The sequence below is a fragment of the Brassica napus genome, chromosome C7 (genome assembly GCF_020379485.1).
Source record: "Brassica napus cultivar Da-Ae chromosome C7, Da-Ae, whole genome shotgun sequence".
NCBI classification, from domain to species: domain Eukaryota; kingdom Viridiplantae; phylum Streptophyta; class Magnoliopsida; order Brassicales; family Brassicaceae; genus Brassica; species Brassica napus.
Window position 1 is genome coordinate 34,324,401 of NC_063450.1, and position 71,933 is coordinate 34,396,333.

Genomic DNA, 71,933 nt, shown 5'->3' on the forward strand with positions numbered 1-71,933 from the left:
TAGTCGATTTAACCGACTTTGGAGAGGAAGCCGTCGTTCACGTAGAGGATGAACCAGTAATTGGAGAGTTTCACCAAGATCCAGATTCAGATTCATCTGGTGATGATGACTCGGAAACAGACTACCATTGAACTTATTTTTTTTTTTTTTTAAGAAATACCGAGGAAATTCCGAGGAACACTTGATATAACCTCTTTCCTTGGATAATAGTTATTTGGTTTATCTAGCAAGGCAAAGCTGAATACGAATTAAAAGCTACACAAAACACAACCAAATAAAACAAAGAAACCATGTAAAAGAAATACGAACTCATAATTAAGAAACCTAAAAAAAAACTCAGTTCAAAATTAACAGAAAATAAGACCATAAAACGTTAGAATAGAAAAGAAAATAAAATAGCCGGTGATAGCTCCTACTCCTCGTCTCCTGCTCCAGATGTTCCTGCATCGTTGGGTCTCTTGGACCTCTTTCTTACCATGTGTGTACCACTCGAACCCGAACCAGAGCTGGATGGAGAGTTGTCCCGATGAACTACATCATCCTTTTGGCAACGACACGGCCTGATACGTGAAATGGCAGCCCAGATCTTGTGTAGCATGTCGTTGTTTGTCTTTATGCTCTGATCTCTCCAATGTTGTTGCTGGCGCGAAGTGGCGTTCGGTGGAAGCTCTTGCAGCTTGTACTGGCTGGAGTCTGATGGGAGTAGCTGATGGGGTTGTGAATCATCTGGAATGGCTTGTGCAGCCTCATCTTGTCCTTCTTCATCAACCACGCCCTTGCCTTTGGTCTGATATTTTGGCGTGAAGAAGGATGGCTTGTCTACTAGTGCGGTAGCAGGGGGTAGAAACTCAACTGCAGCCTCTGAAAGTAGAGCAGTCAGGCCGATCTGAGGCAGGTGGCAGTAGAGTGTTTTCTTCGCTCGGTCCTGGAATACGTAGACGTAAGGACCATCCCGATCGATCCTCGAGTGGGGACCAGCTATGAACTCCTTACTTACTAGAGAAATGACATCCAGGTAGTTCCAAGCAATGTTGTTCGATCTGTCCAGTGCTACCTGGTGGTTCTCACAGTCTACACCCACATGTCTAAGGATCCGAGTAATCACTGCACCAAATCCACATGCATTGCTCTTGGATTTGGTTACTTTCCCCTTGTATCCTGCTAAGTTTGCGGCCAGCACCGCTCCCATGTTGAAGGCAGTAGCAGGTGGGAATGTAGAGTTTCCAAATGCCGGTAGCAAATGCCTCACACCTTGGTACAGGAGGCACAACTCCCATTGCGTGACTGATGCGGCTGTGGTTGTCCCGTATAGCAATGAGCCAATGAGGCGTGTCGCATATCTCAGTACTGGGCTCCGGATAAGTGACTCCTTTGCCTGAGAAGATCTATAAACCCCTGTGCCAATCGTTTCCCAGAAGTTCAACAGCTCTGAAGTCCAATAAAGACCATATGTCCTCTCCCCCGCACTCAATCCAAATAGTCCGCAGAGGTCTGTGAAAGATACCTCATAGTATACTTTCTGCACTACGAATGCCAGAAAACCTTCCTGATGGCTATCATCGGGACGGGTGACGTATGCGGATGCTATGAACTGGCGTACCAACTCCGGATAAGTGGGTTCCTTGAGGTTGCATAGTTGGCCTAGACCCATGTTCTGGAACAGTCCTTCAATGTCTGCTTTGATTCCCAATATTGTCATCGTCTCAGGACATGCTAGTTGTGTAGCCGGAACGGCTACCTTCTTCATGTTGTTGTAGTGGGTGGTATCAGACTTATCCCACTTCTTTGGCCTTTGCTTCTCCAGCTGTGACGAACCCGCTTCTTGTGTGTTTTTCTTTGCTGATGTTTTCGTGCGCTTCATTCTCTACAAAATAGAATCATTGCTCTCAACATGGTTATAATCAATTAAGAAGGCAAAGCTGAACATGAAAATGAAAAGCAAAATCGAGTTGTGATAAAAAAAACGAAATTGAAAAAAATTCTCTATCCCTAAATCATCTCAAATCATGTTCCAAACTCGTTGATCACAGACAATTGTGTTCTATTCCATGTTTAAACATCTGTTTCATGCATATTTGATCAAGGAATCAACACGGAAATAAGAAATTCACAAAACCCAAAAAATTGCTCAAGAACACGATTTCAGAATGTGGAGATTCGCGGAGTATACCTGTCTTAGGGTGAAGACGAGTGTAGGAATCAGGTAGAGCTCGAAAAATCAAGTGGAATAGAGCCCAAAATTGTTCAAATCGGATGATTATAGAGAGAGAAAGGGGGGGGCGAATTATAGGGGAAATCGGAGGGGATGAGAGTTCTAAGGTTTAGATCCAAAAAAGGTCGGGTTTTGCCTTATAATTCTGTTTTCCGAACACGCATCGATCGATGCGTTTTGTTTCTATAACGCATCGATCGATCACATTCTTACGGCCCGGGCCATCTTGGTAATCGATCGATGCGTTTTTGTTCTATAACGCATCGATCGATGCGTTTTTAAAAAAACATACAAGATTTTCCGAGGAAATTCCGAGGAACAATTCAGATTGTCGATCGATCGATGGGATACTCTCATCGATCGATCACAATCTTACGGCCCGGTCCATCCTAGTAATCGATCGATGCGTTTTTGTTCTATAACGCATCGATCGATGCATTTTTAAAAAACATACAAGATTTTCCGACGAAATTCCGAGGAACAATTCAGATTGTCGATAGATCGATGGGTTACTCTCATCGATCGATCACAATCTTACGGCCCCGTAAATCCTAGTAATCGATCGATGCGTTTTTGTTCTATAACGCATCGATCGATGCATTTTTAAAAAAACATACAAGATTTTCCGATGAAATTCCGAGGAACAATTCAGATTGTCGATAGATCGATGGGTTAATCTCATCGATCGATCACAATCTTACGGCCCGGTCCATCCTAGTAATCGATCGATGCGTTTTTGTTCTATAACGCATCGATCGATGCATTTTTAAAAAAACATACAAGATTTTCCGAGGAAATTCCGAGGAACAATTCAGATTGTCGATAGATCGATGGGATACTCTCATCGATCGATCACAATCTTACGGCCCGGGCCATCTTAGTAATCGATCGATTTGTTTTTGTTCAAAAACGCATCGATCGATGCGTTTTTTTTAAAAAAATTACGTTTTGAAACCCCAAACACTAGTTCGTCGGAATTTCCTCGGAATATTCCGAGGAAATTTCGAGGAAGAAGAGGGTTTCGTCGGAGTTCCCTCGGAATAATCCGAGGAAATTCCGAGGAAATAGGGTTTTTAAACCGAAAACAACGTTTTGCCGTTTGAATAACACCTATATAACCCTTATTAAGTGTCTTACGTTCATTATGAAGTCAAAAATTTGTTCCTTACCGTATAATTAACACTTTTCCGATTGTATGAACGAAATCTCGCAACATAAGAGAAACACTTATACCTTTTAACGAACGGTAAAGGGAATACTTTCAATTAGTTTTGAAATTTGTTATTTCATGGTTTATGCTCATGTATACAAAGAATCCTCAATGGTATGCATTACAATTGTATAAGAAATGAAATACGGCAAAAAAATTGATGTTTTGAAACCCCAAACACTAGTTCCTCGGTATTTCCTCGGAATATTCCGAGGAAATTCCGACGGATATTTTACTATCTGTCGGAATTTCCTCGGAATATTTTCATTTTACCGGGCAAATATTTCGCGAAAATTGAAATTAGAATTCCGACGGAATTCCGACGGATAATGTCCGTCGGACCCTAGGTTTTATAACCACGAGCCCCTTCTTCTTCCCCATTTCTCTGTTCTTCCTCTGCGCGACTCCTCTCTTTCTCTCCGGCGATTTCCCCCTGAAATCCGACGATATCTCCGGCGATCTCCCTCTTCTCTTACACAAATCATGTAAGGACCCTATCCCACTCTCTTAGGTTCTATTTGTTAGGTTTTTGTGTAGTTTTGATAGATTTTTGTTAGGGTGATTGGTTAGGATTGTGATTTGGTTGTATAATAGGTTTAGAATTGTGATTTGGTTGAATAATTTGTTTTGTTGAATTGATTTAGAATTTTTTTATAATTTTTTATTTTTTGTATTTATAAAATCAATTTTTGTATATAAAATCGATTTTTGTATTTTACAAAACGATTTTTCTATATAAATTCGATTTTTTGGATTTTACAAAAAAAATTTCTATATAAATTCGATTTTTTGGATTTTACAAAACATTTTAATTATTAAACAATTTTATTTATTAAAACTATTTTTGTTTATTAGAACTATTTTTATATATTTATTAAAAAAATTTAATATATATAAATCTTTTTCTGTGATTAAATTATTTGGGATTTTTTTTTAATAAAAAAAATTAATTTATATATTTCTGTATTTATTAAATATATTTTTTAATTTACAGGTCTCATGATGATCAGACCCGGCCTCGACAGCGTCGTGGTCGTGGTGGTACGGGGAGCCAGTCTCGGGATTCCAGCCATTTTCAGGATTCCCCTTCGCCCCACAGCTCCAACCATACATCTCCCTCTGCTGCACCCGCTCATGCTCCTCTCCCTCCCGCTGCTGCATCCGCTCCTGTTCCTCCGGGTCCTCCGGGAGTGATGAGGGTTGCGGAGTTGGTTCAACAGCCCGGTCGTGACCATCTTCCGTATCTCACTCCGTATCCACATGGACGGGGTCAAACATGGTAATTAAACATTTTTTTTTCTTTAAATTTGGATTCATTATTAACCGTTTGTTCTTTTAATAAGGTTCAACCGATCCGGGAACGGGATCAGCGCATGGATCAACCGTATGATGTACTCGGCCCTCGACAGTGGACATCCGACTTTCACTCACTTCCCAACCGACAAGCAGGTTCTGTGGTTTCGTCAGTTTGCGGTAAGTATTCTAATTTTTTACTTATATTTTTAATCTTTAATATAAATTTTCTACTAATTGTGTTTTTTTTTCAGCAAGAGTTCAACTGGAATTCCGATGAGACGCTCTTTATCTATCACCACTTCGTCCATAAAGTAATGGACAACTATGGGAAGCAGATCCACGAGTGGAAGAAGAAGTGGGAAATCAATAAGGTTCGATTTAATTTATTAAACAATTTTTTAATTTATTAAACTATTTTTTAATTTATTAAACTTTTTCTTTTTTTTTTAATTAAAAGGTCCCAAAGTCGATGAACGATACGGTCTGGAAGGAGTTGTGTGCGCATTGGGATAAGGAGGAGACGAAAGAAACTTCTTCCACCAACTCCACCAACCGCAGGAGCGACCGTAAAGGGAAGGGCATCTACAAGCATAACTTGGGTGCTCAATCTATTGCCACTCTCGGAGATCGCATGGTAAGTTCAACCGCTTTTTCTTCAATTATTTGAGTTTCAGAATTTAAATTTATTGTGCATTTCTTCTAATTTCTAATGTTTCTTTAATTTTATGTTTTTTTTCAAGGCGGAAGAAAATGATGGCGAGCCGGTCGATGATCTCGCCCTAATGAGGAGGGCGTATACCAACAAGAAGACCGGCCAGATTGATGACGGTCTTGTGAGGGACGTGGTCGACCTGGTCCAAACTCAGGTGGTAGACGAAGTGTCTCAGCTTCAAACCGAGGATGACGCTTCGACGGCTTCGACCAACTTGTCCCGGTTTCGAATCAACGAAATCGTTGAATCCGTAAGTTCTTTTTTTTTAAAGTTCAATTCATTTATTTCTTGGTTTAAATTTCTAAATTTGGCTTTTTTCTATTCAGTCGGTTCCAAAGAAGAAGGGACGTTTGTTCGGTTTGGGTCGTCGCACCCGGTCGGTTCCTCCTTCTTCTGCACCACCGCCCTTTGTTGATCCAGAAGTACTTACGGCTCAGTTGAAGGACAAAGATGATCGAATATCTTTGTTGGAGACCCAGATGGCGGCTCAACAGGCGGGCTATGAGGCACAGAGGAGGCTGAACCAGCAAATGATGGAGATGATGCAGAGGATGTACCCGAACGAGGTGTTCCCGGACGTGCCAGACCCGTAGTTTTTTTTTCCCCAATCTCGGAATGTTTTATTTTTATTTGTGAAACTTTGAATATTAATTAGTATGATTTCAATTTTACTTTTAATTTCATATTTTCGAATTTAAATTTCAGAAATTTTTTTTTTTCAAAAAAATTAATATTTTTTACATTTCGAGGAAATTAATTATATTTTTCACTACATCGATCGATGCGTTTTTGAACAAAAACGCATCGATCGATCCGTTTTTTTAAAAAAATATAGCGAGGGACATTTCCCTCGGAATTTTCCGAGGGACAACTCCCTCGGAAAATTCCGAGGAACGGATCCCTCGGAATATACCGAGGGTACAGTTCCTCGGAATAAACCGAGGAAAAAGTCCGTCGGTATACTCCTATCGATCGATGTATATATGTCCAAAAACGCATCGATCGATGAACTTCCGAGGAATTATCCCGACGAAGTTCTACCTCGGTATATTCCGAGGACTTTTCCGACAAACAAGGGTTCCTCGGAATTTCCTCGGAAATTTATTTCCTCGGAATTCCGTCGGAAAATTCCGAGGGATTTCAGAGGAAAAAAGAAATTCCGAGGAATTATTTCCGACGACGTATTTCGTCGGAATTGCGTCGGAATAACGATATTCCGACGAAATTCCGACGATTTTTTCCCTCAGAATCCTTGATGTTTTCTTGTAGTGTGATACCAAGACAAACGAACAAATCATCTAGATTTAGACACAACTCACAGATTAATGTTCCAAGTTTCAAACTTTAGTAAAAGAATTATTGAATTTACTCACAATAGCTTATGTTCCAAAGATTTCACAGATTGTGACTTCCTGGTGGAGACGGGAGACTTTCCATTGGATTTCATGGCCGTAGCAGTAGCTTCTTCAGCGGAGGTTTTCGATCAGGGTTGAACTGAAGATCATATGAAGCACTTTATATAAAAGGAGGAAGAGGGGGAGGTGGAACAAAACAATTACAAAGGATTAAAGAGGATAATGGATTGAGGAAGATTTGTAACGCTGTGACGATTAAGTGGAAGAGTCAGAAGATCAAAACTTAACGCTTCCGAGACTAAAGGCTAGATGGGCTTGAGTTGCCATTTAAAAATATATACACAGCCCAAACGAATGACCAGTTTTGTCTTAAAGCTCTTCTGACGTGGCGAGTTAAAACTCTATAATTGGTGTGAATTATCAATCTGACGTGGACACCCTAAATGATGCTCATATCCACACAACTGTGATTTTTTTTTCATATGTTGCAGGATCCACGCAACTTTTTCTTTTTCTTTAATTTTTTTTTTCAGGTGGATCCCATCTCAGTCTTTTGTAACGAAGATGGCTTTTTCTTTCAGATTTTTCTTCCCATGATTTTTTTTTTAATTTTTTAAAAGAATTATTAATGATTAACATTACTAAAATTATGAAAACAAAATTAAAATTTAGATTTATCTTAAATTTTTTTTAAAAAAATAATTAAATAACAAAATAAATTATTTCAATACTATTTCAATAAATAAACAATTAATTTCAAAAGAAATTTAAGAAAATATTTATAGAATTATTTTCCTAAACGAAATTTTTCTCTTTTATTTAAAATTTATCAAATTTAAAACAAGACATTTTAATCAACAGCTAATTTCAAAATATTTATATAATTATTTCAAAAATACAAATTTAATAAAATGTGTATTTTAATAATATGTTAATCAAAAATTTCAAACATAATTTAATAAAATATTTATATTAATTTAGGTTATAAAAATATTTTCAAAATTACAAATTCAATAGATCATATATTTCAATAGTATTTTAATCAATAATTAATTTCAAAAATATTTTTAAGAAACTGTGTATACAAATTATTTTCCTTAATTAAAGTTTTATCTCTTTTATATAGCCTTAAAATTTAAAATAAGATGTTTAATATATTTTATTATTTTATATTTATAATTGAATTTAACAATCTGTATAACTTATAAATAATATTCTCTTTGTTTCATAAAGAAATAAGACACTTTTTCTTATGTAAAGATTATCATTTAAAAATCCTAATTTAGTTATATCTATTTTGAATTTAATATTAATGTAAATATGCTTTGATATTCGTCTTAAAAACTTTTGATTAAATAGATTTATTTATTAAGAACATGAATGCATTTAAATCATTTTTAATCTGTAAAAATATCAAAATTGCATTCTTCATTAAACGGGAAAGGATATATATTATTTTATATAAATTGAAAATTTTATATTATATTTTATTTATATAAATATGTATTGTCGATTACTAGCACTGCTAGAACTACCTTAAACTACCTTGGATTACCTTGTAGTACTATGTATATACATATTTCTAATGCTTGCTTTCGTCTCAGATCTTATATGATCCGCATGTTTGCTTTCGTCTCAGAACTTATATGCTTAGTAATTTCACCACTTCACCGATAATGCTCCCTGCTTTTCCTATGCCTTGAAGCCTGAAACAAAACAAAATGTATAGAAAAATGTATCGCTGGTTTTGTTGTTCTGTAGGCAAACTTTCTTCTTACATTAGATGCTTATGTTCTCTATTGTTGTGTCTCTCTTAATACTAATACCACTCAATCTTGCTAAACTAATTGTCCGACTCAAGGGGTGTAAAAGTTTGGATCTTACTCTGGTGAAATGTGGGTAAGCGCTCTCTTCAATCCATTTCATGTTGCTTCTGATTCACACAGACAACAAAATTAAGGAAATTCGTCAAACTAAATCAATTGTGTTTCGATTGACCTTGGGGGGTTTCGATTGTGGAACTACTCGACGGATTAGAAAAGAAGTTAAGAGTAAAAAAGGAATTTGTTCCGTTCAAGCACGAGAAAGGATACGAGGTCTTCCACTGCACTTGCCTCCTTAGCTATCTTCTTGAATCGAAGACTCTCGTGTCTCAACATTAACAACGCCGCCACGAAATTCTCTGCTGCCGATGACGACGAACGACTCTCTGTTGTCGACTCCGTCCTCTCCTCTGTTAGCTTCCCCACGAGAATTGCGACTGCGCTCACATCAAGCATAGCCGTTCGTCCTCGGTACAACAGTCTAAGGTTACAAATGATTAAAAGTGCTTAGCTTACCAATTCACTGGATATGGCCAACGAGAATGCTCCATAACCATTTTTAGCCTGAAGAACTTCAATTAATTCGTTGGTTTCAAAGATAAAATCATAGGAAGATGCCTCTGATAGGAGGAAGAACGGGAATGTGGTGATACGAATGAGTCGTTCCGTCGTCGGAATAGAGCCTGAAATAAAACAGAGTTATGGAACTGAGCGATTTTTTCTGTTGAAGAGAAAACGAAAGCTCAGAAGAAAAAAAAGATTAAAATCTCCAAAAAAATCATGAAAGAATGATGGAAAGATCCATATGTTCTAGGTTTGGATTTGGATAATCCGATTGAACCATGGTTGGGTTTGTAATTATGCAAATTCATTAAGTCCTTAGATGTCTTTTACTCGTTTTCTAGTTTAAAAAATATTCAAAAAGAAAATCTTTTTAAAACTGGGGCATACTAGAGTTTTTGAGTAAGGTACTAGGGCATTTTAGAATAAAGTCCTCTTTTTACCACTTGGCTCAGTTTCATCTTCTTCCTCGTTTTCTCGTTCCTCCGACACCGAGATCTCGTCAAAAAATAAAAAAAAACCTCGAATTTAATATCAAATCGCCTGTAATTCAGCTAGTCTATACGATCTGTGCTTGAGAATTGCGTAGATCGAAGATGCCGGTGGCAGCTTCCGCCATCTACTTTCTGAATCTCCGTGGCGATGTTCTCATCAATCGCACTTACCGAGACGATGTCGGGTGAGAATCTACATTTTCAGCTCTAGCACTTCTAAGTAGCTCATGTGATTCGAGATTCTTGATTTCGAGCTATTCTCTAATTCCATTTTGATAAATAAGGGGAAACATGGTGGATGCATTTCGAACGCATATAATGCAGACCAAGGAGCTAGGCAACTGTCCTGTGCGTCAGATTGGTGGCTGCTCCTTCGTCTATATGCGTATCAGCAATGTCTACATCGTCATTGTTGCCAGCAGCAATGCTAATGTTGCTTGTGGCTTCAAGTTCGTTGTTGAGGTTTAAAAGTTCTTTGCATTTTGCCACAATACTTTTTGAACCTTGTTGAAATACTTAGCTACCACTGCTCTTGATTCGCGTTCAGGCTGTTGCTTTGTTCAAATCTTACTTTGGTGGAGCTTTTGATGAAGACGCTATTCGAAATAACTTTGTTCTCATTTATGAGTTGTTGGACGGTATGTAACCTCATAGATTATCTACTGTTCTATTTTATCGCAAAGACATATTATATGTGGGAATCATTGCAGAGATCATGGACTTTGGCTATCCCCAGAATCTCTCCCCTGAAATTTTGAAGCTTTATATTACTCAGGAAGGTGTACGGTCTCCATTTTCATCCAAGGTAAAGCCATCTCTGGTTCTTGCTAGTAAATCAATGTTTTCCGGCACTAAATCAAGATTTTGTTTCTTCTTTACTTCATGCATTTTCGTTTTTAAGCCTCTATTTTTTTTTATTACAGCCGAAGGACAAGCCTATACCAAATGCAACGTTGCAAGTTACGGGTGCTGTTGGTTGGAGAAGAGAGGGCCTTTCTTACAAAAAGAATGAGGTAAGTGTTTTGAGTTTATGTCTGTGTGTATATAGTTTGCTAGATTCTGTCGGTCTGTGTTGATATGATGCATTTTCACCATTGCAGGTGTTTCTGGATATTGTGGAAAGCGTAAACCTTCTTATGTCCTCTAAAGGTAGATAATTGCTTCTTCTTTTAAGGTTTCTTTTTCCTTGATTATTATCTGTAGCATTAATATGATTGTTTTTGGTGCATTATCGCATCTGTTAGGCAATGTTCTTCGGTGTGATGTGACGGGAAAAGTTCTAATGAAATGTTTCCTTTCGGGAATGCCTGATCTGAAGCTGGGGTTGAATGATAAAATTGGTCTTGAGAAGGAATCGGAAATGAAATCTCGTCCAGCTAAGAGGTACGTTCTGTCAAATCTGCGATGCACACAGCACACTAGCTACTAACTCGCTGATTCATTCTTGTGGTGCAGTGGCAAAACCATTGAGCTTGATGATGTCACATTTCACCAGTGTGTGAACCTGACAAGATTCAACTCCGAGAAGACCGTTAGTTTTGTACCACCGGATGGTGAATTTGAACTGATGAAGTAAGTTTTGGAATGTTTCTTATTGCAATTTGTTCGGCTACCAAAGTGTACTGACTACTGACTTAATAATGATACAGGTATCGTATCACAGAGGGAGTGAATCTGCCGTTCCGGGTTTTACCAACAATCAATGAACTTGGTCGTACACGCATGGAAGTAAATGTCAAGGTAAGTAGCTCAACTTCTCAGAAAACATTAAGAACAAAAAAAGTAGCTTGATCTTTGTTTTCTTACAGTCCACTTTCATGTTTTGTAATTTTCAGGTCAAAAGTGTGTTTGGTGCCAAAATGTTTGCCCTCGGCGTCGTAGTTAAGATTCCAGTGCCAAAACAAACAGCAAAAACCAACTTCCAAGTGACAACTGGTCGTGCTAAGTACAATCCATCAATCGATTGCTTGGTTTGGAAGTGAGTTTTACTCCTTGTTAAGAAATACTCCAAATGTATTATCTTTATAACTCTATTACTTGGAATTTTATCAATCATTAGCCTTCTCTCTTTAACTCCTTAGGATAAGAAAGTTTCCAGGACAAACAGAGTCCACACTAAGTGCAGAAATTGAGTTGATCTCAACAATGGGAGAAAAGAAATCTTGGACAAGGCCACCAATCCAAATGGAGTTTCAGGTCAATCTTCTTCTCTTGTTGACACTGTTAAATAGAACCAGGTTGCGAAAGGGGATTGTTAGTTTAACTATCTCAGCGTCGTGCTATTTCCAGGTGCCAATGTTCACTGCATCTGGTTTACGAGTTTGGTTCCTCAAGGTACGCTTAGTTTTCTATACGTTTCTAGGACAAAAAATGTGATGCTAAATATCGGAATCTCCAACAACCCATTTGTGACATTAAAACCCAGTTCAGATCTTTTATGTTATAAGTGTTTGCTTCTGGTCTTGAGAAAGATTGAACTCGTTACTTGGTTATCAAAACTTCACCATTTCCTTGGATTTGACCCGTAACCGGAATGTTTGATAGGTGTGGGAGAAGAGCGGTTACAATACGGTTGAGTGGGTTCGATACATTACGAAAGCGGGATCATATGAGATCAGATGCTAACCTAAAAATCACTGTTCAGCTTCAGTGACATCAGACGTGACGCTCATGGCTTCTAGTTTTTGTTCCTTAATGCAAAACAAGATATACGAGTTAAATATCTTTTATACCTCGTTCTGTTTGTTTTTGTCCATTAGAGATTTCTTTTGTTAATATTATTTCTTATGTCTTTACATTTAGAGGGTGTTATTGGTTCATATATTTTAATGGATTTGAAAATACAAGTCAAATCTAGTGTTATTGGTTCTGTAATTTTAAAATTCATATTCAAATTCATTGTTATTGGTTATATGATTTTAAAATATATATTCAAATCAATTGTTATTGGTTTTATGATTTTAAAATAGATTTTAAAATCAGGTGTTATTTAATAATAATAATTTATTTAAAGATTTGATTTAAAATTAGATTTGAATGGATGTATGAATGATTTTAAGTTTAAAATACAAAGGAGCAAATATTGAGTTGAACCATGATATTTTGACAAATCTGTATTATTGGTTTTCCTAATATCTTTTCGGCACCAAGTTTCGTATATATGTATTGCATACGTTAATTATAACAAGCACTCACAAAGATATGATTATTTTGTTAAACGGTAGTGTGCTTGTAACTTTTCCATTTAAAAACATCGAGCACTCATCACATTGATTTGAAAGTTTTCTATTTTTCCAATTGTCCAATTTCTACATTTTCCTTTCTATTTATATCGTAGTGATCGGTCTATCATAGTTATATATAATCTCTACTATACATTAGTAAATTAACACAAGAAACAAACACTTTAAAACCCTAAAAGAACATCAATGGAAGAATCACAACAAGAACCACAAGAACGTGAAAAATGTTCTTATGTTCAATGGAGTCCTCAAGAGAACCACAACACTTTAAAACACTTTAATTTTTTGGCTGATTTATGATAATCCAGTTATTTTGATTTTGAAATCTGTATCATTGATTCTGAAATCTACTTATTTGACTTTAAAATCTATGTATTTATCAAAAATTTCTAAATCCAAGAAAGAATTTTAAATTCATCAAAATACTACAACCAATAATCCACACTTAATTCGTTTTCTTCTCTTCACCACAAAACCTATACTTGCATCTTTATTTTTAAAAATTCCCCCAACATTTCACTGGAATGTCTCCTCCAAACTTCCATGTGGCCCACCCAACATGTTATGTATATCAAAACCTATTTTTATAGACATTTGCGAGAGATGGCCGGTGATATACATTGTGCATGCAAATCCAATCCAACAATGTGACCAAGTACCAACACAGAATAGAGCTAGCTACAAGTATCAACATCCATTATTGCATAACGAGTTCCTTATGGAACGATTGTCTCGTGGTTGTACATGGCCATAGAAGATGGAATTCAGAGGGCATAATTTTTTTTTTCCATCTAAAGATTCTTTGACACATTCACACAAAGTTCAGACCATGAGACAAGCGAGAAGACTGCAGCTTATCTTACATTTATTAAGGTATCATCGCTTGTGCCTTTGGTTATGTTCTTTTCGGTTTATAGTTTGATAATTTACAATCACACTAGGTGATTTTTCCGTATTCATGCACGTGTATAAATATTTACTAAGTAAATAAATTATAATAACTAATTAATTTCTTAAAACATTTAAATTATTTTATAGTGTAAATATGTAAAATATTATTTTAAATAATATTATTTTATTTTAGTTAGACATGTGATTTTATGTAGAATATTTAGTCGGTTCGGCTATCATACATGATTAGTTTGGTTGTTTTTGTTATGTGTATATTAGATTGTCGGAATTTTTGTATTAAACCCAATTATCTTTAAAATTTACTAGCTAAGATTAATGTTGTTAATTTTTATACTAAAGTGTTGTTAGTTAGTATACTACGACTAATATCTTTTTGGCTGCTTCGATTAAGTTTTGTTGAAATCTATAGATACTAAGATCAATATTTATCTTTAAGAAAGAAGAAATAAGATGAAGCATTGATAGGTTCGAACTTAAATAATCAAACCAAACATAAAATCTATTTTTGTTTTGTAAATAGTTTTTGTTATCTATTCAATTTTATAAAAACTATAAATAAAAATAAAACCAAAAATAATAACAAAAATATCATTTTTAATAATGACATAGCATTGTATTTTTTACTTATTAAAATATCTCAACTTATGTTATCTTAGTTATGTAACTATGTATAACGGTATTAGTTCACTAAAGCTATTAATTTATGATAATTAAAATATTTTTATTTTTAGTTTATTAAAAATATTGGTTGATAGAAAATTTAAATTTAGTACATTTTAATATTTAATATCTATTATGTCATTTTAGATTATGATTCAAAGGGAAAGCTATTTGTTTAGTTAAATATTATGTTTTTTTTCTGAATTTTCCTTTTTAAGAAATCATATATATATATATATATATCACTTGAGCGTTTTCATAATGTTATCATTATATATGTTGATATGGTTACCTTTCATGTGTATAAATTATGTATACAAAATTATTTAATATTTAATCTTGAAATATCTTTTTTTTTATAATATTGGATATGTAATAATTAGAATATAAATTAACACAACAAAAGGCTGAATATAATTTATTATTTTGCTTATATTTTGCTTAATTGTTTCTTACGTTCTAATTATGTATTTCTTTGTTTTCACTTATTTTTTTATCAGTTTATTGTTATCAATCAAACGCCATGCAAACTCAGAATAATATTTTATAAAATAAATTGAAAATAAAGGATCAAACAATTTATAATATATATATATATATAACCACTGAATATGTTTGTATATTAGTGAACAGTTTGAAATTTGATATATATCCATCATACACTAGATTTTAGTTTTTTATTATGATGATTTTAAAGAAAAGCTCACCATGGATAAATATCAAGGCCAAACTACAAGATGAGCCTATGATTGAGGGATCATCTGGTATTTTCAAGGAAAACAAGATGATCTCTTTCCAAAATCATGTCTGGTAGAGTAGTATCACAAAGAAAATCGAAGGTTTACTAACAAGTTCGGTTGGAGACATTTTTCAGAATGAAGTTACCATTCTCTAATATATATGCCACCACCAGTTTTAATTGTTTTTTTTGGGGAAAAGTTGCCAACCAAATAGGTAAACTCCTTTCTTCCTCAAGCAAAACCAACAAGTTTTCAACCCATTTGAGTGTTCCATTCAAGCCAAAGAGAGGCGTGTCTCAGTTACCCATACGTATGTCACAGGTTTTATACTCCTATACTAAATTCCTAAGTATCATCTCTTTTTACCTAGTCTAATGAACCCTAACTCGATTTCTCTAGAAACAATTGTGTTTCATGTCGCAACATTGAGTCGGTTCCTTAAAGTGTGTTTCTTTTAGCCAAACACAAAGAAATAGAAAAGAATAAGAAAACCATCACAAAGTTGGAAACATTCTTTTAAATATGAATCTTATTATTTATGAATTTTTTTATGAAATCAATATATATATATATATATGTATAATAGACCATGTTTTTATATTTTATAAATATAACTTTTTATATATGTGATTTGAAAACCAGTACAAAGAAAAGAAAACTAAGGTAAAATAAAATTAAATAACAAAGATTATCAAATAAGAAAAGAAAATGTTAATAATGACATTAATTATATTTTTTATAATTTATTAATCATATCATTGTAATTAGTTATTTTAATAATTAACGTGATAATGATACATAAGAAACTGACTTCTCAAATAATATTTAGACTATATGTTTTTCTGCACCATGTTCAGTAAACAAAATTTTAAATCTAATTTATATTTAAAAATAAAGTTTATTAAATATTATAGATTTTACTATTTTTTACTAATATTTAATATATATTTGATATATGTTAAATCAATTTGTATAAAACTAATAAAAATAATATAAAATTGTATAATTAGCAAATATTTAACCTAAACAATATTTATAAAATTTGTAGATATATAAGTCTAATGATCTTACGATTAGATATTTAAATTTTTAAGAAATTGTAGAAATTTTTGAAAGTTTTAGTAATACAAATTGTATAAGTATACAAAATAATAATATTTCAAAATTTGAAATGTTAGATATGAATATATTTATTTTATAGATGATGTATGAGCTATTACCATATTTTAAAAAAGTTTACCAAAAAGAAATATCAATATTAAATTTAATATATGAATTATTACCATATTCTAATAAGTTTGCCAAAAATATAAATCAACATTAAATGAAATTATACATGTCATATTTTTTCGGAAGCCATGTCATCAATTTCAGTAGCTATGTCATATTTGTTTTGTGAAATTGATTGTAAAAAAGACATGTGGCAAAATCATTTCGCAAATATACTCTAGCGGATATTTGCAAGAAAAGACAAACGATTGTTAGTATTTTAAATTCAGGAAAGTATCTCAAACGAATCATGTTGTAGCCAAAAAATTACTACTAAAATAACAATTTTTTCTATGGATTATTATTAGTAGTGTTATGAATCATGAAATGGATGGTCCATAACCTAGACCATACAAGTTCAAGACTAGAGTACATTGGAGGTTTACATCCAGCCACATGGAAGATCCATTCAACCTTAGTCTTTATGAGTTTGACCATGTCATTATGTAGAGTATCTTTGTAATCAATTCTCCCTTTGACTCCACCTTGTATGAACCACTATATATAGTGGTGTAAGCAATAAGAAATATACAACACATTCTCACAAACTTTCTCTCAAATCTTAACACGTTATCAGCACGAAGCTCTCTCCACCTGAGCAAGCTCTCCGCCGGCGACCTCCTCTCCTCCGGCCAGCCCCACGCCGGCCACTTCTCCACCTCTCTCCACTATCCGCGGATCATCTTCCTCTCTCTCTTAAGGTGGTCCATTCAGAATCCTTGTGGTGAAAAGGTAAAATAATCTAACCCTAAAATCTAAGAACACCACATATCTGAATTTTGATTATAAAGATCTATATGAATCTGAATTTTATATGAATCCTAAAACTTATAAAAAATAGAAATCTATAGATATTAAAAAGGAGAAAAATCTATAGATCTAAAATCATCTTAAATATTAATCTTGAATCCATGATCTATATGAATCATGATTCTAAGAACCTTTTGAATCATAAACAAAATTATTGAAAGATTGCAAATCCCCTTAGCTAAAAGCCATTCATAAAATTGGCTGCTCCTCTCTCCTTTTGTCATCCATGTTTCCGGATTTGATGAAAGATTAAAAAAACAAAAAAAACTCATGATTCAATCCTTTGATTGGCCTAATTACCAGATGTGAAATCATGAATGTATAATCTGGCCTAATAAAAAACCCCATCAAAATCCTCAATCCAAACTGATGTGATGTTTGCCAAATAAAATCGGCTGTTACACACATCAAAGTTTTTCTCTTGCTTGGTTTCACAACCAGCAAAATCCAATATCCAAAATTCAAAAAAAAAAAAAAAAAATATTAAATAAATAAAACAATCATGATCACCCTAAAGCCAAAATCGTTTTTGATCCTTTGTGATCAGTCAAAATCAGAATAAATGAAATATTAAAACCCATAAATGAAAATCTTTGACCATTGATGTCTGATTTTGAAAACTGGAAATCTTTTTTTGAAAAACTTTTATGATTATTTAAATGAAAATCTTTGACCATTGATGTGTGATTTTGAAAACTGAATTTTTTTTTTTGAAAAACTTTTATGATTGTTTAAATGAAAATCTTTGACTAAAGTAAATATTTATTTCAAATATTATAAACTATAATCAAGTTTTTAAAATTAGTATATCATATAATAAATTTAAAATACTTGTTTGGAAAACATTTGATTATAAAGTTATCATTTGATCACATAGTTATTATTAAAACCAACCTTGAAATCGATTTTTATGATTGAATTTTATTAGTGATGATTGAAAAATATAAAAACATTTCAAATATTTAAAATCCTCATTGATCATCTTATTATGAATCCTTATCCCTTTATGGATTATTTGATTCAGATGTCGAAAATCAACAATCTTGAGTATGCTGCCCTCAATCTCTCCGGAGACAATTACCTTCAATGGGCACTTGACACCAAGATCATCTTGAAATCCAAAAACCTTGGTGCTTGTATCACTGATGGCAATGAGTCATCTGAGAAGGATAGAAACAGTGCGATCTTAATCATACGCCATCACCTTGCTGAAAGTCTCAAAGACCAATACCTCACTGTTGAGAATCCTCTGGAACTTTGGACATAACTGAAATCCAGATATGATCACCAGAGGACGGTGCTCTTACCAAAGGCCCTATATGATTGGAGGAACCTAAGGATCCAAGACTTTAAGTCTGTGGATGAGTATAACTTGGCTCTATTCAAGATAGTCTCAAAGTTGAAACTGTGTGAAGAGACTATCACTGATGCTGACATGTTAGAGAAGACATTCTCTACATTCCACACAAGCAATGTTTTGCTTCAGCAACAATACCGAGAAAATGGTTTCTCCACCTATGCAAATTTGATCTCTTGTTTGTTGCTGGCTGAGCAAAACAATGAGTTACTCATGAGGAATAGTGAGATGAGGCCTCCTGGTGCTAAGGCATTACCTGAGGCACATGCGGCCATAGAGCCAAAAGATGAGTCTCCAAAGAAAGAGTCAAACCATCGCCGTATGAGAGGCCGTGGAAGATGGCAAGGTCGTAACCGTGGGTTTCAACCACGTGACCGTGGGTTTTCAACCACATGAACACCTTGGTCGTAGCCAAGGCCGAGGATATGGCCGAGGTAATGGCCGAGGGTGTCAACCTAGCCGTGGGTATAAGTCCGACTTCAAAACCCATGGCTCGACCAAATCTTCTTGCCATCGGTGTGGGATGACCAATCATTGGGCCAACCGATGCAAAACTCCCAGTCATCTTGTTAAACTCTACCAGGAGAGCATAAAGGGAAAGAACCATGTGGCCCATTGGGTCCATCATGATGATGAGAATGATCTCGACCATGAGGATGTTCAAGCCCATGACAATGATGACCAGACTGAATTTGAGACTTCAGATATCCTTAAAGAGGCCAATTAAGATTTCGACATCATGTTGCTTTTGTCTTTGCATTTCCCTTTGGCTTTATGTTTTTGTTCTACTACTTTGAAATAAAGTTCTATCTATGAAATAAATTTGATTTTATATATCCAGTTAAACTTCCTAAGAACATTTAAACAAAGCCAAATAAAACATTCTTATACTTAAGAAATGTCTAAGATGATGATCCTTTTCTATTTTTCATAAATGAAAGAAGACAAGAACATGCTAGTGGTGGATAGTGGATCAAGCCACACTATATTAAAAGACAAAAGATATTTTGTTAACCTCACCCTAAGAAGTGCCAATATCAATACTATAGCAGGCACAACCAGTCTTATTGAAGGCCATGGCCAGGCCCACTTAATGATGCCTAATGGCACGCATCTAGAAATTTCTGATGCATTATGTTCTCCTAAATCAAAGAGAAATTTGTTAAGTTTCAAAGACATTCGTATGAATGGTCTACATGTTGAAACTAAGAGCGAGGGAAAGAAAAAATTCCTTTTGATTTATGAAAATGCCCAAGGCCATAAGAAAGTCCTAGAGACTATCCCTGCTATATCTATGGGCCTTTATTGTGCTCATATAAACTTGATCGAGGTTAATGTCACAATGACTAAAGAGTTCAGAGAAACCTTTAACCAATGGCACGACAGGCTCGGCCATCCTGGTTCGGCTATGATGCGTAAAATACTCTTGAACTCAACTGGCCATTCCTTGAAAGAAAGGAAAATTCTCCCTAAGAGCTTCCCATGTGTTCCATGCTCACAAAGGAAATTAATAATAAGGCCATCACCTGTAAAGGTGGTTAAGGAAACATTAAACTTTCTGGAAAGGATTCAAGGCGATATATGTAGACCAATACACCCACCTTGTGGGACATTTCGATATTTTATGTTCCTCATTGATGCATCGACCAGATGGTCGCATGTTTGTTTATTAACCACTAGAAACCTGACATTTGCTAGATTACTGGCCCAGATCATAAGACTGAGAGCCTACTTTCCAGATTTTCTACTCAAAACTATTCATCTTGACAATGCTAATGAATTCAATTCCCAAGCTTTTAATGATTACTGTATGTCCAAGGGGGTAAGTGTGGAACACTCCGTGGCACATGTACATACACAGAATGGATTGGCTGAATCCTTCATTAAAAGAATCCAACTCATAGCTCGACCATTACTCATGAGGTCGAAGCTTCCAGTATCAGCTTGGGGACATGCGGTATTACATGCTGCTGAATTGATACGCATAAGGCCATCTAGTGAACACAAATATTCTCCATCCCAATTACTCTCGGGTCATGAGCCAGACGTGTCCCATATCAAAACATTTGGATGTTCTGTGTATGTTCCTATTGCACCACTACAGAGAACAAAAATGGGACCTCAAAGGAGGATGGGAATATATGTTGAATTTGACTCTCCCACCATTATTAAATATCTTGAGCCAACAACAGCAGATTTGTTTAAGGCCAGATATGCAGATTGTCATTTTGATGAATCTGAGTACCCAACATTAGGGGGAGAGCAAAGCAATAAAATGGAATCAAATATCTCTATCATGGCAAGATCCTCGGACTCAATCATGTGATTTAGAGGTCCAGAAAATAATTCATTTGCAAAAGCTAGCTAATCAATTGCCTGATTCCTTTGCTGATCCGAAAAGAGTGACTAAGTCCTATATACCAGCTTGTAATGCACCAATAAGTATTGATTTCCATGATGGACACAATCAAGTGGCTACAGAGTCTAAAGCACGTCTCAAACGTGGTAGACCAATTGGTTCCAAAGATAAAGGACCTCGGAAATTAAAGAAAGGTGCAAAAGAAACCGAGGTCATAGATTGTCCAGACAAGGCCGAAATGGCCATGCCTAAGGTACCAACCAATGAGACTCGGGACGCCGAGCCTCATAGTACTAAAGGTGCTAATGATGAGATCTCAATTAATTATCTTATGTCTGGGACAAGATGGAACCGAAAAGATGTCGACATCGATAATATATTTGCTTATAAAGTAGCCCTTGATATGATGGAATTAAATGAGGATCATGAACCCACGTCTATTCTAGAGTGCACTCAAAGATCTGATTGGCTCAAATGGAAAGAAGCCATAAACGTGGAGTTAGAATCATTAAAGAAAAGGAATGTCTTTGGATCGATTATCCTGACGCCTTCTAACATTAATCCAGTGGGATATAAGTGGGTATTTGTGAGGAAGAGAAATGAACATGGTGAAATTGTAAGATACAAAGCATGGCTTGTAGCACAAGGATTCTCACAAATACCAGGCATCGATTATGAGGAGACATACTCCCCTGTGGTGGATGCAACTACATTTCGCTTTTTAATAAGTTTGGCCATCAAAGAAAATTTGGATATGCGGTTGATGGATGTTGTAACCGCATACCTTTATGGTCCACTGGATAATGAAATATATATGAGATTACCAGAGGGTATTGAGCTTAAAGCTAACAAAGGTTCTCGAGAAGAACACTGCATAAGGCTGAACAAATCCTTATATGGACTTAAGCAAAGTGGTCGAATGTGGTATAATCGTTTAAGCGAATACCTTTCCAAAGTAGGCTATAAGAACGACCCTATCAGTCCATGTATCTTTATAAAGAAGTTTGCAAACAATGGATTTGTTATCATAGCAGTGTATGTTGATGATTTGAACATCATTGGAACCTCTGGGGAAATCGCCCAAACAGTTGAATATCTCAAGAAAGAGTTTGAAATGAAATACCTAGGTAAAACCAAAGTCTGTTTGGGGTTGCAACTTGAGTACATGAAAGGAGAAATCCTTGTGCATCAAATGACATATACTGAAAAAGTACTCAAAAGATTTTATATGGACCAGGCTCACCCATTGACCAGCCCAATGGTCGTGAGGTCCCTTGATTTGGACACGGACCCATTCGGTCCTAAGAAGGACGATGAGGATGTCCTGGGTCCAGAAGTTCCATACCTCAGTGACATAGGAGCATTAATGTATTTGGCTAGCCACACTAGACCAGATATATGTTTTGCCGTAAACCTCCTATCAAGATTTAGTTCTTGTCTGACCCAAAGTCACTGGAACGGAATTAAACATATCCTACGTTACCTACAAGGAACTAAGGATTTGGATCTATTTTATACCAATGAAACCAAAGATGGTTTGGTAGGCTTTGCAGATGCAGGCTACTTATCTGATCCACACCATGGTCGGTCCCAAACTGGTTATGTGTTCACTCATGGTGGTACTGCTATATCATGGCGTTCCATGAAACAAACTATAGCAGCCACTTCATCTAATCACTCAGAAATTCTTGCCATGCATGAGGCAAGTCGTGAGTGTGTATGGTTGAGGTCTATGACCCAACACATCCGATCAGATAGTGGAATGGTCAAGGACAATGGTCCGACCATCATATATGAAGATAATGCTGCTTGCATTGCTCAACTTAAAGACGGGTATATCAAAGGTGACCGAACCAAACATATTCTACCCAAGTTCTTCTTTACTCATGATTTGCCGAAAGCTGGAGAGGTCAACGTCCTTCAGATCCGTTCTAGTGAGAACTCAGCCGACCTCTTCACCAAGTCATTGCCCACCAGCACATTCAGGAAGCTCACGCAGTAGGTTGGCATGCGAAGACTCAAGGACCTTCAGTGATGTCCAAATCAGGGGGAGTAATGTGTGTTGTACTCTTTTTCCTTTCTTTGGTTTCCCTTTTACCACATTTGGTTTTGGGTTTTCCGGAAGAGGTTTTAATGAGGCAACATTAGCATGTTACAAGCCCTATATGGTTATGGCATCCAAGGGAGAGTGTTATGAATCATGAAGTGGATGGTCCATAACCTAGACCATACAAGTTCAAGACTAGAGTCCATTGGAGGTTTACATCCAGCCACATGGAAGACCCATTCAACCTTAGTCTTTATGAGTTTGACCATGTCATTATGTAGAGTATCTTTGTAATCAATTCTCCCTTTGACTACACCTTGTATATATATAGTGGTGTAAACAATAAGAAATATACAACACATTCTCACAAATGTAGTAATATAGTAGTAATATTCTACTCATAACTCTGAACGGAACCGTTTTTTCTATTCAAACACCGAAATACTTAAAGACACAAACGAGGCTAAGAGAACTAAATATTTCTCTAAAAGCTATAAATTCATGTTAACAAATAATTTGAGAAGTTAGCCATAACAATGATTTTCTTATCTTTGCCGAATCTGTACTTGTCGTAGAATGTGTTTGTATATAAAGTAAACAAAATTTACAGTTATTTTTTAAAAAGGGGAGAAAGGTATTTTAGAATACCTTATTTGGGTGAAGTAAGTTAATGGTCGGGAGTGACTCTCTCTCTCTCTTTACGAGAGAAGGTCTATTACATAGTGCCGAATAATTTGAGAAGTTAGCCATAACAATGATTTTCTTATCTTTGCCGAATCTGTACTTGTCGTAGAATGTGTTTGTATATAAAGTAAACAAAATTTACAGTTATTTTTTAAAAAGGGGAGAAAGGTATTTTAGAATACCTTATTTGGGTGAAGTAAGTTAATGGTCGGGAGTGACTCTCTCTCTCTCTTTACGAGAGAAGGTCTATTACATAGTGCAAACACTATTGGGCGCAAAGGCGCAAACTATTCGAACTCAAACGTGTTGATGCAAGCTCACTGCCACTTGCTCGCTGCACCACCGAGCCACTCGAATAGCTGCGGTTATGTTATCACCTCACTCTTATTTAAGCTTTCATTTCTTGCGTTTCATCTCAAGTTATTATGTACGCTAGTAGTTATTTTGTATGCGTCTTTATATGTTGTTCATCAATTATTTTAAACTTCTAAAATGCTGATAAAATAATTACTTGAGCTTTAAGCAAACCTTTTCCACATTTTAGTATATAGACTTAAGTAGATGAGGTGGTTTAATCACCAAGACAATGTAACTAAAGACTCGTTCAATGCAAGTTAAACCAATCAAACACACACAACTAACAAAACTCATTTCTAAATTAAGTAAACACACCCTGAACACACTCACCATACACAAAAACTCAACACACTACCATATTTTTTCAAAACAAAAACCAAAAACAAAATATAAATCAAGAAACCAAAGAGAAAACATTCCAGTCATTGAATCGGAGATAAGCAATCTCCGGCACTCTTTCCTTCAATGCCGATAACGAAACCGCTCGGATCAAACACAACTCTTCGATCTCAGCCACCACATCAGTACAGTAAACCGCCACTCCTTGTAATCCTAACCGTGATCCTCCTCGTTGTCTTCTTCATCGGTTTCTGCGCTCTCTATTTCTGCAAGTGTTTCTTCCACACTGTCTCACAGGCCTGGGATCGCCGTTACGGCAACAGATCACCCGGAAATCAAATCCAATCACAACAAGAAAACGCCAGTCAACCACCGGTTAACCCCGGTTTAGAGCCGCATATCATCCAATCCTTCCCATTGTTTCCATTCTCCTCGGTGAAAGATCTTAGAGAAGACAACCAAGGACTCGAATGCGCGATTTGTCTTCTCGAGTTCGAAGAAGAACACGTCCTCCTACGACTTCTAACAACATGCTACCATGTTTTTCATCAAGAATGCATCGATAGATGGCTTGATTCCAACAAAACATGCCCTGTTTGTCGCCGAAATTTAGATCCAAACGCTCCTGAAAACATCAAAGAGTTGATCATTGAAGTCATACACGAAAACAGCAACGGAAACCACGAGCAACCTTCAACATCAAACGAGGTTTCGTTGTCGAGGCAGAGCAGTAGTAGTGGTAAGACAGAGCCTTTACCGGATAAGTTTTCGAGGTCGAAGACGACGGGTCATTCGATTGTGAGGAATAAGCCGGAGGAAGAAGATCGGTATACTTTGAGATTACCGGATCATGTTAAGATTAAGGTTACGAGAAGACATAATAATAACCAAACAGAGAGTTGTATTTCGTTTGGTGAGCTTATGAGAAACAAACAAGGCCGGTTTGGTGAACTCTCTGGTCAATCACTTGTACCGGAATCCCAAAGTTAAAAGAAGATCTACAATTTTTTTGTTGACATTATTCATTACATGTTTTTCTTTTTGTATTTTGTTAGTAGGATACTTAAGATATCTTTGTCTAATGATGATGACTGAAGAATGAAACACGCTTAGATCGACTATTCCATTCAGAAAAAGAAAAAGTATAGATACTTGAATCAGTTACATAAACTAGAGGAATCAATATTATTAATTCAGAGTTTATGGCCAAACATATGAATATTGAATTGTTTTTGTCAATTAAGACAGAGTTTACTTTTTCACTTTTTCAAGGAATCTAATATTGGAACAATAAGATACTTCAAAACAGTTATATTGGAACAATAAGAGCAATATTATCGGTAAAAACGTTTTTGGGTTTTTAAATTTTTGTTTTTTTTTGTTTTCTGATTTTTTAAAAAAAAATTAAAAATGAATCAATCGCGGGCCACCACGTGTCAGTAGGGTCCGCGAACAGTACAAAGACCAAACCAAAACGCTTCTTATTTAGTTTCTTCTCCCTTCGGTTTTTTTGTGTTTTTTTGTGGGTCCCCCCCTTAAGAAACCTCAAATTTGCTTGGATAATGTTGCTCTAAGATACTTGAAAACAGTAAGATACCTGCAAAATATGAACGGAATTGATATGAGTCTTACAAAAAAGAAATGAATATTGAATTGTTTTTGTCAATTAAGATACACATAAGATATCATCTCCAAATTCTGTTTAGGGGCTTTTTGAATGGCAAAACGATAATATTCTGCTCGATTAGAAGATAGTGGCTGCATATATTACAAAATAAACTTACTATTTTTCTTTACTGTTAAGTTATATTATGTTTAAATAAAAAAATAAAAAATAGTAATAGTTTCAGAACATTAAACTTTAAATACTGAACGTTAAACTCTAAACTATTGGATAAATCAATTGGTTGTTGAGCATATGCAATATGGAGGAGCCAGGTTGGCTCAAGAAAATCATGGGTTCTTGGGCAAAATAGTTTTATTTTTTTTCACATATATATATATATATATATAGATATTTTATGCAAAAAAAATATTTGGGTCCTGATACTAATGCAAAAAAATATTTGGGTCCTGATACTAATGCCCCTTGCCCATATGCCTAAGCCCGCCCTGGGAGGAGCCAGAAGCATTTGGCATGTATTGGAGAGATGGGGATGCAGCGTGTCGTCACTTGTAACAGTCTGATCAATGGGTTGTCCAAAGAGGGTCACAACGGGATGAAGTTGTTTGTGTCGATGAAGATCATACAATTATGTTGTTCATAATCTATGCAAAGATGGGTGGGCGGGCTCGTATGCGCTTCAAAATTTCTCTTGTTGTGTTACAATAAAGGATTGAAATTACGTCGTCAGCTAGACGAGCAGTAGTGTTGTCAGGTTTACGGATGACGGTATATTATCAGGCAGCAAGGAGAACACAATACACAAGCAAAATTGCTTTTGAGTTCACTGCACTAATGTATCCTTAAGACACTGGATATATCTTAGAGAAAGTTCTTGATCATGTAAGAGCTACCTCATAGAGTCTCTCACCATTATAGTATATTATTATTTCTGATAAAGTTAAGTTAAATGTATTTTTTTTCTGAAAAGCTAATCACTAATTAAGTTCCATGTGTTTTGATAGTATCTTATGGGGTTCTTGCATGTTTTTAAACCAGATACGAACTTCGAAAATTTGTTCTCTCCTATTTGTAATATTTTTTTAGTTTAATAGGTGAAATATTGTCCTAGAACCTACAACTGAAAATGTTCTAAGAAAATCATTATTGATTAAGAATTTTCATGAGTCTCTCATCTCAACTTTTAGTCTTTAAACTAGACTTTTAGTCTTTAAACTAGAAAGTGTAGATTTGCTTCTCACTTATTGATCCAAAATTGATTTAAAAACTATTATTTTTTTATGTGTCGAATCTTAACAATTGAATTTTTATGTTTTTATCATTTGTTTCGTTTACCAAAATGTGATATTTGTTTGAAATATATTTAAAGATAATATGTGTGATTTAATAGTATAGATATTCTCTCGTGGAGAACAATGTGTTCTCATTTTTGAAATGTAATAATGGTATCGAAATTGATTTTTTTTTCTTGTTATATATTTGTATGATCGTTATAACCATCAACCTACACTATTTTCCTGTCCCTATTTGATTTAGATATTACACTTTTGACCCGTTCGTTTAAAACGCGAGTATTTTTTTGTTGACCAATTTGATAAAATTTTCATGAATTTTTAAATTTATTAGAAAATAAATATTTAAAAGTTGTTATAATATAATGTTTGAGTTTCAAGCAGTGTTTTCATATCTTACCCAAATCCGTGGTTGAACCGGTAAATCTAGCGGTCCTGTATATAATATGGTTTAGATTTAATGAAAATTCTTTAACTAAAAATCTTATTGAACCCGGTAAAACCCACTATTAACAAGTTAGAGGTAATCATTATAAAAATGATTTGAATTTAACAAAATTTAAAAGAAACAAACACACATTCAAATAAATGAATTATATCACGTGGTTGAATTTGATACGCTCCTGATGGACTGCAGTCATATTGTTGTAGTACATTGTTATATTGTAATTTTGAGTAATATATGTTTTAAAGAATAAAACCACATGATTAAAATAGTTTTCCTAACTGATTTGTGTATAATAAAAGTACCTTTTGTGTATAATAGGTTTTTCAAAAAGATATAGTTCATAACGAAATTTATGTGTATAATAAAATATGAGCACTAGAAGTTTGATTTTATGAGCTATATTAAGATTAAATTACATTTGGAAACAAATTTTTTCTCAAATGATACCAATGGATATTCAAATTTGGGCATTTAACTAATGAATAATTTTGATTATTATGACCCAAACTCATGATTTGATAGAGATGCATTTGTAGTTATATACTTATATGCCCAAAACTAAAAGACTACAATGTCATTAATTATAATTAAAAAAGTTTTGGAAAAGTAGTTGCATTTTAGGTAAAAAAATTTTTTTTAATGAGAAATAAAAAAACAAGAATGATCATCTTTTATTAGTATCGATAATGTTAACCATTAAAATTTTCATACAAATAAAGAGAGTTTTTCAACAAATAACATAGCTGTCTCTTATATGAGAGATTGTGATACTCTCCCTTTTCTTTTGTGCTATTTTCTTTTATGGGTGAGAGATTAAGCAATCTAGAGGCTCTAAGTGTTCTTTGGTGATAATTGTGATTCGACTTCGAGATGTCTCTATTGGAACTAGAGGTTCTTTTTAGTCTGCATCAATGGAGTCTAATATCAGGTGTAGCGTAAACTTCTCATTAGTTAGGTTTTTCTCATACCAACCTGTGGAGAAATGTTCTCAGAAAAAAAAACCCAGTGGAGAAATGTATCTTTTTTTTTTTTTTGTAAATCAGCCTTCAAATTAAAACTTAAATCGGTTACATAATGGATAGAGCATGCTTGGCCACACGGTCAGTTCTATGATTATCTAGTCTAGGAATGAACTTAAACTCAACGACATTAAAGAGGGTAGATAGGAATTGAATATCCTTGAGGAGAACGGCGATCTCGACATGTCTTCCCCTTGAATTCACCAAATTAATGAGAATCTGAGAATCAGAACAGATGATGAGACCGTTAATCCCGCAACGCAGAGCAGAGGTCATGGCATCTCTCAATGCCAAGGTTTCCGCAGTTAGGGGCGATGCTACGAAGGTAGCTATCGCTGAATGAGAGGAGGATGAACCCGCATCATCAATGATCCAAGCAAGTCCTGCACACTTCGTTGATGGATTCCATGCGGCGTCCGTGTACATGCAAGTTCTAGACGAGACTAGATTGGGATCCTGGTTGATGCGAGGGTTGATTTGATGATGGGTAGGGTTTAGATTCTGAGCAGAGGTCCACTCGCGGGCTTCTCGGATTGCCTTCAGGATTGTCTCCTCTGGTGAGAAGTGGCGTTTTTGGAAGATCAATTGGTTTCTGGAGATCCAGAGGTTCCAACAGATCCAAGCAGAGAGTATCCCTGGGCCTAGTCCTGTAGGCGGTAGGAAAGGAATCCGTCGGAGCAGGTCAAGACAGGTCCACGTTGTTGTAGTGAGAGTTATGGTCAAGGTCGAAGCCAGCGGAGCTAGGTCCCAGACTTCATGGGCATACGTACAAGTGAAGAGGACATGGAACACAGATTCAGTCTCATTACATCGAGTACAACTGTTTGATAGATGTATGTTTCTGACTGAAAATTGTTCTCCAACTGGTAAAGCATCATGAAGGGCGCTCCAGAGGAAACGCTTTATCTTCTCTGCTGCCTTCAGATTCCATACATTTTCTAACCAGTCTTGATTCATCGAATGTGCAGGTCTCTCTTCATTGATGAGTGTCTCCATCTGCGTTTTGTATCCGGATTTTGTGGAGTATTCACCTGATTGGCTTCGGAGCCACACCAGTTCATCAGGGCCGTTGCAGATGGAAGGTTTAATTTGAAGTACTTCTGCCTTATGGAAGGGAAGAACGAGATCGATCTTATGGATGTCCCATTCTGTGGAATTGTCCATCATGAGGTCCGCAACTAGAAGATCCTTAAATGCTTCTGGGGCAGGTCCAAAGGGTCGATGTTGGCATAATGTTGACAAACAAGGATCATGCCACACGCTGATGTTAGTACCTGTGCCGACAATCCACCCCAAATGTTTTACTAACAGGTCTCGACCAATCAGTACACTCTTCCATCCATGGGAGGATGATTTAGCTGCTTGAACTGATAAAAAGGTTCTTCCTTACAGTGCTTCCCCAGTAAGCATCGAGCAAGGAGACAGGAAGGTTTTGTGATTATTCTCCAGCTTAATTTCGCTAGAAGAGCATCATTAAACGTAGGTATGTCTTTGAATCCTAGACCTCCCAGTTTTTTTGGTTTTGCCATCTTCTTCCACGAAATCCATGATATTTTCCTCTTATCTTGTGTAGAATCCCACCAGAAGCGCGTTAGCAGAGATTGGATTTGGGCGCAGAGGGTTTGGGGGAGCTTAAAGAAGGACATTGCATGCGATGGTATTGTGGCCAATACAGAGCGTAGCATCACCATCTTCCCTGCTCTGGATAGGTGTTTTGAGGACCAGCAAATAGCTTTGCGCTTCATACGATCGACTATGAATCCAAAGGCATCGCGCTTCCGGCGACCAAATTGCTCAGGCAGTCCTAGGTATTTCCCAAAGCCTCCACTATTTTCTATGCCTAGGATCTGCTTTATCTGCGCTTTTAGTTCATTGCTTGAATTTTTTGAGAAAGAGACTGCAGATTTTTGAGTGTTGATTAGCTGCCCCGAGAGTGATTCATAGGTAGCTAGGATCTTGTTTAGCGTTTGGGCATTGGCTGCGTTTGCTTTGCAGAAGAACATAGTATCATGTGCAAAGAGCAGATGATTTATGATTGGTACGCCTGATGCAAGGGCTATTCCTTTGAGTTTCCCATTCCTTTGTCCCAGGTTGCATAGACTTGATAGGAGTTCCCCGCAGAGGATAAAGATATAGGGGGATAGAGGGTCACCTTGTCTTATTCCTCTGCCGGGTTTGACATTTCCTTTTGATGCATCATTGATTATGAATGAGAAGCTGACTGTCGAAATGCATTGCATGATCCAATCTGCGAAGGTAGGGTGAAAGCCAAATCTTAGAATAACAAGCTTGATGAAGTCCCATTCTAACCTGTCATAAGCTTTGCTCATGTCAGTTTTGACAGCCATATAACAATGTTTCTTCGCCTTTGACTTCTTCAGATAGTGTAGCAGTTCATGGGTGATCAAAATATTATCTGATATGGCTCTTTGTGGGACAAATGCAGATTGGGTTTCAGTGATGAGGTCACCAAGGAGAGGCTGGAGGCGCTTAGCTAGAAGTTTCGAGATGATTTTGTAGCTCACATTGCATAGCGCTATCGGCCTGTAGTCTGAGACCTTCATAGGGCTGAGTATCTTTGGAATCAGCCTGAGATGGGTTTCGTTGATCGAGCTTGGCATTTGGCCTGAGTGAAAGAACTCTTTGACCTCTCTAACCACATCGTTTCCTATCACCTGCCAGTTTGATTGAAAGAAGCAAGCTGAAAAACCATCAGGTCCCGGTGCCTTGCCCGGGTGAATGGAAAAGAGAGCGTTCTTAATCTCCTCTGAATCAGGTAAGCGAATCAGTCTCTGGTTTGTAGCCTCAGAGATGATTGGTTGGATGGCTTCATTGATCACTGCTTCCATAATGTCAGGGTCGCGGGGAATAGGAGTGAAGATATTAGCAAAATATGTCTCCATTGTGGCTGCGATATCTTCCTCTGTGAACATCGGCTTACCATCTGCATCCTCAATTACAGTAAGTTTATTGAGTGTTCTTCTTTTCCTAGTAGAGGCGTGGAAAAAGCATGTGTTCTTGTCTCCCAAGTTTAACCAGAGTTGTCTGCTTCGTTGGTAACAATGGTCTTCTTCGTTCTTGTATGTTTTTTTCAACTCTTCATAGAGTCCAGCAAGACGTGTTTCATTGGGTATAGAAGCCGACAGTAGCTGGTCAATTTGTCTCTTTAAGTCCTCCAATCGCGTCTTTAGCTCAACTTGTTGTTGTTTTGACCATTTGATAATAGCTGTTTTGCACTTGTCAATCTTCTATTTGACCCTAAGTTGTATCTCCTCTGCCCAAATATCTTCCACCAGTTTTTTCACTTCAGGGTTGGTACTTAAGGTCCGGTTGTATCTAAAGATTCCCTTCTTTTTCTTTCGCAGGGATTCAAAATATGTAACAATGGGTCGATGGTCAGAACTTTCGAATCTGAGGTACTCGCAGCGGCCAGACGGATAAAGTTCTGCCCAAGAGCTATTTGAGAGCGCACGGTCTAGGCGACACTTGAAATTGTGATCCCATCGTTTTCCCCTCCAAGAGAGGCAATTACCAGAGTGTTGGAGGTCATAGAGGTCACCTTCGATAAGGAAAGTTCTGAAGTCTTCAAAGGATCCCTCTGGTCTTTCAGGTCCTCCTTATTTCTCGATATTACCCGTGAGATCATTGAAATCTCCAGATAAGAACCAAGGAGCGTCACGCACCAGAGCTAATGCGGAAAGGAAGTCCCAGGTTTGCTTTCGCTTCTTCTTATCTGTGTCTCCATAAATGAATGTAGCAAAGCTTAATTTCCCTTCATAGATCAACTTAGTGTCGAAATAATTTTTACAGGAGGAGACAACTTCAAGATCAATTCCCTCTTTCCAAAGTAGAGCTAGTCCTTCTCCTGCAGTTCCATGTGGAGGTACCGTTCTGATGTTCCCCAGCCTTAAGCATTCGAGTTTTTTAACCACCACATGATGGGGATTTTTTGTCTCCGAGAGAAATATGATGTTAGGATCGACTTTTTTGCAGATTTCTCGGAGTCGTCGAACTGTCCAGGGGTTCTCCACCCCTTGACAGTTCCAGCATACTACTTTTCAGCAAGAGGAGAGGACGGATGCCGAAAATCCGCCTCCACATCAACCCGTAGCTTTTTTGGTGGAGCCTTTGATGTCTTGGGTACCTTAGGACCTTTGTGAATTGTGCTAGGACCTGCTCCATTAGTTTTCATGTTTTTTCGAATGTTCACCTCTCTGCGAGGGATAGTTGAAGGGATTCTTCTCTTCAGTGGGGATGGTTGGGTTTTTTAAATAGTACGGCGACGTACTCCAACACCCAGAAAGCTAAGTGGAGAAAGGATTACATTTCTTCTGCCAGGAGGTCTTCCAGGTCTTCGTTTTGTAGCCACTGGAAGTGTTTCAGGGGGGGGGGGGGGTCACAGGGTCCTCCTCAGTTTCCCTTATTGGCCCAAGTCGCATGGTAGCAGGGATTCTAGATGGGTTTGGAGACAAGTTTTCTCGGAGGACGCTTGGATTTGCATTCTGTGGGTTGTTCGATGGTGGGACTCTAAGCATCAGGGTAGCAGCTTCTACCACTTCACCAGCTTCTTCCGCAAGGCGGAAGCGTTCTTTCCTGGCTGCACTTTCAACAGGGTCTGCGCAGTTTGTATAGTTGTTCATAACCTCCCTGACTTCCGTCATTGCAGCGTTTAAAGCCGTATCCGGAGCCATATCTTCGTTTTGTTGATAGGGTGGTTTAGAGGACGCTGAGTGTTCACTGCGAGGTATCATCTCAGGTGCTGGTTCCCTTGGGCGTGGGGGTTTCTCCACCCAGATCTGCCTGTGGGAAGTGTTCTTCTGGATATGGTGAGACAGTGGTTTATCGGAAAGGGTTCTATCAGACGACTGATTGAGCGGTCTCCTGTATTCCCTAGAGTGGGCGGAACTCGTCTCATTGAGTTCTCTGGGGCTGTAATAGTTAGCACGCTCGTTGCGGGAGTAAGGGAGATTGAATTCTCTATTTCTCAGAGGCGGGGATCTTTGTCTACTACCACCAGAGTAGATGGGTTTTTCTCTCTCAGCTCTGTGTCTGTCCTCTCCCGGAGTAGGGTTTCGGTGGTTGTCTCTTTGGCTACGAGAGTTGAAGTGGGAGGTAGCTCTTGCGTGATACTCAGGGTAAGCGTCGTGTATTTGGTTTCTGCTATGCTCTCGCTTACTGGCTTCACTTGCTCTTTCCTGACTCTGGAAACTTTTGTTCACAACTGTAGGGCAGTCTAGTTGCTCATGGTCAAGCATGAGACAGAGGGAGCAGTGCTTCTCGAGCTTCTCATAAACAAGTGTTACTTCAACTTCTTCTCCAGTGTCAAACTCCATCGTTGCTTTCTTTATGAGGGGTTGGAGACCATCTAGTAGGACTTTCATCCGAGCTTTCGTTGATGTTATCTCAACCTTGTCGAAGATACCTATGTCATTGGCCAGAGATTTTAGAGCGACGTCTGACCATAATTGGAGAGGGATACCTTGGACCTGGATCCAAAAAGGTATTAAGTTCGGAAATTTTGGAGACAATGAAGGTTCCCATCGTTGAAGGATGAGCATCCAATGGGCAAAGTGGTAGGGTCTTTCATCGAGGACTTTTTGTAGGTCTTTCTCGGATGCAAACTGGAACTGGAAACATCCTTGGCCTAGATCTGCACCCACTGGTGTCGTCTCGACCTTCCAGTGCTCTCCAAAGAAGGCAATGAGAGACCACATCCGCTGGTATTTTGGGTTAGTCACCCTCCCCACGAGGGTGAGAGAGTGTTTACGCAAAAGTTCAGAGTTGTCTACTGGTGGGACTCTAACTCTTGCAGTTCTTGGTGGGTCTTGGGGAGCAGTCACCTCCTTTCCTTTCTCAGCGACAGAGAAACGTCTGTTGCTCATGCTTCAGTTGTAGCTAGTGGTTGAGGTAATCTTTGGTGGGTTTAGGATGGTTGGGGGTAAGAAGGTTTGAAGCTGTTTCAGATAAGGTTCTTCTCACACAGGTGAGAGATGGAGTATATTAGTTGCGAGCATCAAAGGTTCATGACTCTGTCCACGGTGGGAAGTCTTTCATGTCTCCGGTGGGAGTTGCTCCGGTTGACAAGCTGCTGCACGGCGGTCCCGCTGACCACGGGTCGGGGGAAGAACCCGGAGAATAAGAGTTCAAGACTTCCTATTAACCGAAGGATATCTCCCAAAGATAAAAGGATTTGAAATGGGCAGGTTAATATTCAACGGTCAATAAGAAAGATCTAGGTGGTGGGCCTCACAGACTGCTGGATATTGCACACTCTCGATAAAGTCGCCTGGGAGGTTTTAAGTCTCTTCCTTTCTTATTGTAAAAACAATTTTTTGTGTCACACACCTAAGAAAATAGTCTCGTTTTTCTTTTTATTGTAAATATATGTATTGAGATGAATTTTTGGCTAAAGAGAAACGCTATGCAGATTCAGCAACACCAACGACTTGAGAGCAGTTATTGTTTCACTATTGAGCAAAAAATCTCTTATAGCTCAATTTGGTAGAGTATTTTTGGATTTAGTTCAATAAAGATAAGAAATATATATGCACTTGTAGATTCACTTAGATGAACAAGATTTTAATGATAACGAATGAAAGAGCAAGAGTGTGATTCTGCTCCAGTAATTTCCAGGTTTAGGTGTATCTCCTTGGTGTTCAATTTAGTCATCTGTGGGTTAGACTTTTGGTAAGAGGTCTTTTAAAGTATCCAATGTAACTTCAGACAAGTTGACCAAAGACGTCATTTTTTGAACCAACTGGTCCCAAAATGTAGGCGCATCCACATTACTCATGTGCCTCTTCTGAACGCAGTAAAAACAGAGTTTTGAAGTTTGAGCCTTCTCTTGAAGACATTTTACTACAAGGGGTTCTGTATTTTAACAGAATCAGTAAGAAAGTTTTTTTGCAGAGGACTAAAGATAAGACTGTGTTACTCTCTAGACGTGGGCAAATCTGACAACAACAGTTTCAGCTCTTCGTCCTCTTTGTTGTTCTTGTCTTCATTTTCTCGGACTTCGTAAAATGGTAGACACTACTCTTAATCTCTCTTTATACATAAATAAGTACAAAGATTTGTAGCGTGTTTAGAGATGGATGCTCTAAGAGTTTTTTTTACAGACATGAACACGTGTTTGTTTGTTGATGCAACGAATCAGATTAGAGTAGACACGTTTCGTGGGTGTAAAAACATTCACAGGAAAGTCCTTTCTCAAAAAAAAAAACATTCACAGGAATCTTCATGTAAAATTCTTGGTAATAGATAGATACGTTGGAACTTGGAAGCAGACGGACATTTTTGCTTGTCAATGAAATTAGCAGATTATAGTGTTAATGGGTTTAACTTTAAAAAAATGGGACTGGCTTTGCTAGGTGTGTATACTTTACATAACGTGATCATTAAGTTTAGAAAACCCGTTGGTTAAAAACCAAAATTAACCGAACTGACGAACTGGATCAAAATTCTTTGAAACTAATATCAGGTTGCATTATATAGAAGAAGAAAAGCAAAATTCAAACGAATCTAAATCTGAATCGAATCCAAGACCGAACTCAAAATCAATACAAACAAACCAATAAATCAAAATTCATTTAAATTAATACTAAATTTGGTATATGTACCAAAACTTTTACTAGTATTATTCAAAATAAACTTTTAATTGCAAAATGAAGCAAATCTATATCGAAATGCAAAATGAACACAAATTTTTGAACCAGACCAAAGTTGGTTTTAGACTTATTAGTAGATCTGTTTTTCTAAAACCAAAAACCAAAATTTAATATAACTGCAAAAATATAATGCATAGGCCTAAACAAAAGTGTTGTTGGATTTTCGTTTGATATAGTCAAATTCGTGGAAGTTAACATACTTTTTATGGTAGAGGTCATTGCTGATTGTTCAAACGAATAATAAATTAAGTAGCGATAGTATGATGCTAACTTTATTTTGTTGTTAATTTATTTTTGTATGCTTAATCAATTACAGATTTTATATAGTACGGATTTGTTTCTGATGTATGATAGATTTTGTGTCCGGAGTTGTCTAATTTGTGAAAGTTAACGTTTTTTAGAACTCTGACAATATCTATCAGAGAAAAAAAAACAAAAACTCAAATGGTTAAAATTAAAAGTAACTTAAATAAAAACAATAAAAGAAATACTTTTAATCACGGGTTGTGTTTTTTACCTTCGTAGCTTCCTTCTGGTCCTTCTAATGTGCAAACAAATCTGACAGTCCTTTTTAATTATAAGCATACAATTGCAATAATTATTACTACCTTTTCCCAATATCACACAAAGAAAAAATCTTGTGGATATATTATATTTAGCCCACCAAGTAGTTTTAAGATGCAATCGAAGAATAAATATAATGAATACAAAAAAAAGATTTGAATGTGAAATTTTGCTTTCTTCCAGCACACATTTGTTCTTATATGTGTATGCTAGTGCCCGGTCCCCACGGTCCAGACATGCCAAATACCGAACCAGTTTGGTTCCATTTGTTTTCTTCTTGAACTGAGTAATTGGAATTAATCTAGTCTCTCTTTTAATCATTGATTTCTTCTTTTTTTATCAAACAATTATGTTAGCATTGTATACATAATTTGAATAATGTATGATGGTATATTTTCTTTGGGGCAGCCCAAGTATGTTACAAAGAGGTAATAATCATAAAATGTAAAAAAATGTTTAGATGCTTTTAGGATAGTAAAAGGGGCAATGAACTGAAAATTAAAAGAAGTGATGGTCCAGAATTGCGAGAAAAGAACACGACCTTAGACTCTCTGACCCATCTCACGTGCCACTATTTTCTTCTTCCTTCTAATCCCTTTCTCAATCATCAAAAATCATATGCATGCAAATAAATATGTATATATAGAAATTTTACACATCAATTTTTCTGGAAGATGGGTTACATGCTTGTGTGACTTTGATCACTACGATTATATAAAACTTCATTTCCAAATTTTGATGTTTGAAATGATATGATGGACAAATCTCTCAAATCCATTTGTACATATCTCTTCCGATTAGAATTAAGGTTTTTGTTAAAGAAGCCAAAAGTACGAACTGATATAAATGTATTGGAAGGTAAAAACGATTATGTGATTGTGCATATTTTTATGGGCTTACATAGTGTAGTAATATGTTTAGTCAAAATTTTACAATGTTGAAGGGTAAAACAAAGAATATATAATGTCATTCAGCAAATTAATTTTATAGCTAAGCTTACTCTTTTTTGAATATAATATAGCTGAGCTTACTTCGGAATTACACATCCATGATAGTACGGATCAAAATCAATATCAAATAATGTCTCACATGCACACATTCAGAAAACTCAGAGCTTCAACGTTTGTCAATTTTTAATCATTTCCATTTATTTTCCTGAAAATGTCGTTTTCGCCCACAACTTTTTATGAAATCTATATTCGTTATTTGAAAGCAAAAAATAATTAAAAAGATTTGGAATGTCGCTTTATAAATCAATGGTACTTAGTAATTCAATAAGGAAGAAAACGTTGTAAAGAGCAATGACTCTGGAAGCTTTATCATCAAATGGTCTCTTAAACTTTTTGCTCTCCGAGTCTCTTTCACCAACCCCATTCAAGTCTCTCCTCGATCTCGATCCATCGCCGGAAAATGACATCATCATCATCCCCAAGAACACAATTCCGGAGATGTCTCAACAAGAACCGGCGTCACGGCAGCCACCACCGGCTAGCAGAGGGAAGAAGCGGAGGAGGAGGAAGCCTAGGGTTTGCAAAAACGAAGAAGAAGCTGAGAATCAACGAATAACTCACATCGCGGTAGAAAGAAATCGAAGAAGACAAATGAATCAACATCTCTCTGTCTTAAGATCTCTCATGCCTCAACCTTTTTCTCAAAAGGTTCATTTTATGATTATCTTCTTACAATTCCGACTAGGGTTTCAATTTTATGGAATATTTTGATTTTGATCGAGTTTCAATTTTTATGATAAATTATTTTAAAAGGTTTAGGATTTTCAGTTGACTTTCAATATTTATTTACTAATATGTTCCTTCTTTTCTTTGTGCCGTTCTTTTCCATGAAAGGGTGATCAAGCTTCAATAGTTGGTGGAGCCATAGATTTCATCAAAGAACTTGAACATCAGTTACTATCTCTTGAAGCTCAAAAGCTTCAAAAGGATAAACTAAGCCAGACGGTTATTTCTTCAACAAGTCAAGACTCAAACTGCGAACCTGAGAATCCTCACCTGTCTCTATCACAGTTCTTTCTCCACTCGTACGATCCAAGCCAGGAGAATAGAAATGGCTCAACAAGCTCGGTGAAAACGGCTATGGAGGATCTTGAAGTGACTCTAATAGAAACTCATGCTAACATCAGAATCCTGTCAAGAAGAAGAGGTTTCCAATGGACCTCGGTGGTGGCTACCACCGGGCCACCGCAACTTTCAAAGCTAGTGGCTGCTCTACATTCACTCTCCCTCTCCGTGCTTCACCTCAGTGTCACAACATTAGAAACTTTTGCTATTTACTCAATCAGCACTAAGGTAAATTAACTGAATCCTCTTATCTAAACCGGACTTAAACAAGATTAGTAAAAGATGTTACACCATTGGTCCGTTAGACACTCTATGCAGTCTATTCTATCAGAACTATGGTAACAGAACTGAACTCTTATAATTACCATATACTATTATCTAAGCCGGACGATAAACCGGACTAAACCGAGTTTGTTCAAATACTATTTGAGGGTAACTTTTGTAGAAATGTTATGAAATTAGAGCTAGACGGCAGATTATGTACGGTTAGAGAGGCAGAAAAACAGAAAAGGAATGTCTCTGAACTCTTAACTAGATTTGGTCTAACATTTATTGCCATACTTGGCGGAGTTACTTTTTATTTTTCACCAATTTTTTGAAAATAGGTTTAGTTATTGAAACGTGAATCAATATTAATTACTATATTTTTTTCTTTTAAACTTCATACGGTGTTATATTTTTAGGGATGTAACTGAAAGTTTACATTAAATTATATTTTGTATTGGATTTTGGAAGGTGGAAGAGAGTTGCCAGCTAAGTTCAGTAGATGACATTGCAGGAGCAGTTCATCACATGCTAAGTATCATTGAAGAGGAACCTTTTTGTTGTTCAACAATCCCAGAGTTACCCTTTACTTTCCCCTTAAATCACACAAATGCCACTCATTCTCTCTGAGAATTCTCCTTTCCTTTTTAATTCCTTCTTTTAATTTTATAGCACATCTTTGATCGTTTTTTCTTTCAGAATAACGAAGGTTTAGTGCTTTCTTTTTATTTCCTAGGTTCTTTTCTGACTCTGTAAAGGCTAAATGTGAATCCATCTGGAGTATAATGGCACATAATATAATAGTAGTTTTTTAGTCGTTTTTCATTTTTTCTAAATTTCAAATAATTTAGCATACTTGCCAGGGTTTGAATTCTTATTTGATCTGATTGGGATTTTTAAGTTCTTAACTTGTAATATTTGTTTTTGGGTTCCGGGAACGTGAATTTCGTTCGCCGGCTTTACTCTCTAGGGAATGATCTTAGTTCGCCGGCTCTTAGTTTTATATAATAAATTCTTATTTTGTCATAATTTTCAGCTAGATTAACAGTCTTGGATTTTAGTAGTAGACTAAATACCTTTTAAATTTTTGTATAGAATCCCTATGACTTGAATGGTACTATATGGAGTAGTTTTGAATTTAAAGCTCTAACCCAAGATCAATCAAATCTAAACATATTTATTGTGTTAAGAAAGAGTTCAGGTGTCCATTCGGATTTGAATTAGGTTCAATCATGTTTTTGAACCTGCAGGAGCATAAATTTTATACATGTAAAATTTCAAAATCCTATTTGGATTCTCTTCGAGCTTACTCTGTTCGAATTGGGCTTAGTGAGTCATGTAAAATTTAGTTAAGCCTGAATCAATTTTAGGTTCGATTATATTTCATATTAGTGGTTGGTCCGCCCTACGGGCGGGGTGTATAATTTTATAAAGCAATTTCTAAAAAATATTCTAAACCTGTAAATATTTTTAATTTTTATGAAGCATTTTTGAAAATATATTCTAAATTGAAAACAATATCATAAACTAAAAAATAGTAAACAGAGTAGAATATATGTTTGTTTCAGTTCATAATTATATTTTGAATGAAATTTTAATTAATTTTAGTGTTTTAATGATTGTGTTTTGTTAATTATTAGAGCGTTTGTTGAACACTACTCCCTCCGTTATGTTTTAAAAGATGTTTTGGAAAGAAAAAATGTTTCAATATACATGTCGTTTTCCAGAAAACAATGCAAATTATAGTGACAAAAGACTATGGTTACCCTATATTTACTCCATTTCACGTGCTTTAGTATACAAAATAATCAATTAATGAAGGATAAGAAATGAATTATACTTTGTGCATTAATTTGTGTGAAAATTTCTATAACGACATATAAAAGAAAACAGAGGGAGTATTTAATAACAAATATTCTCATGTTATTTTAAATAATTATATAAATTAGTATTTAAACAATTAATAAAATATGATACTTCTAGCAGTTATTATTTTGGTTATGTAGCGTTTCAGATCAAATAAATTAGTAAAAAAACTAAAGGTATGAATGGTAACCAGGGAAAAGCGAGGAATAATGCATTTCCTAACGTTCTTAAAAAAATCACCATTCACAAGGAATAATAGTTCTCTCTCATTCCCTTTCATTCGTTTTTTTTGTAGAGAATTACAGAACAAAATTATTCCTTGTTAAAATTGATAAGGAACAACTATTCTTTTTCATTCCTGCTATTTTATTTCCGAACATTCTTTTTTTATGCGTTCCTCTTGTTTTCTGAATGGTCACCAGTCATATCCTAAAGTGAACCAAACTGTAACTAAACAAAAAAACTTAAATGTAATATAACTATTAATGATCTGGAAATCACTATGAACCAAACCACATATAAATATTTACTGAAATTCGTTTTTCTTTTCATCAACTAAAGCATATTCATGCAACTATATTCTACCACTTTTTAGTGTTGTTTGTATTGAATGAAAACCTATAATTTATTTCTCATTTTTTATATAGTTATAATAACAACGAAAACATCATTAAACATATATAGTTACATAATTAAATAGAATATAATAATCAAAAATGTGTTACCTTTATATTACAAACCCCAAAAAGACACCACAAAGCATGATATATACAATAATCTCTGCACTCTAAACATCGACCTCCTTTATGTAATTTCATTTTGATACTTTAGGAGCAACATAGTAAACACTTCCTACTATATCCTTGTAAACCTTTCCTGTAAGCATGTGAAGACAAAATTTTCAATTAAAATGATATTGCATGACAATGTAACAGTATGTGAAGGAAACAATTATGCAAATCTAAAATACCCAGAGCCACATCCATCGTTTAATGCAAAGATTCCAAAATTGATCCAAATAACGAAATCACAATCAAGACCCTATCACTCACTCATCACCCCCGTACGTAATCATCGTTTGTTGCTTCACGCGGGAGGTTTATGTGTGTTTATTTAACATTTACTTTATTTTAAAAAAAAAAATATTTTGTTATATATTATGTATTTTACTTTATTTTTATTTTTATCATTTCTACCGATTTAGTTTCGAGTTTACTATATCCAACATATATTTTTTGCAATTAACTAAATTTCATAAATCAAAATTTGAGATTATTTTAGTGAGGCTATGTTCTACTTTAATTTTGGTAGTGTATATCTTTTTTAAAATCTTTTTTATTTTATGTCATCTACTTTTATATATGTTTTCTAATTTTTTTATCAAGTTGTTTAATGATACTTGTAACTATTATATGCTTTCTAAAATATCATTATTTATTTTTTATGAAAGTATTAATATAGATACATGCAATAAGTAGTGAATTTGTAGATTTTGTAGCATTTTCTATATTGTTTTTGCTTTTTCGGTGTGAATTTACTGTTTTTAGAATGTAATTTGTTGATGTTTGTAAATTTTCATGAAATTAATCATTGTTCCTATTCCTTTTAGTTTTTGGTGAATAGCCTTTATAAATTTACAATTTTACAATTTTGAATATACCAAAAATCGCATACACGATTGTTTACGAATAAGTGATTACTTAAAAGAATTTTGAATAGTAATTTTATTTTATATGTAATATTATTAATAAACCAGATAATTTTTAATTAAAATGTAGAATATTCTGTTCGTTTTAATTTTTGTTTTAAGTTGGATATAAGGTAATAACATATGTTTTTTAATATTTTATATATGAATAAAATTAGGATTTATCTCCAAAGTTTGGTGTAGTGAACTTATTTATTAATTATTCAATGGATTTATCAAAAGAATTCGTCATGTAAGATGTATCATATATTTTCAGAAAAAAATTAAATAGCAACATAAGTATAGCAGAGTATCAAGAGGATATTTTCATTGACTTAAAAACAGCAAGAATTTCACAAATTTATTAAAAAATGCTGCCAAGATTGGAACCATTAGAAATAATATCTTATCTAGAATATTATGATCTTCAAGTAGACTATTAAATGTTGTATTTCTCATATCTTGAAGTGTGATTTGAGGAGTTGAGGATTTTATTTCCATAGTGTGAACTCTCAGACCAAACACCAGAAGGAAATTTTTTTTTCTCTAGAAAGCCAAATCATAATATTGGCAAATACGCTGTTGCATGGTTGCCAGAGATGGAAACTCCATCAGCATACATATGGAGAGAATCTCAAGAGAGGAAGATGAAAAGGTAGTGCAGCTGATGACATGAGAAGAAGAAGAGTGAGAGAGAGTAAGAAAGATTCAGAAGTTGAGGCGTTAGAAGTTAAAAAAAAAACCTCTTATATAGGTACGTGATCTCGCATGACTTGGCTGGTCAAGATGTCCTCCATTGAGGACCTGAATATAGACAGGTAAGTTTAATATTGCATATATTTTGATGTTTTTATTTTTATTTGCTATTAAAAATGTTAATGTTGCTATTAAAAATGTTAATGAAATTATATTATTTTGAATATTATCATCCATTATTTTATGTTGGTTTTTATTTGATGAAAAACTTCCTCATCCTATGCGTCTGACCATTGTCTTTTACATATGTTAAAATGACAAATAATGTATCTGGTGTGATCTTAATAGCGATGTGATAATACTGTAATGTGTTCAATTTTTCTTTTTTTGACAAAGTTCGATTTTGTCTGTTCTATTTGATTTAATTAACTTATACTCTTCTCGTTTTCTTTTCTATTGGCTTTATAATGTTTATCTCGTTTCTAATGTGTAATTCATAATATTTTTGCAGTATGGGTTTAGAAAGTTAGTGAGCAACATTAAAACATTTTAAAATTTAATGAGCATTTGAAAAAGTGCTTAATTTACGTTCATTTGAAAATAATGAACTTTCGGTATTTTTATTTTGTTGTTCTTATTAGAAATGTTGTCAAATAATTTTGGGTCTTAAACATGTGTTTTTAAAAAAAAATTATTCGTACTTTCTTTATTCTTTTTAAATATGATCTATGCATTCATAATATTTTAAAATACTATTTTTATTAACAAATTTCATATATATATATATATATGGTCATTTTAAATTTATATATGTAAGGATATATTGTGTACACTACAAACCACTTGATTTTTTTTCACCCGATTTTCATACGGAGAGCAAGAATATACACATCGAGTTGTGTGTGTTGGACTTATGAAACATTCATTGTTGCTGGAAAGTACCTGAATCTTGATAATTAGCATTTGTTCAGAAAAATATATTATATGTCGAAGGATACACATATATATCCAGCTGATGTGGCAAAGAACTTGATGGCCATGAACCATAAAATTGATTTTGTTGGATCCTTGAAAAATCTGATCAAAGCTCTGGAGTAAAAAAACAGTCGGAGAGGAGCCAATATGATGAGGATATGAAGAGAAGCAACAATTTTGGATTATATGTTGATGATCACTGATTACTATATTTTAGCTGTTTTTAATGAGCTTACATTGTTCATATTATATATAGTATAGATTTCACTAATTTTGAAATGTTTTTGTTAAAAGATCTTTTGTTTACCAAAAAATCATAGGAGATGGGACTCAGTTGAATGTTGAGATATCTTTGCGATGGGTTGTAATTTGTAAACTAAGCGTAGATTACAAAGATGTAGCTTAGGTATCGAAGGTCGGCTCTTTTTTTGTGTGATCTATTAAGTTTTGGTGTTGTTGCCGTTTTCAACTTCAGCGTCACAGATACTCATTTTGCTTCTAATGTATTTCTTTGTATCTTCTCTCTTCTCTTTTTCCTCTATCTACAATCACTGTCAGAGTTAGAGCTGCTAGAGCTATTTTCATTGTCACTCTCGTGTTTACGTGCCATAGCCTTCTTGTTAGTGGACCTTCTGCGATGATGACTATTTTCATCAAACTCAAATTAATCATTTTGTACGCTTTATATGCTGACATCATGCTGAAAAAAAAGACAAGGAAAGCTTTGGTAAACTGATCAGATAAACGGAGAAAAAGCATCTACATGTTGATAATTTGAGACTGCACCAAATGTATATTGTCAAAAAATTACATTAAATAAATGATGTCCGATGACATGATTTTATAACAATTTTTACCTATGCAAATCTTATTTAATCACGGTGATTGTGATGTCTATTGAGATTGGTCGACTTTTCTAAATGTCTTATTAGAAATTCAGAAGCATTGAAATTTTGAAACATTCAAATATGCAAACTGGAAATTGAACTATATAAATTTAGCTTAAAACAATGGCTGTATTATTAATATGAGAAAAAGTATGATGATCCATAAATTATGATTTGCAATCAGAATTATAGTCTAGGTAATGCGCATCCGTGATAGGTATCACCTTCAGTTTCAATAAGAAATTACAAAATGGGATAACTGATTCTTTTTTTTGTAACACTACTGATCATTTATTTAAAAGGCATTTTAAATAACTAAAAACTGGACCAAATTCTTGTATATTCTTACTAAATCTTTGTACTTAATAGAACCTTCTAATAAGAAGCCTCGCTTTTGATTATGTAGTTTATGCTTTTGATTATGAAGTTTGCAAGACTCGACACTTCAAGCAGAATATCAGACATCACTGTTGTACCCATAGCTTCTTTTCTTCTTCTTCCTCTTTGCCAAATGAATATTAATCTCCTCAAGACACAACGCGAGCACTGGAATCTGCCAATAGTCTCTCCAGTGGAAAGCTTGCAGGCCCTTCTTGCATGCTTCTGCAATTACCTTCTTTTCTATCGATTTCTCAGAGGCCTTGAGAAAGAAACATCATCAAGAAAAAACATCAGATTCTATTAAAATACATCTCAGCACTGTTACCATTACATACACTTCTCATCAAATTTAGTAAACATGTTCTTTTAAGATAAGACCTATACGCCAAAAGCTTACTTCCGCTTGCTTTTACGATTATCCAGGCCCCCTGAGGAGTTAAACATTCAGGCATCTAGCGATATTGGGTTTGTTGAAGCAAGATACGCTGCAATAAGAATGTAATTTGCTGAAGTAGACATATGGAAGTGGAACATTTAGGCATGTATTCAGCAATCTGGACATACATGGTTTGTTCGTTGAATCTTATAGCAAAAGGACTGCCACGGAACCTGAAGTTGGTGCTGCTTCTTGTCACATCAAAAACACTGAGCTCATAGAGAGAGCCTTCTCTCAGCGTCGTTTGAAGGAGTTAAACCGGAACATTGTTCGACGTTTTGGATTAGCGTTGACTGAAAAAAGAGGTTAAATCAGAAGCAGGTCCTAAAGATCTTAATGTAAAACTAATAATGAGAAACAAAAAACACATACCTTCCCATCAATCAACAGCATCAATCAAAAGCATATCAGACACCCATTGGCGCACGACCTTTCTTATCATTTCGGGCCTCTGAAACCCTTCTAAATATATACATGATGAGCGAGTTTGATAAGGAGTTAAGAGGCACCAAAGAGGATGTAGTGGGCATCGTTGGCTGAATTTCATTACTGTAAACGTTTCTCAACAGAAGCAATGGAAGGGATAGTGGAACGGTATCGAGTTGGAAGAGAAGAGCTTGACGGCTGACTTCGTCAAACATATTAATGAAGTAAATGCTTCGATTAATAGAGTAAATAGCTGGAGGCACAGCGTCTGTCCACAGCAGAAACGTATTGGAAAATAAAACCAATCCCTAATTACCAATAGGCCTTGTTTGAAAAGAGTAGAAAATTCCAATAAGAATCCACTGCCAAAAAAACATATTTGGATTGCTTAAGACGTGTGCCACGTGTCCTATCTTATCTTGCTTATGTGGCATAGCGAAAAAAGAGAAAAGCTTGTTTTATTATTATACTAGATTTGTATATTGTGTTTTTGAATGAGTTGACAATGTGTTTTCGATCCATTTGATAGTAGTTACTGATAATGTGTTTGTTATTTGTCAAGGGTAGATCGTGATTTGTATTTGTTAAAAGATATGTTTTTATGTATTAATTTTTGTTTCGGACGTGTGATTTCACTACTTGAGTTCCAATATTATCTATTTCTGCAAATGATTGTTTATTTGGTTAGTGGCAGAAGTTCAACATGTATTTTGCTACGTTTTTGTTTTCTCTGGGCTATCCTCCTCTATGTAATTTTCTGAATGATTTTTTGTGATTATGTATTTGACTGAGAGCCATGGTGGCTGATGTCCCACATTCTTTTTAATCGTGGATGCCCTAGGTCTTGCTTACGCACCAAATGAATTGTAACTTAAATCCATCACTTTTTAATATGTCTAATGAATGAATGTGTACTATGCTACTTACCATTGAGTTTATTTTTTAATTTCTACAATCACCATTCAGGAGATATGTATGACCCACATTTTTCACCAAATATCAATTGTTTAGGTAGACCGGGGTTAACATTACTTCACTGTATTTGTGATTGAGTTATAGTTATAGATTTGAAAGAGAATACAATGATTGAGACTGATGTAGTAATTTTCCTAGCTGGTGCAAGTTCCCTATGATCGGTAAGCCATAAGGAGAAGGTAGATGCCGACAATATGCTACTTCACGGAGGTGTTAAAAACAGAGACGAGGAAGATAAGCTTTAGATGCCAATTCAAATTCATACTTGTAACACGTTTCAATTTTGTAACTTCATAAGCGATGATGATGAAGTAGAGCTCCTGTATTTATATGAGCAAACCATATAAAATGACATTCAGTTTATTGTTTCAGAGCAAAAATATTTTATATTTGTATAACACAATATGGTAAACTTCCTATTCTGAACAAATGTTCAAAATACAACAAACATAAACCGGTACACTTTGACCGAGCCATGGCTGAAATCACAATAACAAAAAACCTTTGCTTATTTGTTCTTTCTTATACTAAAATCTTAAAAAGCTAAGCCGTCTCTTAAAGAGATATTAAATCCTAGAAGCATTTTCAGATTCTTAATTAGGCTGATTGAATGACAGCCTTATACATTACAGAAGTGGCATTCAACGTTGATCGTTACGAAATGCAAAGACTCACTACTTTCTCATCAGAGCCTTCATCATCCTCGTCTGATTCACTATTCACTTCTTCAGGCTTTTGCCTTTGGCTTTGAGTCAGCCTTGACAACACTCGAAGCAGCAGCTCCAGCACTTACATTGGCAGTGCAGTTGAAGGGACCTCCACTTCCTCCTCCTCTTCTGAGTCAGAAGAAGAGTAATCCTCAGAAGAAAAGGAATCCACCTATTCATCGAGGTCGGGCGTTTTGTAGCCAATGAAGTAGACACTTCCTCTCACCAAGGAGTGGGAGAGTTCAAACTCCTTCTCAAAGACCAGATCGAAGCTGACCTGAGGAATCTTCTCCTCCTGAGAAAGAGTTCTATTCACAAGCTTCTTCCCAATTAACAGTCACATACATGAGAGCAGTTTCACCCATCTTCCTATTACCAATACATGCTTACATATTAAAAAAAAAAAAAGTAAAAAACTGTAAAGAAAACCAATCATGAATCTTTCAAAACTGTTAATAAGGGTATTTGAAAGCAGGATTGAGATGGAATAAGGTGGTGAAAAGAGCATCGTTGTTTGTATTAAGCTTTATACCATAAACTCTAATGGAAACATTTTGTTTCTGGTAAGGTGAAAAGGAAGAGACGGCAACACTAAGAAGACGGAGATTTAATAAAAAAGACTTAGTTTGGGCTGATACGAATCTAGACCTAGAGAGCTTTAAAAGTCCAAATCAATAGTATAGTTTGTAAGTTTCAGGGATTGACTGAAACGTGGCGCAAAACGCCCCGTCTCCAGAGTGATGTGGCAGCAGAAAAAAAGAGGTAAGTCTACTTTATTGTTATAGATAGATAGATACTAGTGGATAGCCCGTGCTACGTCCAGAGCGGTTGTCTGTTGTATTTATAAATGTTTTGTTTATGTTATATTTGTATTGTTTCTTTGTGCGAGTTAATATTTCTTCATTGAATTATTATTGTATATATAGTCTATTGTGGATTAGGATATTCATTATATGTGACAATTGGTTGTTAAATATTATTTGTTTGTGTGTATTGAAGTTGTTTTTGTTTGTTGTTGTAGCACTCTTTATAATAATTTTAATGTTTCCTCATCTTTCAACTTGTGTCCATTTTATATTTTCATTTGTTTATATATTTATGTACATAATTGTTTTTCAACCTTATGTATTTTATAATGATGGTGAAATTATGTGACATATATTCACAGTTGTTCTTCTTCTTATAAATTTGTTTTGAATTTTAACTTAAGTAGTCTAACCAATATTTTACCTCAAGGTAAATATATGTACATTACTTAGGATGCAGTTAATGCATCTTATTTCTTCAGCTGGACTATTAGGAAAACAAATTCCCCAATCTTGAGGTTCTATAAAATACAATTTAATTTTAAATCTGAAGTAAGTTTCTAGTTTAAATCTTAAAGCAAGATTTTAGTTCAAAGCAATTAATAATATACAGAATCAACTAAAGGATCATTTTCTAATGGATTTCCCTGAATGAAGTTGAAATACATATAATCTTACGTTTAGATTTCTTAATAGCTTTGACAATTAGAACGTAGTTGCAATTATTGCATTAGAAGAACAGCAAACAACCATCCAACTACATAAACTGATTTGAATAGATTATGAACTTTGGTTAGAACTTTTTGGTTGACCAAATTTCTTTAGAATCATCATCAAACCCAAAAAGTAGATTTCCATTCTTTCGTATTGATTCGACTTTTTTTATTGTTTGTAACTCTTGAAAAACAATAATGAATTATAAATGAATAATTTGAGGGAAAGTACTTTGAAACTACGGTTAAAGACATCTAAGCCTAAAAGATAAAACTCTATTACGTAATTATATGTCATTATACTGACTTGACTTTTTTTTAAATAAAATTTTATTCTACCCAAAAAGTGATGTAGTAAAGTTATTTCTCAAAAAAAAAAAACATACCAAAAGTGATGTAGCAAATCATTTTATCACATTTAAGATTATTTATGAGAGCTTTTATTTTTTGTTATGTATCTACGTATAAAATTCTGAAATTCAAAAAATGAAACCATTTGTTTTGAAAGAGAAACAAACTTGCAAAAGAAAGAGTTATTCTGTAAGGGAAAAATAGCAGGCGGAATAAATGAACCCGGATTACACTTTGTCACGATGAGTAAGACTTCTAATCATTGCTCGGGCCTGGGCGTTCGGTGGTCCGTTCGGTTTCGGTCCGGGTGATTCGGATTTTCAGATTTTTGGATTTTCGGTGTTATACTCATAAGTACCATTTGGTTTTTACTAATTATCGGATTGGGTTCAGTTCGGTTCCTTCCGGGTTCGGTTCAGATCGGATTTATCCAATGTTTAAAATCGTTCAAAAATATATTTTTAAAAACCTCGAAAATTGACCCAAAAAATTCAAAATATATAAATTATTTACAAATCTAATTAAAAATTAGTTAAACTATCTAAATTAAATAAAATGAATTCAAAATAACAAATAAAACAAACTACAAATATATTTTGAATACTCTAAAATATTTAAATCACCTTAATATATATAAAAACATTAACATATTTAACTAATTTCGGATATCTTCGGATCCTATTTCGGTACGGGTTATAACCAAAGTCCAAAGTAGTAAGTTCATAAGTCTCATTCGAATATTTTTGTAAAACAGTTCGGATTCGGTTTCGGTTTTTCTGGTTCGGGTTAAGGTCAGTACTTCGGGTTGAGTTAAAAACGCCTAGGCCTAGCTCAGATTTTTAGAAAATAAGATGATCTAGCTAGTTTTAAAAAAAAAAGTGTTAAAAAAAAAGAAAATGATCTAGCTAGAGGAAGAATACATACACAACCCCTTTCGTGTCTCTTTTCTTTACATGTAAGAAAACGTGTCCAATCTATCGTATGTACTACGTAGTCCCAAACATCGGTCTAGTTTGTGGACATCTTTCATGTTTCTGAGTTCATGGTAGTTTGATAAAAAACACGAAGAAAAATACAGATAAAGATTTGAAGAAGAATAGAGTGAGGTTCTCTCCTTAGAGTTTCGTCTCTTTAGGTTCAAGTCTTTACCTCAATGCTAGTTGGGTCACCTATCTGGGCTCAGCAGGATCGAGTTGGCTCACACCGACGGTCATAGAAGAAGACGGAGAGACTTCATAAGCAACAGTTTATGAGCCACCACTTGTTGTGATTTTGGGTTTAATGGGGCTCGAAGAATGAATCTCTGTGCGTTGGTCATTCCACCACTAGCCGGAAACGCCTCCAACTCCCAAATTATTTAGCATTGAAGAGATTTTGGCTCGTGATCACTCCACCCAAACTCGAGTAGTAGAATGAGACACTGCCCTGATAGGAGGTGAAATACTGGTATATGTTGTTGTCTCCAACAGAGAAAGAGCTTGTTAAATCGAACTGTTTGGTGTACATCTGAAACTTCTCTTCCGCGAAACTCACATCACCGAAGTAGTCATGTCCCATGTTGTCAAAAGAGTTGTTGCAGTACCGACTCAGATGCGTTGGCGGCTGAACGCTGGGTCTGAAATAGCGTCAGTGCGGTGTGAGGCGTGGTGCATCGTCCGCCTTCCTGAAAACACCTCGCTTCAAGTCCTCAAGGCGACAACCCCTCAGGTGGAGATAGCTTCTAGCCTTAGAGTCTCCTAGGCACGCTTCTTTACACATAGCATGAACCAACGTCGAGCTTTTGTTTGGTTTAGCTATTGGCTTCTTAAGATAAGTCTTAGCAGTATGACGTTTCTCGGAGGTGCTATGCAGCTATGGATCATCTCCTCTGGAAAATTCACCTTAGCTCTATCACCACAGATCCTGCATGCAACTACATCATAAGCTCTTGATTTTTCCTGAGAAGTGTTGAATGCTCCAAGCAATTATCGAGAGTCTTTTCTGTGATCACAGATCTCAGCGGCCATTTTCCCCTAGGGCGCGGCCTAATTCTATTTACTGATTCTTTCTCTTTCTCTTGGAAGATTTCTCACTGGATTTCACAGTTTTGTTGTCAGAAACTGAACCTAATGGAGTAAAATCACACAATATCAATCGATCATATGATAGACTCAGAGAGGAAGGTTGAAAATACGCATAAACAAAACTGCATGTCTTAGCGAGTAACATGATTTGGACATATTAACAACACAATATAATCAACGTAGTAACAATACAAAAAAAAAAAAAAAGTAACAAAACAGTTAATATCAACCATAGACTTGAAACAGTAGTTGACGTTAAACACTGAGTAACTTTGAAAACAAAGATCTTGAAGATATAAAATCATTTCAATTTTTTTTGATATGATCATATAAATTTAGAAACGTCAAATAACTCCTTTACTAATTGATAGACTGTAAATATTCCGAGAAATAAAGAAAGGCTAATAAGCATATAGTAAAAGAATAAATCTATAAAAGGTTGAATGTGAATTACTGGTATATGTTGTTAGCTCCGATATTGAAAGAGTTTTTTACCATTAACCGGTACCAGTTCATCAGAATAAACCACGTCTGGTGGGCTGCTGCGTAGACCAAAGAACTTTGTATTTGACACACGCCCATAACGAACTTGGGATCATATCTTCTGTATATAACACATCTGGCGTTTCATCAAATAACGAGATTAGTCTAACATCACCTTGCAAGAGACAGAGAGAGTTGTTCTGGTTTACCTTCATGAATTCGCCATTTACAGGACACCACGCCAATACGAAACATGTAAACAATATATGAAACCAGTGATACAAATGTGGATACCGAGAAAAAATAAGCTTCCCCCAAAGGAGCCTTAGTACGCCTCCGGTTTCGACTTGTCAGCATCAGCCAGAACTTCACATGTAAATCACCAACCCAATCCAAATCAACGGAAATGAAAACTCATGACGAAATATATCGAACTTTAAGAATGACGACAAGGAAATGCTAACCTATGGTCGTAGACGTGACCAAGCCTTGGACTTGTGCATTTTTTTTTTGATATCAAGACAATGGCCGGAGCATCACTAACCTTCAGATCCAAAGTTCTCAGCCCCTAGTCACCAGACTCCCATCCAGGACTTGAAACCTGATTTTGATTTTCAATCGTCAATCACAGATGCGGAAAAAATGAGCAAATGTAAATTCTTTGTGCACGCAAAGAACTAAAATAAAAAGTTTACTTACTGATAGCCATTAATAAGAATCTAGGATGATGATGAAAGCTTCTCCTATCAAAGACTGAAACTCTCCGCCATGAAACCCTAACGATTTGGTATCTTCTTTCCCGGCGAAGATGAGAGAGAGAGAGAGAGAGAGAGAGCCTTTTGATATGATATGTCAGTCTGTCTACACCAACCTGCCTTCAACTCTGAAAGAAAAACTTGAGAATTCGCCATAATCAACGCTGAGAGAGTGTTTAGTCGGAACAAAGATTGTAAGCCACTGAATTATGCTGAAGTCTCGATTCGGGCTCATATGAATACTGGATGAAATGGGTAACGAAGACAGGGAAGATGGATGGTTGAGCAAGAACTAACTGCTTCGATTGAATGACATTACTAAGCACAATTACTTAACATCCGGGAAGTGGAGGAGGATAAGCGTTATGTAGAAGGTTTCAGACAAGATGTCGTCTCTGGAAACATAAGAACACAGAATATGAAAACCCTAACAACATGTGAGACGCATAAGATAAACGATAAAACCCATCACATTATTCATTTGAAGATGTAGCCCACAATGAAAATCTATACGAAAAAGCTCCTTCATGTTATAAATCCATGATATGGATATGTGGATTGCCATTAACCATCAAGGAGGTTTACATCCGTCCAGACTATCCGGTCCGTCTACACCCGTCTCCGGTTCGTCTCATCCGTCCAAGACTAGTCAAGATGAAGACTCATTCAACCGGAGCATTTATGAGCTTTGACCAAGTCTAGATATTTGTGGTCAATATGTAATAAATGTGTAGATACTCTCCTTTGTTGTAAACCCTTGGAACCTCCACTATATATTGATAGTGAGAGCTAATGAGAAAGACACAACTTTCACAACAACACTTCTCTCATATTTCTAACACGTTATCAGCACGATTGTGCTCTCCACCTGAGAAATCTCTCTCAGCCGGCGATCCTCTTTCCGGCCAGCTCCTCCGGTGCTCAGCCTTTGCTCCACCGGCGCTCAGCCTCCTCTCCACCAGGCCACCTCTCTCTCTCCGCCGGAAAACTCCTCTCTCTCTCAAATTCCGGCCAACTCTCACGGTGGTCCTCTCAGATTCTTGTGGTGAAAAAGGTAAACAAATCAAAACCTTGAAATCTATAGAACACCATTATGTCTGAAACAAATCTAGGATCTATATGAATCCATAACTTATAAACAATCTATGGATTTAAAATATTGATCTTGTTTCTATGATCCATATGATCCATATGAAACTTGATTCTAAAAGTATCTTGAATCCATAAAACTTAAAATTCTCTAAAGGTTCTATGTTTCTCTAAAAAACTTATAAACTTATCAAAATACCTAAAGATCTACATGAATCTTGTTTATAAAAACTTATGAATCATAAAATTATTAGAGAAAGCTTAAACCTTTTTGATTCAATCCTTTTGTTTGGCCATTTTACCAGATGTGATAAACATAAGTGTATAATCTGGCCAAAACAAAATTCCATCAATCCCTTGTTGTGCCATTTTCGGCCAGAACTCCTAAAATCAGTCAACCCATCAATAAAATCGAAATTAAAATCATTCATTGCATATCCTTGACTATTAATATTTATTTTGTAACTATCAAAGTTTTAAAAACCTTTTATGATTTTATAAATGCATAATCGATTTTATAAATGCTTGTTTGATTTTATTAAAAGCATATCTTTGACTGAAAATTATTTCTAAAAGTTTTATAAGCCATAGTCTTGTTTTAAATTGATATGTCATAAGGTAGAATAAAATCTGGTTGAAATCATTTGATCATATTGTTAATTAAACCAACCATGAACCGATTTTATATCATACTGAATTTTGATCACATAAGTTTGCTAGTTAAAATAAAACTTGATCTAGTTTCATCCTTGAACTTGATTCTATGATTAAATTATGTACTGATCATTTGCATACCTGATAGCATCATTTAGTAAATCATTAGATCGAACTTGAATCATCCATGAACTGACCTTTGCATGCATCCAACTATCATATTGTTAAAACTGGACATAGGTATCACATAATTGAAACCAAACATACATGTTCGCATAGCTTTAGCAATGATGATACTAGTGCGTCTGAAGTGGTTCATGTTGTTTGCATCTAAATGATTCACACTGTTTGCATATAGTTAGACAAAATCGGTTTCCATTTAAAATTTAGTACATTTGCTTTATTCAAAATTTATAAACCAAGTTTTAACCGATTTTGAAAATCTACTTTGGTTTACAAATATCTTGAACATTATAAAAGTTATTTGTCTTGTCCATGATGCATTTTTAAATCCATCCACATTGATTGACAAAATTTTTATCTTAATACATATAAAATATTTTCTGAAAATAAAATGCATAATAAATCATCAATCTCCTTGGCATATAAATTCAAATCCGGATTTATATTATGAATCCTTACTCCTTTATGGATATTTGATTCAGATGTCGAAAATCAACAACCTTGAATATGCTTCCCTCAATCTCTCCGGAGATAATTACCTCCAATGGGAGCTTGATACCAAAATCCTCTTAAGGTCCAGAAACCTTGGTGATACTATCACTGAAGGCACTGAGCCATCAGACAAGGATAATTACAAGGCACTTGTTGTCATTCGCCATCACCTTGCTGAAGGTCTCAAGGACCAGTATCTCACAATTGAGAATCCTCTGGAACTTTGGACAGAGTTGAAAACCAGATTTAATCATCAGAAAACTGTGATATTGCCAAAAGCCCTTTATGATTGGAGAAACCTGAGAATCCAAGACTATAAGTCTGTGGAAGAATATAACTCGGCTTTGTTCAAAATAGTCTCAAAGTTGAAACTTTGTGGTGAGACTATTACTGATGCTGATATGTTGGAGAAAACATTCTCCACATTCCACACCAGCAATGTTGTGCTTCAGCAACAGTACCGAGAGAAGGGTTTCTCCACTTATGCTGCCTTAATCTCTTGTTTGTTGCTAGCTGAGCAAAACAATGAGTTGCTCATGATGAACAGTGAGCTAAGGCCTCCTGGTGCTAAAGCATTGCCTGAGGCACATGCGGCCGTAGAGCCAAAGGATGAGACTCCAAGAGAGTCATACCATGGTCGCATGAGAGGCCGTGGTAGATGGCAAGGTCGTAACCGTGGATTTCAACCACGTGGCCGTGGATTTCAACCACGAGACCATCTTGGTCGCAGCCGAGGCCGAGGCTACAGCCGAGGTCATCAAGCTAACCGTGGGTATAAGTCCGACTTCAAAACCCATGGCTCGAGCTCGACCAAATCTGCTTGCTATCGTTGTGGGATGACCAATCATTGGGCTAATAAATGCAAAACTCCCCAACACCTTGTTAAGCTCTACCAGGAGAGCATAAAGGGCAAGAACTCTGAGGCAAATTTCGTCCATTATGATAATGAGAATGATCTGGACCATGAGGATGATCAAGCCCATGGCAGAGATGGTCATGAGGATTTTGAGACTTCAGACCTCCTTACAAGTGGCTGAATATGAAGATTTCGATATCATATTGCTTTTGTCTTTGCATTTTGAATTCTTGATTTGGCTTTATGTTCTATGACTTTGGCAATTCTATTTATGAAATAAAGTTTTTACTTTATATATATGCCTTATACAAAGTCGAAATTATTAAGAACATAAAACAAAGCCATTAAAAACATACTTTAAACCTTAAGTAATATCTAAGGTGTTGACTCTTGTCTATTTTCAGAAATGAAAGAAGACAAGAACCAGCTAGTAGTGGATAGTGGATCAAGTCACACTATATTAAAAGACAAAAGATATTTTGTTAACCTCATTTTAAAGAGTGCCAATATCAATACTATAGCAGGCACGGCCAGCCTTATTGAAGGCCATGGCCCGGCTCACTTAGTGATGCCTAAAGGCACGCATTTAGAAATTTCTAATGCATTATATTCTCCAAAATCAAAGAGAAATCTGTTAAGTTTCAAAGACATTCGCATGAATGATCTACATGTTGAAACTAGGGGCGAGGGAAAGAAAGAATTCCTCTTGATTTATGAAAATGCCCAAGGCCATAAGAAAGTCCTAGAGACTATCCCTGCTATATCAATAGGCCTCTATTGTGCCAATATAAAATCGAGTGAGGCTAACACTTCAATTCCTAATGAGTTCAGAGAAGCCTTTAAACAATGGCATGAAAGGCTTGGCCATCCTGGCAGATCCATGATGCGCAAAATAATCTCGAGCTCAACTGGCCATTCCTTGAAAGATAGGATAACTATCCCTATGAGCATTACATGTATTCCATGCTCACAAGGAAAATTAATAATAAGGCCATCACCTGGAAAGGTGAGTAAGGAAACATTAAACTTTCTGGAAAGAATACATGGTGATATATGTGGACCAATACACCCACCTTGTGGGACATTTCGATATTTTATGGTCCTCATTGACGCATCGACCAGATGGTCGCATGTTTGTCTATTATCATCTAGAAACTTAGCATTGGCAAGACTATTGGCACAGATCATAAGACTGCGAGCCCATTTTCCAGATTTTCCACTAAAGACTATACGTCTTGACAATGCAAGTGAATTCAGTTCCCAAGCTTTTAATGATTACTGTATGTCCATGGGGGTAAGTGTGGAACACTCCGTGGCACATGTACATACACAGAATGGATTGGCCGAATCCTTCATTAAAAGAATCCAGTTGATTGCTCGACCATTACTCATGAGGTCGAAGCTACCAGTATCAGCTTGGGGACATGCGGTATTACATGCTGCTGAATTAATACGCATAAGGCCATCCAGTGAACATAAATATTCTCCATCCCAATTACTCTCGGGTCATGAGCCAGACGTATCCCATATCAAAATATTTGGATGTTCTGTGTACATCCCTATTGCACCACCACAGAGAACAAAAATGGGACCTCAAAGGAGGATGGGAATATATGTTGGTTTTGATTCTCCAACCATTATTAAATATCTTGAGCCTACTACTGGAGATTTATTTAAGGCCAGATATGCTGATTGTCATTTTGATGAATCAGAGTACCCAACATTAGGGGGAGAAAATAACAAGCTGGGCAAAGAAATTGTATGGAATCAAACATCCTTATCATGGCAAGATCCTCGGACTCAATCATGTGATTTAGAGGTCCAGAAAATAATTCATATGCAAAAGCTAGCTAATCAATTGCCTGATTCCTTTGCTGACCCGAAAAGAGTGACTAAGTCCTATATACCAGCTTGTAATGCACCAATAAGTATTGATGTCCAAGATGGACACAATCAAGTGGCTACAGAGTCTAAAGCACGTCTTAAGCGTGGTAGACCAATTGGTTCCAAAGATAAAAGACCTCGGAAACTAAAGAAAGGTGCAAAAGAAACCGAGGTCATAGATTGTCCAGACAAGGCCGAAATGGCCATGCCTAAGGTACCAACCAATGAGACTCGGGACGCCGAGCCTCATGGTACTGAAGGTGCTAATGATGAGATCTCAATTAATTATTTAATGTCTGGGACAAGATGGAACCGGAAAGATGTCGACATCAATGATATATTTGCATACCAAGTAGCCCTTGATGTTATGGACTTAGATGAGGATCATGAACCCACGTCTATACTAGAGTGCACTCAAAGATCAGATTGGCTCAAATGGAAAGAAGCCATAAACGTGGAGTTAGAATCATTTAAGAAAAGGAATGTCTTTGGATCGATTATCCGGACACCTTATAATGTTAAACCAGTGGGATATAAGTGGGTATTTGTGAGGAAAAGAAATGAACATGGTGAAATTGTAAGATACAAAGCACGGCTTGTTGCACAAGGATTCTCACAAATACCAGGCATCGATTATGAGGAGACATACTCCCCTGTGGTGGATGCAACTACATTTCGATTTTTAATAAGTCTGGCCATCAAAGAAAATTTGGATATGCGGTTAATGGATGTTGTAACCGCATACCTTTATGGTCCACTGGATAACGAAATATATATGAGATTACCAGAGGGTGTTGAGCTCAAAGCTAATAAAGGTTCTCGAGAAGAACACTGCATAAGGCTGAACAAATCCTTATATGGACTTAAGCAAAGTGGTCGAATGTGGTATAATCGCTTAAGCGAATACCTTGCCAAAGTTGGCTATAAGAACGACCCTATCAGTCCATGTATCTTTATAAAGAAGTTTGCAAACAAAGGATTTGTTATCATAGCAGTGTATGTTGATGATTTGAACATCATTGGAACCCCTGGGGAAATCGCCCAAACAGTTGAATATCTCAAGAAAGAGTTTGAAATGAAAGACCTAGGTAAAACTAAAGTCTGTTTGGGGTTACAACTTGAGTACATAAAAGGAGGAATCCTTGTGCATCAAAAGGCATATACAGAAAAAGTACTCAAGAGATTTAACATGGACCAGGCTCACCCATTGACCAGCCCAATGGTCGTGAGGTCCCTTGGAGTGGACACTGACCCATTTCGTCCTAAGGACGAGAATGAGAATGTCCTGGGTCCAGAAGTGCCTTACCTCAGTGCCATAGGAGCGTTACTGTATTTGGCTAGCCACACTAGACCAGATATATGTTTTGCCGTGAGTCTCCTAGCCCGTTTTAGTTCATGTCCGACCCAAAGGCACTGGAATGGAATTAAACATATCCTACGTTACCTTCAAGGAACTAAGGATTTGGGTCTATTTTATACCAATGAAACCAAAGATGGTTTAGTAGGCTTTGCTGATGCAGGCTACTTATCTGATCCACACCATGCTCGGTCCCAAACCGGATATGTGTTCACTCATGGTGGTACTGCAATATCATGGCGTTCCATGAAACAAACTATAGCAGCCACATCATCAAATCACTCAGAAATCTTAGCCATGCATGAGGCAAGTCGTGAGTGTGTATGGTTGAGGTCTATGACTCAACACATCCGATCAGATAGTGGAATGGTCGAGGACAATGGTCCGACCATCATATATGAGGATAATGCAGCCTGCATTGCTCAACTCAAAGATGGGTATATCAAAGGTGACCGAACCAAACATATACTACCCAAGTTCTTCTTCACACATGAGTTGCAGAAAGCCAAGGAGGTCAGCGTCACTCAAATCCGGTCAAGTGAGAACTCAGCCGACCTCTTCACCAAGTCACTTCCCACCAGCACATTCAGGAAGCTTACGCAGCAGATTGGCATGCGAAGACTCAAGGACCTTCAGTGATGTCCAAATCAGGGGGAGTAATGTGTGTTGTACTCTTTTTCCTGTCCTTGGTTTCCCTTTTTACCACATTGGGTTTTGGGTTTTCCGGGAGAGGTTTTAATGAGGCAACGTTAGCACATTACAAGCCCGATATGGTTATGGCATCCAAGGGGGAGTGTTATAAATCCATGATATGGATATGTGGATTGCCATTAACCATCAAGGAGGTTTACATCCGTCCAGACTATCCGGTCCGTCTACACCCGTCTCCGGTTCGTCTCATCCGTCCAAGACTAGTCAAGATGAAGACTCATTCAACCGGAGCATTTATGAGCTTTGACCAAGTCTAGATATTTGTGGTCAATATGTAATAAATGTGTAGATACTCTCCTTTGTTGTAAACCCTTGGAACCTCCACTATATATTGATAGTGAGAGCTAATGAGAAAGACACAACTTTCACAACAACACTTCTCTCATATTTCTAACACTTCATAACTTAAACAGATGATGACAGGTGGTTCAAGGAAAAGACAGAAAACTCAATTTTATTGTTATATACTAAGGGTATTCGGGGTCAGACATTTTATTTTTCATTGAGTTCAATTTGTTTATTTGTTCCATTTGTTAGTTGTTAGTCATGTATTCTAATCTCTTTTTATTGGTTTGATAATAGAAATAAGATAAGTATGTGATAATTGCAACATAATGTAAAGTTGATGTTCCAAAGGTAAAATAATGTAAATGGGCTTTGGACATCATCTTAATGCATTTTTGTCTCATGCGGAGCTATAATGGAAGAGACTTTTAATAATGGAAGCGATGCAATGTTTTTTTTGTTTACTACTAATTGTTTAATACTTGACTTTTATGGTTTTATCTTAAACAGATATTTGATAGTATAAGTTAACATATAAGGGGGTAATAATCGTTTTTCTTAAATAGAGTAAACAATAAATAATTTTTTTTTATTTTTTTCTTGATAGAAGTAATGTAATTTACCTTTTGGTCTTTAAAAAGTAAAGTAAACAATAACATAATTTTTTATCTATGAGAAATGTAATCGAAAAATTTCTCCACTCTTAGAAAGTAGTAACAATTCTTACATAGATGGTCCATGTTTTGGAGGTCGCAACTTCGTGGAGGTTTGAGTCTGGCCATGTTGTTTAGATATATGTCCTTCAGAGGAATACCGTAAACACCGAGTGTTTTTTTTTATCTTTCTCCAGCAAAGGTTGGATGTAGATAGTGTGTTCCCAGTCAAAGATATCTACGATCTTTTTCCCCTCTTTGATTTTTCCTGTGCACAGCAGTAATAAACCACAAAGGTATCCCTCATCGTATTTTCCATAAGTAGAATGGCGTAGATGATTGAGTGCTTTGATTGATTTGTCATGGAAGAAAAACTGATTTATTTCCTCAACATAGTGTGCTTCAGGGTTGTTGTTTTCTAAGCATAACTTCATTAAGTGTGTGATGAAACACCATCCTCAGTACAGATGCAAAATATTCTACGTTCAGGTTGTAGAAACAGGATGTGGGCGCCATGACTGAAGTGTCTTCAACTGTCATAAGATAAAAAGATCTTGTTGGGTTATTGGTTTATGTATATTTGTGGATTGATTTTAGGCATCGGTGTTCAGTTTTTTATTCATTTCTAGTTCTTTTTCTATTTCTAATTTTTCGGTTCACTACAAGAAAACATCAAGGATTCTGAGGGAAAAAATCGTCGGAATTTCGTCGGAATATCGTTATTCCGACGCAATTCCGACGAAATACGTCGTCGGAAATAATTCCTCGGAATTTCTATTTTCCTCTGAAATCCCTCGGAATTTTCCGACGGAATTCCGAGGAAATAAATTTCCGAGGAAATTCCGAGGATCCCTTGTTTGTCGGAAAAGTCCTCGGAATATACCGAGGTAGAACTTCGTCGGGATAATTCCTCGGAAGTTCATCGATCGATGCGTGTTTGGACATATATACATCGATCGATAGGAGTATACCGACGGACTTTTTCCTCGGTTTATTCCGAGGAACTGTTCCCTCGGTATATTCCGAGGGATCCGTTCCTCGGAATTTTCCGAGGGAGTTGTCCCTCGGAAAATTCCGAGGGAAATGTCCCTCGCTATATTTAAAAAAAAAACGGATCGATCGATGCGTTTTTGTTCAAAAACGCATCGATCGATGTAGTGAAAAATATAATTAATTTCCTCGAAATGTAAAAAATATTAATTTTTTTGAAAAAATAAAATTTCTGAAATTTAAATTCGAAAATATGAAATTAAAAGTAAAATTGAAATCATACTAATTAATATTCAAAGTTTCACAAATAAAAATAAAACATTCCGAGATTGGGGAAAAAAAAAACTACGGGTCTGGCACGTCCGGGAACACCTCGTTCGGGTACATCCTCTGCATCATCTCCATCATTTGCTGGTTCAGCCTCCTCTGTGCCTCATAGCCCGCCTGTTGAGCCGCCATCTGGGTCTCCAACAAAGATATTCGATCATCTTTGTCCTTCAACTGAGCCGTAAGTACTTCTGGATCAACAAAGGGCGGTGGTGCAGAAGAAGGAGGAACCGACCGGGTGCGACGACCCAAACCGAACAAACGTCCCTTCTTCTTTGGAACCGACTGAATAGAAAAAAGCCAAATTTAGAAATTTAAACCAAGAAATAAATGAATTGAACTTAAAAAAAAAAGAACTTACGGATTCAACGATTTCGTTGATTCGAAACCGGGACAAGTTGGTCGAAGCCGTCGAAGCGTCATCCTCGGTTTGAAGCTGAGACACTTCGTCTACCACCTGAGTTTGGACCAGGTCGACCACGTCCCTCACAAGACCGTCATCAATCTGGCCGGTCTTCTTGTTGGTATACGCCCTCCTCATTAGGGCGAGATCATCGACCGGCTCGCCATCATTTTCTTCCGCCTTGAAAAAAAACATAAAATTAAAGAAACATTAGAAATTAGAAGAAATGCACAATAAATTTAAATTCTGAAACTCAAATAATTGAAGAAAAAGCGGTTGAACTTACCATGCGATCTCCGAGAGTGGCAATAGATTGAGCACCCAAGTTATGCTTGTAGATGCCCTTCCCTTTACGGTCGCTCCTGCGGTTGGTGGAGTTGGTGGAAGAAGTTTCTTTCGTCTCCTCCTTATCCCAATGCGCACACAACTCCTTCCAGACCGTATCGTTCATCGACTTTGGGACCTTTTAATTAAAAAAAAAAAAAAGTTTAATAAATTAAAAAATAGTTTAATAAATTAAAAAATTGTTTAATAAATTAAATCGAACCTTATTGATTTCCCACTTCTTCTTCCACTCGTGGATCTGCTTCCCATAGTTGTCCATTACTTTATGGACGAAGTGGTGATAGATAAAGAGCGTCTCATCGGAATTCCAGTTGAACTCTTGCTGAAAAAAAACACAATTAGTAGAAAATTTATATTAAAGATTAAAAATATAAGTAAAAAATTAGAATACTTACCGCAAACTGACGAAACCACAGAACCTGCTTGTCGGTTGGGAAGTGAGTGAAAGTCGGATGTCCACTGTCGAGGGCCGAGTACATCATACGGTTGATCCATGCGCTGATCCCGTTCCCGGATCGGTTGAACCTTATTAAAAGAACAAACGGTTAATAATGAATCCAAATTTAAAGAAAAAAAATGTTTAATTACCATGTTTGACCCCGTCCATGTGGATACGGAGTGAGATACGGAAGATGGTCACGACCGGGCTGTTGAACCAACTCCGCAACCCTCATCACTCCCGGAGGACCCGGAGGAACAGGAGCGGATGCAGCAGCGGGAGCGAGAGGAGCATGAGCGGGTGCAGCAGAGGGAGATGTATGGTTGGAGCTGTGGGGCGAAGGGGAATCCTGAAAATGGCTGGAATCCCGAGACTGGCTCCCCGTACCACCACGACCACGACGCTGTCGAGGCCGGGTCTGATCATCATGAGACCTGTAAATTAAAAAAATATATTTAATAAATACAGAAATATATAAATTAATTTTTTTTATTAAAAAAAAATCCCAAATAATTTAATCACAGAAAAAGATTTATATATATTAAATTTTTTTAATAAATATATAAAATAGTTCTAATAAACAAAAATAGTTTTAATAAATAAAAATTGTTTAATAATTAAAATGTTTTTTAAATCCAAAAAATCGAATTTATATAGAAATTTTTTTTTGTAAAATCCAAAAAATCGAATTTATATAGAAAAATCGTTTTGTAAAATACAAAAATCGATTTTATATACAAAAATCGATTTTATAAATACAAAAAATAAAAAAATTATAAAAAAATTCTAAATCAATTCAACAAAACAAATTATTCAACCAAATCACAATTCTAAACCTATTATACAACCAAATCACAATCCTAACCAATCACCCTAACAAAAATCTATCAAAACTACACAAAAACCTAACAAATAGAACCTAAGAGAGTGGGATAGGGTCCTTACATGATTTGTGTAAGAGAAGAGGGAGATCGCCGGAGATATCGTCGGATTTCAGGGGGAAATCGCCGGAGAGAAAGAGAGGAGTCGCGCAGAGGAAGAAGAGAGAAATGGGGAAGAAGAAGGGGCTCGTGGTTATAAAACCTAGGGTCCGACGGACATTATCCGTCGGAATTCCGTCGGAATTCTAATTTCAATTTTCGCGAAATATTTGCCCGGTAAAATGAAAATATTCCGAGGAAATTCCGACAGATAGTAAAATATCCGTCGGAATTTCCTCGGAATATTCCGAGGAAATACCGAGGAACTAGTGTTTGGGGTTTCAAAACATCAATTTTTTTTGCCGTATTTCATTTCTTATACAATTGTAATGCATACCATTGAGGATTCTTTGTATACATGAGCATAAACCATGAAATAACAAATTTCAAAACTAATTGAAAGTATTCCCTTTACCGTTCGTTAAAAGGTATAAGTGTTTCTCTTATGTTGCGAGATTTCGTTCATACAATCGGAAAAGTGTTAATTATACGGTAAGGAACAAATTTTTGACTTCATAATGAACGTAAGACACTTAATAAGGGTTATATAGGTGTTATTCAAACGGCAAAACGTTGTTTTCGGTTTAAAAACCCTATTTCCTCGGAATTTCCTCGGATTATTCCGAGGGAACTCCGACGAAACCCTCTTCTTCCTCGAAATTTCCTCGGAATATTCCGAGGAAATTCCGACGAACTAGTGTTTGGGGTTTCAAAACGTAATTTTTTTAAAAAAAACGCATCGATCGATGCGTTTTTGAACAAAAACAAATCGATCGATTACTAAGATGGCCCGGGCCGTAAGATTGTGATCGATCGATGAGAGTATCCCATCGATCTATCGACAATCTGAATTGTTCCTCGGAATTTCCTCGGAAAATCTTGTATGTTTTTTTAAAAATGCATCGATCGATGCGTTATAGAACAAAAACGCATCGATCGATTACTAGGATGGACCGGGCCGTAAGATTGTGATCGATCGATGAGATTAACCCATCGATCTATCGACAATCTGAATTGTTCCTCGGAATTTCATCGGAAAATCTTGTATGTTTTTTTAAAAATGCATCGATCGATGCGTTATAGAACAAAAACGCATCGATCGATTACTAGGATTTACGGGGCCGTAAGATTGTGATCGATCGATGAGAGTAACCCATCGATCTATCGACAATCTGAATTGTTCCTCGGAATTTCGTCGGAAAATCTTGTATGTTTTTTTAAAAATGCATCGATCGATGCGTTATAGAACACAAACGCATCGATCGATTACTAGGATGGACCGGGCCGTAAGATTGTGATCGATCGATGAGAGTATCCCATCGATCGATCGACAATCTGAATTGTTCCTCGGAATTTCCTCGGAAAATCTTGTATGTTTTTTTAAAAACGCATCGATCGATGCGTTATAGAACAAAAACGCATCGATCGATTACCAAGATGGCCCGGGCCGTAAGAATGTGATCGATCGATGCGTTATAGAAACAAAACGCATCGATCGATGCGTGTTCGGAAAACAGAATTATAAGGCAAAACCCGACCTTTTTTGGATCTAAACCTTAGAACTCTCATCCCCTCCGATTTCCCCTATAATTCGCCCCCCCCCCTTTCTCTCTCTATAATCATCCGATTTGAACAATTTTGGGCTCTATTCCACTTGATTTTTCGAGCTCTACCTGATTCCTACACTCGTCTTCACCCTAAGACAGGTATACTCCGCGAATCTCCACATTCTGAAATCGTGTTCTTGAGCAATTTTTGGGTTTTGTGAATTTCTTATTTCCGTGTTGATTCCTTGATCAAATATGCATGAAACAGATGTTTAAACATGGAATAGAACACAATTGTCTGTGATCAACGAGTTTGGAACATGATTTGAGATGATTTAGGGATAGAGAATTTTTTTCAATTTCGTTTTTTTTATCACAACTCGATTTTGCTTTTCATTTTCATGTTCAGCTTTGCCTTCTTAATTGATTATAACCATGTTGAGAGCAATGATTCTATTTTGTAGAGAATGAAGCGCACGAAAACATCAGCAAAGAAAAACACACAAGAAGCGGGTTCGTCACAGCTGGAGAAGCAAAGGCCAAAGAAGTGGGATAAGTCTGATACCACCCACTACAACAACATGAAGAAGGTAGCCGTTCCGGCTACACAACTAGCATGTCCTGAGACGATGACAATATTGGGAATCAAAGCAGACATTGAAGGACTGTTCCAGAACATGGGTCTAGGCCAACTATGCAACCTCAAGGAACCCACTTATCCGGAGTTGGTACGCCAGTTCATAGCATCCGCATACGTCACCCGTCCCGATGATAGCCATCAGGAAGGTTTTCTGGCATTCGTAGTGCAGAAAGTATACTATGAGGTATCTTTCACAGACCTCTGCGGACTATTTGGATTGAGTGCGGGGGAGAGGACATATGGTCTTTATTGGACTTCAGAGCTGTTGAACTTCTGGGAAACGATTGGCACAGGGGTTTATAGATCTTCTCAGGCAAAGGAGTCACTTATCCGGAGCCCAGTACTGAGATATGCGACACGCCTCATTGGCTCATTGCTATACGGGACAACCACAGCCGCATCAGTCACGCAATGGGAGTTGTGCCTCCTGTACCAAGGTGTGAGGCATTTGCTACCGGCATTTGGAAACTCTACATTCCCACCTGCTACTGCCTTCAACATGGGAGCGGTGCTGGCCGCAAACTTAGCAGGATACAAGGGGAAAGTAACCAAATCCAAGAGCAATGCATGTGGATTTGGTGCAGTGATTACTCGGATCCTTAGACATGTGGGTGTAGACTGTGAGAACCACCAGGTAGCACTGGACAGATCGAACAACATTGCTTGGAACTACCTGGATGTCATTTCTCTAGTAAGTAAGGAGTTCATAGCTGGTCCCCACTCGAGGATCGATCGGGATGGTCCTTACGTCTACGTATTCCAGGACCGAGCGAAGAAAACACTCTACTGCCACCTGCCTCAGATCGGCCTGACTGCTCTACTTTCAGAGGCTGCAGTTGAGTTTCTACCCCCTGCTACCGCACTAGTAGACAAGCCATCCTTCTTCACGCCAAAATATCAGACCAAAGGCAAGGGCGTGGTTGATGAAGAAGGACAAGATGAGGCTGCACAAGCCATTCCAGATGATTCACAACCCCATCAGCTACTCCCATCAGACTCCAGCCAGTACAAGCTGCAAGAGCTTCCACCGAACGCCACTTCGCGCCAGCAACAACATTGGAGAGATCAGAGCATAAAGACAAACAACGACATGCTACACAAGATCTGGGCTGCCATTTCACGTATCAGGCCGTGTCGTTGCCAAAAGGATGATGTAGTTCATCGGGACAACTCTCCATCCAGCTCTGGTTCGGGTTCGAGTGGTACACACAGGGTAAGAAAGAGGTCCAAGAGACCCAACGATGCAGGAACATCTGGAGCAGGAGACGAGGAGTAGGAGCTATCACCGGCTATTTTATTTTCTTTTCTATTCTAACGTTTTATGGTCTTATTTTCTGTTAATTTTGAACTGAGTTTTTTTTTAGGTTTCTTAATTATGAGTTCGTATTTCTTTTACATGGTTTCTTTGTTTTATTTGGTTGTGTTTTGTGTAGCTTTTAATTCGTATTCAGCTTTGCCTTGCTAGATAAACCAAATAACTATTATCCAAGGAAAGAGGTTATATCAAGTGTTCCTCGGAATTTCCTCGGTATTTCTTAAAAAAAAAAAAAAAATAAGTTCAATGGTAGTCTGTTTCCGAGTCATCATCACCAGATGAATCTGAATCTGGATCTTGGTGAAACTCTCCAATTACTGGTTCATCCTCTACGTGAACGACGGCTTCCTCTCCAAAGTCGGTTAAATCGACTACAAGGCCAACTCCAGCTAAATCTTCTGCTGCACTACAGTTGCCGGATGTGCTTGGTTGTAGTGGGTCTTCCAGCTCAGAACTTCCCTGAACTCGGCCTCTCGGGTTGAGTCTTGTAACAGTAACCCATGGATCATCTCTGTTCCTTACCCGGGGGTACTTGATATAACAAACCTGTAACATTTAGAAAAATTATAAATTAATACACATGATGATGAATCATTCTGAATAATTAACATTTAATTACCTGATCGGCCTGGGAAGCAAGAATGAAAGGATCATAATATTGCAGCTTTCGCCTCGAATTTACTGATGTAACACCAAATGCATCTGTTCTCACACCTCGATCTGGGGTGTTGTCGTGCCAATCACAATAGAAAACAGTACAGCGCAATCCAACCATGCCCAAATACTTGATTTCCAAAATCTCATGTATGTGTCCGTAGTATACATCATCTCCTGATGCAGAACAAACGCCAGCATCATAAGTCGTACTCGAACGTCTCCTCTTCTGAGTTGTGAATGCATATCCTCGAGTACAAAATCTCGGATATGACTTCACAACAAAGTTTGGTCCAACGACCATCTCACGTATCCAATCGTCAAATGTTTCACCTCTGGCCAAACCAGCAGACACCTATTAATAGCACATATATATATATTATATCAATAAATGTGAATTAGTATAAATATGTGATAAAATATATTTTAATTTGTTTAAAGCACTCACATAAGTAAACATCCATCCAGTAAATTCTCTCTGCTTCATTTCTTCTAGTTCGTCCTCTGTGGCGTATCTATACTCGAACCGCTTTTCTGCCATGAAAATCCTGTATATGATGACAATAATGTAATTAATTAAGATTTAAATTTCAACTTGTTAAAATAAAAATTTGTAAGCTCATTTATTTACCTCTCATATTGAAGAACGTCTTCGCAGTTGGTGAGCAAATATGTTTGCAAATGACTGCGCTCCTGCTCAGTAAGTCGACGGTCCTTTGGTTTTCCGCTAAGTCGTCCAACGTCTGTGAAAATGTCTGGAACCGTAACATGATATGTTGCCCGTTCGCCTCTATCATCATGCCGAGCAGGTCTTCTGTTTTTGGTCTGAACTTCTGCTGGAAAGTAGTACTCGGCAAAGTTTGAAGTTTCTTCATTGATCATCTGTGCGACTATAGAACCTTCCACCCTACTTAAATTTTTCACCATCTTCTTCAAATGGAACATATACCGCTCATACAGATACATCCATCTATACTGCACAGGACCACCAAGTTCCAATTCTCTTGCCAGGTGAATAACAAGATGCTCCATAACATCAAAAAATGAGGGAGGAAATATCTTCTCAAGGTTGCACTGAATCACGGCTATGTTAGTCTTCAAATTTTCAATACCTTCAAGAGTCACTGATCTCGTGCATAAATCGCGGAAGAAACCACTTATCCCTGCAATTGCTTCATGAACATTTCGTGGTAATATTTCCTTGAAGGCGAACGGAAGGAGGCGCTGCATCATTACATGGCAATCGTGGCTTTTCAAGCCAGTAAACTTTCCTTCCTTTCTGTCGATACAGTTACGCAAATTTGATGCGTAACCGTCTGGAAATTCCACATCGTTTGAAATCCAATCAAAGAACGCATCTTTTCCCGCTGCATCAAGTCGGTATATGGGAAAAGGAGCCCTACCATTCTCATCAACATGAAGTTCTGAACGAGCACATATATCGACTAAATCCAGTCTTGACTTCAAATTATCCTTTGTTTTACCTTGAACATTAAGGATCGTGTTCATGAGATTGTCAAAAAAGTTCTTCTCAATATGCATGACATCTAAATTATGCCTTAGCAGATGATCCTCCCAGTATGGCAGATCCCAGAAAATACTTTTTTTGTGCCAGTTATGTAGTTCTCCAACAGCATCTACCGGAAAACGCTCATGTCCACCGACTTCTGGCGTCCTTTCTGCACCAAAATCTCTTAGTTGTATCTTCAAATCTTTCCCACAAATTTCCGGAGGTGGACTGTCAAACACCCTCTTGTTCTTCGTAAACAAATTCCTACTCCTACGATATGGATGATCAGGTGGTAGGAATCTCCTGTGACAGTCAAACCAACACGTTTTCCTTCCGTGCTTTAGTTGGAAAGCATCAGTGTTATCTTGACAATATGGACATGATAGCCTTCCATGCGTTGTCCATCCAGACAACATACCATATGCTGGAAAATCACTTATTGTCCACATTAGTACTGCCCGCATTTGAAAGTTTTCTTTACACGAAACATCGTATGTTTCAGCACCTTGAGCCCATAGTTGTTGCAACTCATATATTAGTGGCTGAAGAAACACATCAAGTGATCTCTTAGGATGCTCTGGTCCGGGAACGAGAATCGAGAGAAACAAAAACTCTCGTCGCAAGCACAAGTTTGGGGGGAGGTTGTATGGTGTAAGAATGACGGGCCATAGAGAATACTGTCTTCCACTCTTGCCAAACGGACTGAAACCATCAGTACATAATCCAAGGTAGACATTTCTTCTCTCATCGGGATACTTTGATTGGAAATGCTTCCACGCTTTTGCATCTGAAGGATGTCTGATCTCACCATCTGTTGAGTGCTCCGCATGCCATCTCATTGGTTGCGCTGTGCGTTCAGACAGATACAACCTCTGCAACCTTTCCGTCAAAGGTAAATACCACATCCTTTTATATGGCACTGGAACTCTTCCAATTGTATCTTTATAACGAGGCTTTCCACAAAATTTGCATGTAACCCGCTGTTCATCCACCCTCCAATAAATCATGCAGTTGTCGCTG

At 36.5% G+C, this 71,933-nt stretch overlaps 5 protein-coding genes and 2 long non-coding RNA genes across 8 annotated transcripts; 5 read left to right on the forward strand and 2 right to left on the reverse strand.

The window, feature by feature from the left end:
• Window positions 1-4,615: 4,615 nt before the first annotated feature.
• Window positions 4,616-7,542, forward strand: LOC106410378. The gene is made up of 7 exons (XM_013850869.2): window positions 4,616-4,701; window positions 4,766-4,895; window positions 4,970-5,089; window positions 5,176-5,352; window positions 5,459-5,680; window positions 5,757-6,019; window positions 6,296-7,542. Exons 1-7 carry the CDS (start codon window positions 4,616-4,618, stop codon window positions 6,684-6,686), a joined length of 1,389 nt encoding a protein of 462 aa, XP_013706323.1. The 3' UTR covers window positions 6,687-7,542.
• A 127-nt stretch (window positions 7,543-7,669) lies between these two features.
• On the reverse strand, window positions 7,670-9,322 carry LOC125589832. The gene is made up of 3 exons (XR_007326012.1): window positions 9,125-9,322; window positions 8,670-9,045; window positions 7,670-8,491 (listed from the first exon to the last, which is right to left on the reverse strand). It is a non-coding gene; the product is annotated as an uncharacterized LOC125589832 (long non-coding RNA).
• On the forward strand, window positions 8,998-12,574 carry LOC106406968 (AP-2 complex subunit mu). Its single transcript, XM_048762391.1, has 13 exons — window positions 8,998-9,848; window positions 9,948-10,125; window positions 10,211-10,301; window positions 10,374-10,468; window positions 10,587-10,676; window positions 10,764-10,812; window positions 10,908-11,046; window positions 11,119-11,235; window positions 11,313-11,403; window positions 11,499-11,641; window positions 11,745-11,859; window positions 11,953-11,997; window positions 12,208-12,574. Exons 1-13 carry the CDS (start codon window positions 9,766-9,768, stop codon window positions 12,286-12,288), a joined length of 1,317 nt encoding a protein of 438 aa, XP_048618348.1. The 5' UTR covers window positions 8,998-9,765; the 3' UTR covers window positions 12,289-12,574.
• Window positions 12,575-18,320: 5,746 nt separating this feature from the next.
• On the forward strand, window positions 18,321-19,049 carry LOC125590569. Its single transcript, XM_048764179.1, has 2 exons — window positions 18,321-18,533; window positions 18,588-19,049. The coding sequence occupies exons 1-2, from the start codon at window positions 18,321-18,323 to the stop codon at window positions 19,047-19,049; spliced, it is 675 nt and encodes a 224-aa protein (XP_048620136.1).
• A 4,385-nt stretch (window positions 19,050-23,434) lies between these two features.
• On the forward strand, window positions 23,435-25,551 carry LOC106409840 (RING-H2 finger protein ATL30-like). Its single transcript, XM_048762392.1, has one exon. The coding sequence runs from the start codon at window positions 24,566-24,568 to the stop codon at window positions 25,427-25,429; it is 864 nt and encodes a 287-aa protein (XP_048618349.1). The 5' UTR covers window positions 23,435-24,565; the 3' UTR covers window positions 25,430-25,551.
• A 12,720-nt stretch (window positions 25,552-38,271) lies between these two features.
• On the forward strand, window positions 38,272-40,212 carry LOC106407098 (transcription factor bHLH71). The gene is made up of 3 exons (XM_013847890.3): window positions 38,272-38,711; window positions 38,898-39,356; window positions 39,864-40,212. Exons 1-3 carry the CDS (start codon window positions 38,355-38,357, stop codon window positions 40,020-40,022), a joined length of 975 nt encoding a protein of 324 aa, XP_013703344.2. The 5' UTR covers window positions 38,272-38,354; the 3' UTR covers window positions 40,023-40,212.
• Window positions 40,213-45,314: 5,102 nt separating this feature from the next.
• LOC111207544 lies at window positions 45,315-55,247 on the reverse strand. 2 transcript variants are annotated; one of them, XR_007326014.1, is made up of 6 exons: window positions 53,544-55,247; window positions 53,054-53,445; window positions 46,693-52,980; window positions 46,449-46,613; window positions 46,282-46,369; window positions 45,315-46,143 (listed from the first exon to the last, which is right to left on the reverse strand). It is a non-coding gene; the product is annotated as an uncharacterized LOC111207544 (long non-coding RNA). The 2 variants fall into 2 exon arrangements; XR_007326013.1 differs by having other exon boundaries at window positions 45,657-46,613.
• Between the last annotated feature and the right edge of the window lie 16,686 nt (window positions 55,248-71,933).

Excerpts from the sequence above, each read along its gene's own strand:
- LOC106410378 (XM_013850869.2), top strand. The coding sequence starts at position 4,616 with ATGAGGGTTGCGGAGTTGGTTCAACAGCCCGGTCGTGACCATCTTCCG. Across the intron at positions 5,090-5,175 it reads AGAAGTGGGAAATCAATAAG|GTCCCAAAGTCGATGAACGA; the intron begins GTTCGATTTAAT and ends TTTAATTAAAAG. Across the intron at positions 5,681-5,756 it reads TCAACGAAATCGTTGAATCC|TCGGTTCCAAAGAAGAAGGG; the intron begins GTAAGTTCTTTT and ends TTTTCTATTCAG.
- LOC106406968 (XM_048762391.1), top strand. The coding sequence starts at position 9,766 with ATGCCGGTGGCAGCTTCCGCCATCTACTTTCTGAATCTCCGTGGCGAT. Across the intron at positions 9,849-9,947 it reads ACTTACCGAGACGATGTCGG|GGGAAACATGGTGGATGCAT; the intron begins GTGAGAATCTAC and ends TTGATAAATAAG. Across the intron at positions 10,469-10,586 it reads GGTCTCCATTTTCATCCAAG|CCGAAGGACAAGCCTATACC; the intron begins GTAAAGCCATCT and ends TTTTTATTACAG.
- LOC125590569 (XM_048764179.1), top strand. The coding sequence starts at position 18,321 with ATGTCGAAAATCAACAATCTTGAGTATGCTGCCCTCAATCTCTCCGGA. Across the intron at positions 18,534-18,587 it reads TCAAAGACCAATACCTCACT|AGGACGGTGCTCTTACCAAA; the intron begins GTTGAGAATCCT and ends TATGATCACCAG.
- LOC106409840 (XM_048762392.1), top strand. The coding sequence starts at position 24,566 with ATGCCGATAACGAAACCGCTCGGATCAAACACAACTCTTCGATCTCAG.
- LOC106407098 (XM_013847890.3), top strand. The coding sequence starts at position 38,355 with ATGACTCTGGAAGCTTTATCATCAAATGGTCTCTTAAACTTTTTGCTC. Across the intron at positions 38,712-38,897 it reads CTCAACCTTTTTCTCAAAAG|GGTGATCAAGCTTCAATAGT; the intron begins GTTCATTTTATG and ends TTTCCATGAAAG. Across the intron at positions 39,357-39,863 it reads TTTACTCAATCAGCACTAAG|GTGGAAGAGAGTTGCCAGCT; the intron begins GTAAATTAACTG and ends GGATTTTGGAAG.